The 60,948-nt window shown below is 43.2% G+C and overlaps 2 protein-coding genes across 7 annotated transcripts in view; both read right to left on the reverse strand.

Moving 5' to 3' along the window:
* Positions 1-26,473, reverse strand: part of LOC139559424 (adenylate cyclase type 2-like) — an 88,812-nt gene extending 62,339 nt beyond the window's left edge. Inside the window, exons 1-2 of one of the 5 annotated variants that reach the window (XM_071375444.1) lie at positions 24,803-25,733; positions 4,023-4,220 (exon numbers count right to left, since the gene is read on the reverse strand). In XM_071375444.1, coding sequence (XP_071231545.1) covers positions 4,023-4,220; positions 24,803-25,075 — 471 coding nt within the window. In that variant the 5' untranslated portion in view covers positions 25,076-25,733. Of the gene's footprint in view, positions 1-4,022; positions 4,221-24,802 lie in introns of all 5 variants that reach the window. The other 4 variants (XM_071375443.1, XM_071375446.1, XM_071375448.1 and 1 more) reach the window with 4 other exon arrangements.
* Positions 26,474-40,413: 13,940 nt separating this feature from the next.
* LOC139559426 (terminal nucleotidyltransferase 4A-like) lies at positions 40,414-55,776 on the reverse strand. Of its 2 annotated transcripts, none has more exons than XM_071375451.1 (13): positions 54,719-55,776; positions 53,145-53,268; positions 52,986-53,032; positions 52,753-52,873; positions 52,402-52,509; positions 50,053-50,181; positions 48,599-48,812; positions 48,324-48,450; positions 48,031-48,134; positions 46,638-46,801; positions 46,412-46,543; positions 44,077-44,130; positions 40,414-43,657 (listed from the first exon to the last, which is right to left on the reverse strand). In XM_071375451.1, exons 1-13 carry the CDS (start codon positions 55,522-55,524, stop codon positions 43,478-43,480), a joined length of 2,310 nt encoding a protein of 769 aa, XP_071231552.1. In that variant the 5' UTR covers positions 55,525-55,776; the 3' UTR covers positions 40,414-43,477. The 2 variants fall into 2 exon arrangements, with proteins under 2 accessions (XP_071231552.1, XP_071231551.1); XM_071375450.1 differs by having other exon boundaries at positions 43,951-44,130.
* Between the last annotated feature and the right edge of the window lie 5,172 nt (positions 55,777-60,948).

Genomic DNA, 60,948 nt, shown 5'->3' on the forward strand with positions numbered 1-60,948 from the left:
CACTGCGCCTGGCCCGCCACGGGAGTCGCTAGTGCGCGGTAAGACAAGGATATCCCTGCCGGCCAAACCCTTCCTAACCCGGACGACGCTAATTGTGCGCCGCCCCATGGGCCTCCCGGTCGCGGCCGGCTGCAACAGAGCCTGGATTCAAACCCAGAGTCTCTGAGTTCGAGCCCTGAAACTCACAGCTAGCACTGCGATGCAGTGCCTTAGACCACTGCGCCACCCGGGAGGCCAGGATCAGTTTATTTCTGGCCACCCATTCCAAAACAGACTGCAAATCTTTGTTAAGGGTTTCAGTGACTTCATTAGCTGTGGTTGCTGATGCGTATATGGTTGAATCATCAGCATACATGGACACACATGCTTTGAATAATGCCAGTGGCAGGTCAATGATTAAAAAAAATAGAAAAGAGTAGAGTGCCTAGAGAGCTGCCCTGAGGTACACCACACTTTACATGTTTGAAATTAGAGAAGCTTCCATTAAAGAAGACCCTCTGAGTTATATTAGAAAGATCTCTGAACTCACGATATGGCAGAGGTTGAAAAGTCATAAAACATACGTTTTCTCAACAACAGGTTATGGTCAATAATATCAAAGGCTGTACTGAAATCTAACAATACAGGTCCCACAATCTTCTTATTATCAATTTATTTCAACCAATCATCAGTCATTTGTGTCAGTGCAGTACATGTTGAGTACCTTTTTCTATAAGCATACTAAAAGTCCGTTGTTAATTTGTTTACAGAGAAGTTGCATTGTATTTGGTCAAACACAATTTTTCCCAACGGTTTGCTAAGAGCTGGCAGCAAGCTGATAGGTCTGCTGTTAGAACCAGTAAAGGCCACTTTACCATTCTAGGGTAGCGGAATGACTTTGGCTTCCCTCCAGGCCTGAGGACAAAGACTTTCATCTAGGCTCAGATTAAAGATATGACAGATAGGAGTGACTATAGAGTCAGCCACCATCCTCAGTAGCTTTCCATCTAAGTTGTCAATGCCAGGAAGTTTGTCATTATTGATCGATAACAATATTTTTCCACCTCTCCCACAGAGAGAGAGAGAGAAATGTTGAAAGAGAGGGAATTTGGAGCTTTAAAGTGACAGTGACACTATCCTGTCCAGCCGTTTACCAACAAGAGATGCAATTCTTACCACCAACCCTGACCTTGACTTCAACCCAAACATTAATTAAGAACAAATAGCTTTGGTGCTGCTAGCTCATCATTTCTGCTGATATTGACATTGTTTCTGTTCTTAAATGGCCATTTAGAGACAAACAGCAATGTGAGAAGGGATATGGATGTTTTATTGTTGTTGTTTTACTGTTGACAGTTGGTTTTCTCATCCTTTACAGTCAAACGTTAGATGGTCTACTTTTCTAAGTGTATATATTGTTTTCTCTTCCATCATTCTCTTTCCCTTTCTCCATCTCCTCTCTCCCACCCCTTCTCTCTCCTTCCCGCAAGCCAACCAGCCGGGTCAGAATGAGGGAGGGTTGTATTATTTTGATGGTACCAGGTGTCTGGAGCTCTGGTCCAATCTGGCTTCCACTAATACCTGCTCTCTCCTGGGAGATTCAATCAGGTCCAGACACAACCACCTCCTCAGCTGAAAGGGCTGCTGTGGGTGTGTGTTTATGTTTGTGACAGATTGTGTGTGTGACTGTTACTAAGCAGAACATAACCTGTTCTAAACTTTCAGATTCTCTGTCACACCCCTCTCTTTCCGTCTCTCTCTCTCCACACCCCTCTCTTTCCGTCTCTCTCTCCCTCCCCACACCCCTCTCTTTCCGTCTCTCTCTTCACACACTCTCTCTTTCCGTCTCTCCCTCCCCACACCCCTCTCTTTCCGTCTCTCCCTCCCCACACTCTCTCTCTCTCTCTCTCTGTTTGAGAACAGACTGTAGTCGCAGCAGTAGTTGCAGACAGTGTTATTTAGCTCAGTGTGTTCCATCAGTATGGTTGAGAGCGTACTTCCTCCTGGCTCTAGGCTGATTGGCTCACAGTAAAGAACCATTTTTCTCATTATTCTAGTCTGAGGCATTTACCATCATCCTCACAGGACACCTGGGTGGTATTCTATACCTGAACTACCTGTCATATAAGAACACTCGTTCTCCTTTCAATACGTTTCCTCCTTAAGGTGCCTACTGAGAATGTGGAATTAACCACTAGAGTAATGATATGAGATTAGTGTCTGTGTAAGAAGGAGACAGGAAGAGAGAGAGGTAGAGAGGGGTAGAAAGAGAGAGAGAGAGAGAGAGAGAGAGAGAGAGAGAGAGAGAGAGAGAGAGGGGAGAGGAAAGAGGACAGGAAATAGCTGAAAGACCCTTACAGAAAAAACACATGATTTCATGTGAAAAATCGAATGTAGTAGGAGAGAAAGGGAGAGATAGTCATTGAGCAGAATAGGTTGTTTAATAATGCAGTATGATTATGCTCTCACAGATGGAGAGATGGATAAAAATATCTCACCACGATGATGGAAGAGTGAGGGAGAGAAGCTAGGAGAAGGAGAGGGGTATGCGGGAGGGAGAGAGGCAGTGCCGCCTCTAGCCTTTTGAGGGCCCTAAGCGAGATTTGGTTGGGGGGGGCCCCCCTACGTCGCGGGAAAAACCTTTTAGTGCCCCCACTTTTGTATTTTCTTTGTATTTTAAAGTTAATTTCCTGCAATTCTACACAATTTCCATGGGGTATAGAGAAAGTGTTGCAGTTTTAAAGCACATTTTCTGCTATTTACACATTTTGCTATGATTTATGCCACGTTCATATGATAGATGTGTAAAAGTGACTAACAAAAGGCACCCTGTAGGTCAGGGCCATTGAATGCATGCCCTGCGTGGCCGGTTGGTAATTTGGTGATGATAAGGCCTACTATAAGGTTTATATAGCTGGCTAGAATACCTTGCCTAGCAACCTAAAAATGCTAGCTGAACTCGGCTAATTGAGGGACTGACATAACAAGTGGAAAACTGCTGATGCACTACCCAACTGAGTTGTTTTTTGGTCGGGGGCCCTTAGCAGACGCGGAGCACTACTCTCCATGAGTAGTCTGCTAAAAGGAAGAGGAGGCTCTGGAGAGAAGGATGCAGAGAGGGGGAGGGAAGAAGAGAAACAGAGGGTGAGAGAGGGATGGAGAGAAGTTAGGTAAAGGAAAGGGGGCGCAAGGTTGAGAGAAGGAGGGAGGAGAGGAACAGAAGGGGAAGGAGGGATGGAGAGAAGGTAGGAAAAGGAGAGGGGGCGCAAGGTTGAGAGAAGGAGGGAGGAGAGGAACAGAAGGGGAAGGAGGGATGGAGAGAAGGTAGGAGAAGGAGAGGGGGAGTGACGGTGAGAGAGGGATAAATGGAAGGAGACCAGGGAGGATGAGGTAAAGTGGCAGAGGGATATAAAGTAAATAGAATTTTAGAAATAAGGAGAGACAGAGAGACGCGGGGGGACTGGGAAAAAGATCAAATGAAAAGTAAATTGGAAAAGAGAGAGGGAAGGAAGGAGGGAGATAAGGAGGGGGGAGAGTAAAGTGAATGGGCCTGAAAGGTAATGTATCTGTCTCCTGATCTCTCACCTTCTGTGGCTTAGCCTAACACTTAATCACACATGAGGAACACTCACGGTAAAGGACACACACTCACACACAGACACACAAACACACAAAAGCAGGTAGCCTAGAAGTTAGAGAGGACAATCGCCGGTTTGAATCCCAGTTCTGATGTAGTAAACAGTAATCAAAGATGGAATCTCCAGCTGCTGTGGTTTTGAGCAAGGCACTCAATCCTTTAAAAAAACAGTTCCAGCAGCAATGAACCGTGGCTAACCCTGTGGTCCCAAACTCTTGTATGTGTGTCTCAAGGGATTGGGTTGAAAAGCAAAAAATATACATTTCTCCTTTAAAGACCAATTGACAATAAAGTATTAATGAACAATATTTTTCTTCTTCTACACAAACACACACACAACGCTGCCTAATATGCACGCCCGACATGCTCGCGCACGAGCGCACCCCCCCCCCCCTCCCCACCTCACCTGGTCCCAAGGACAGAGGATCCCCCCGGAGAACATGAAGAGGTAACCCATGGCAACCAGGCAGGCCCATATAAGGAGGGAGAAGAGGCGGAGCATGCGGTTGAAGACGGACTCTATGCAGACCAGGATGAAGATGGAGAGGAAGAGGAAGAGGGTGGTGGGCACGGTGATCAGGAATGCTAGGTGGTCCTCCATGTTCTGGAGAGAGAGAGGGGAAGTGAGGGAGAAAGGGAGGAGGGGAGGTGAGGGAGGGAGGGAGTGTAGAAAAAGGAGAGAAAAACAAGACAGGAGCTTTTTGTCTCCTCAATTTCTGAAGGAGACAACTTCACACCGCCTCTCTTTCTTTCGCTCTCTCTTTTGGGTTAGCCTACTAAAAATGCAGGCACTCTTTGTATTGTAATATTTGGGGATAAAAGCATCTGCTAAGTGGTTTATTGTAGACCAGCAGAATACACATCTCATCACCACACACACACAGAGACAGACAGACAGGCAGTCTGAGCCCAGAGAATGTGCTACTGTGTCACTTCTATCCTCACACTGTCACTGTCAGCATTTAAAACCTGTCAACGCACATGCCAACACATACACACACTCTCTCACTCTCTCTCTCACACACACACACACACACATTTTTACTATCCTTGTGGGGAACAAACAATTGATTCCCATTCAAAATCCTATTTTTTCTAACCCCTAATCCTAAACCTAATCCTAACCCTAAAGCTAACCCCTAAGCCTAAAATAGTAAAAAAGTAAAAACACACACACACACACACACACACACACACACACACACACACACACACACACACACACACACACACACACACACACACACACACACACACACACACACACACACACACACACACACACACACACACACACACACACACACACACACGGTCTCCGTTCATACCATTCATACCCTCCTCCATACTCCGTAATGCATCCATGTCTAATCAAATGTGTACCCAGACTATTTGCATTGCCCTCCCCCCTCTTTTACGCTCCTGCTACTCTTTTTATCTATGCATAAGTCACGTTAATAACTCTACCTACATGTATATATTACCTCAATTACCTCGACTAACCGGTGCCCCCGCACATTGACTCTGTACCAGTACCCCCTGTATAGCCTCGCTATTGTTATTTTACCGCTGCTCTTTAATTAGTTGTTACTTTTATTTCTTTATTTTTTTAGTTATTTTTCTTAAAACTGCAATGTTGGTTAAGGGCTTGTAAGTAAGCGTTTCACTGTAAGGTCTACACCTGTTGTATTTGGCGCATGTGACAAATAACATTTGATTTGATGTCTCATACCCATCACTGCTCTACTCATCATCACTAGCTGTCAGACTCTATTAATGTTCACATGACTCCCTCACCCCTCACCCAGCCATAACCTGTGTGTGTGTGTCAGTGGCGGTTGGTGCCGTTTAAGATTAGGGAGGAGGTTTTTGTTGTTGTTGATGAGCATGGCCTCATTTCTATTACAGCATATTGGATGCCTGTCATTCATAGTCCCTTCACTCAGCTCAATGTAGCATAACATCGATAGGTTTAGGCTACTACATGATACTAACATTTTCCCTATACCCATCATGATGTTGCTACAACCTAGCCTATGAATGAAAGTTTACAACGTAGAGAAAAATTTGATAGAAAAAAGGTGATAGACAGTGACACATCAATACCGCCTTGCACACTCTTACCTGCATCTAGCTGATCTAGGGTGTAATCATTAGTCAAAACAGTTGCAAATGAGAGTTTCTATCAGACAAATGCAGGTATTTTTTATCCCCGTTTCGTTCCGTTAAAGAAATATTTTAACAGAATCGGTGGAATGAACACACCCCTGATCACCCCCAAACACAGTTCACTTCCATTACAGCCACATACAAACAGTATGATCTCGTTGTATAATTCCTTCTCGCATCTACGCGCTATTCTGTGACCAGGTGAAAAAAACCTTCCAATACAAACTTTATATCATAACTGCTAACCACTACACACAGCCTACATTGTTGTCACCATATTAGTTAACACACCATAATAGTTAGCATAGCTACTAGAACTAACGCGTTAATAAACCCGCTACAATTATGCAGCACAGTTTACAGCAAGCAGTTTAGCAGTTACACCTGTGAGCCCAGGTGGCAATAAATTAATAAAACCAAAATCTTACCTTGACTTGGAAGAGTTCAAGTGTTGGATAGCCATAGCCAGTTAGCTAACATAGCATCCCTATCTGTTTGATCCGGGTGTTTGAGTAGGCTAAACTAGCTGGCTGCATTCGCTAGCTAGCCACAAAATGTAACTTTTTGAGCAATCCGACCAAATTCACATAGAAATATGTGTTATGTGTCTAAGAAGCGTTAGATATGTTCGGTTTTGCGTCTTTTACTTTCGGTTTTGCACACCAGCTTCAAACAGCTGAAAACATAATATTTTGGATTGTGGAAAATATATTTCACAGCAGTTTAGGTTGTACAATGACTCTCTACACTTGCTTGTTTTATCACAAACTGAAATTAAGCAAATTATTCAAATTTTAGCAACAAGGAAATGGCAGAGTACTATATAGTGCAAATTAAGTGAAAATGAGAGTGAAAAAAAAGACAATGAAATATAGCTATGTAACGTGTTCGCTGGGAGTCCGGAAACAAGTACAGGGAGAGAATCATTTAATAAATAAACAAACATGGAACAAAACAAGAAACACGACAGCGTACAGACATGAGACACCAAACAGAGTCAATAACGCCAAAGGAAAAAACCAAAGGGAGTGACAGTTATAGGGAAGGTAATCAGGAAGGTGATGGAGTCCAGGTGAGTCTGATTTGGCGCTGGTGCACGTAATAATAAGCAGACTGGCGACCTCGAGTGCCGGAGAGGGAGTATACGTGGCAGTACCCCCTCCCTGACGCGCGGCTCCGGCCGCAGGACCACGACCAGAGGGATGGGAGCCTGACGAACCAGCTGAGGCATGGGAGCCTGACAAGCCGGCTGAGACATGGGAGCTTGCCGGTCCAACCGAGTCTTGTGAACCTGTCAAGGTAGCTGAGGCATGGGAGCCTGAGGAGCTAGCTGAGGCATCTCCGGTAGCGAAACCTGGAGACAACGTCACCTACAAAACAAAAAATAATAACACTCCCTGATGCTCCCCTTTGGGGAGGCGTTATTCTGTAACGTGTACGCTGGGAGTCGGGAAGCAAGTTCAAGGAGTGAATCATTTAATAAATAAACAAACATGGAACAAAACAAGAAACACGAAAAGCGTACAGACATGAAACACCAACAGAGTCAATAACGCCAAAGAAAAAAACTAAATGAGTGACACTTACAGGGAAGGGAATCGGGAAGGTGATGGAGTCCAGTTGAGTCTGATGAGGCGCTGGTGCGCGTAACGATGGTGACAGGTATGCATAATAATAAGCAGACTGGCGACCTCCAGCGCTGGAGAGGGACTATACGTGACAAGCTAGCGCTCTCTCTCCCTCTCTTGCCTCTCCTTCATTTTTGAAGAAATGCATTTGTTGAAAACTGTTCAACTATTGTCTTTCTCTCTCTTTGAGTCAACTACTCACCACATTTTATGCATTGCAGTAGTAGCTAGCTGTAGCTTATGATTTCAGTACTAGATTCATTCTCTGATCCTTTGATCATTCGGTTAACCACATCTCAGTTCATGCTGCAAGAGCTCTGATAGGTTGGAGGACGTCCTCTGGAAGTTGTCATAATTCCTGTGTAAGTCTATGGAAGGGAGTGAGAACCATGAGCCTCCTAGGTTTTGTATTGAAGTCAATGTACCACGAGGAGGACGGAAACTAACTGTCCTCCGGCTACACCATGGTGCTACCCTACTGAGTGCTGTTGAGGCTACTGTAGACCTTCATTGCAAAACAGTGTGTTTTAATCAATTATTTGGTGACATGTGAATATATTTAGTATAGTTGTATCTAAAAAGGATAACTATATAAACATTTTAAAAAATTCACTGAGGAGGATGGTCTTTCCCTTCCTACTCTGAGGAGCCTCCACTGGTGCGTGTGTGTGTGTGCCTGCCTGCGTGGGTGCGTGCCTGTGTGTATGACTGCCTCTCTGTGTACACACGTGAGCAAACATGTACGTGTGTTTGTATGTGTGTCCACTCCCTCTCATCACAAATACCCAGGTAAAAGTGACAGGCATTGGGTAGCCTGATTGTGTGGTAGTCTATTCATTATGCAGAAGTCCATTAGCCTTTTACTGCAATGGGCTAAATCAGGGTCACACAGTCTTTCTTGGTAGTCTTAAACAAATGTACTTTGAAACAAAAGTATACACCTCACACACATGGTTATGGGCTTACAAAACAGAAGTCACCTATACCATGTCAGATATAGAGTTGAAATGTATTACATTTTGAGTTTACATCTCAATATTACACTGTATATACATCACAGAAGACTGAAATATAACAAAACCGTTTCACATAGAAACACCAGATATTTGGCTGTTTATTTTTTAATTTTTTTAACATGAATAACATTCCAACCCATGATGCCACTAGGTCATATCACTGCAGGAAGAGCTACAGCTAGAGGCTGGGTGGAGCTCGAGGCCTACTTCTCTGACATCGAGAGTGCAGGGTCCGGATCAAATATACTTAACAAAAATATAAATGCAACATGAAACAATTTCAACGATATTACTGAGTTACAGTTCATATAAGGATATCAGTCAATTGAAATAAATTCATTAGGCCCTAATCTATGGATTTCACATGACTTGTCAAGGGCTCAGCCATGGGTGGGCCTGGGAGGGCATAGGAATTGAGTTGGACATACTGCCAAATGTTCTAAAACGACGTCGGAGGCGGATTTTAAGGCAGCCCCCCGCACCTCTCTGATTCAGAGGGGTTGGGTTAAATGCGGAAGACACATTTCAGTTGAATGCATTCAGTTGTACAACTGACTAGGTATCCCCCTTTCCCTTATGGTAGAGAATTTAACATTCAAGGTGCACCTGTGTAATAATCATGCTGTTTAATTAATCAGCTTCTTCATATGCCACACCTGTCAGGTGGATGGATTATCTTGGCACAGGAGAAATAACGTTACTCACTAATTGGAATGTAAACAAATTTCTGCACAAAATTTGAGAGAAATAAGCTTTTGGTACATATGCAAAAGTTCTGGGATCTTTTATTTCAGCTCATGAAACATTGGACCAACTCTTTACATGTTGTGTTTATATTTTTGTTCCTTATAATTACCCTGCCTTTCTGACTCTGAGGTTATAAATTGTAGAGATACAGAAATCGGCATAATTTTCTAAATGTAGATTTTGCATAAGAACATTATGAGAGCCTAGAATATCATCAGAAGACCCTCCATATTATGATTATGTGATTAAACACATCAGTAGAATAAATTATATCCTTCTGCAGTTCTATGATTTGTATTTGTATGTTTTGTGGTGTTCTATGATTCTATGGTAGAATACAGTGGTGTTTTATGGTTCTATGGTAGAATACAGTGGTGTTCTATGGTTCTATGGTTGAATACATTGGTGTTCTATGGTTCTATGGTAGAATAGAGAGGTGTTCTATGGTTATTTGCTAGAATACAGTGGTGTTTAAAGATTCTAAGGAGTAGCAGTATAAGTATGAGTCAGGGTGTGTAGAGCCAGGCTGAGGCAAGGGGGACATATTGTTAGGGGGGGTAGAGTAATGCCTCAGCAGCAGTGCTATGATTTAGGGTCTGACTAGGCCAGGCAAAACCCAGGAGACTACTAGCTAGCTACTGACACCCCAAGAAGCACAGAGAGCAAGCACCCAGACAGAATTACAATGAGCTTTATATATATATATATATATATATATATATATATATATATATATATATATATATATATATATATACACTCACAAACGTGTGTGTGCGCATACAGACAAACACAACGCATACACAGAAAGCATACATACACACACACGTGCACATACATACACACACACACAAACACAACAAAACACACCCCTCCGGTCGCAGCCATTATTATCAATCCTTGTTCCCTCACTAAACCACACTCATGAATATTTGATAAAGTGTATAAAATACCAATTATGGCAATGACTCACTAACTGCGTGATTAGCAACATAATGTCATACTTTACCTTTCGTCACACATGCACACACCAGTGGAAAAAGGTAAAACTATACTAAATATATTCACTTCACCAAATAATTGATTAAAACACACTGTTTTGCAATGAAGGTCTAGAATAGCCTCAACAGCACTCTGTAGGGTAGCACCATGGGGTAGCAGGAGGAGAGCTAGCTTTCGTCCTCTTCTTGGTACATTGACTTCAATACAAAACCTAGGAGGCTCTTAGTTCTCACCCCTTTCCATAGACTTACACAGTAATTATGACAACTTCCGGAGGATGTCCTCCAACCTATCAGAGCTCTTGCAGCATGAACTGACATGTTGTCCACCCAATCAAAGGATCAGAGAATGAATCTAGTACTGAAAGCATAAGCTACAGCTAGCTAGTACTGCAGCGCATACAATGTGCTGAGTAGCTGACTCAAAAAGAGAGCGAGACAATAGTTGAACAGTTTTTAACTAATATATTTCTTCAAAAATGAAGGAGAAGCAAGAAAAAGCGAGAGATTTTGTGATTTATTTTCACTTCCAGTTTCACTTACTTAGCTAGCAAATGCAGCTGACTAGTTTAGTTGCTCAAACACCCAGCTCAAACAGAGGGATGCTATGTTAGCTAGCTGGCTATGACTATCCAACACAACACTGGAACTCTTCCAAGTCAAGGTAAGCTTTTGGTTTTATTAAAGTATTACCACCGGGGCCCGCCGGTGTAACTGCTTACTGAATTTACACTGTAACGTTACTGCATGATTGTAGCGGGTTTACTAACGTATTAGTTCTATTAGCCATATTGACTGGAACATTACTTTAGTTAATATGAGGACAACGATGTAGGCTGTGTGTGGTGGTTTGGGTAGGAAAGGTTTTTTCGCTCGGTTACATACAGCTGATGTGTTGTTCATTGAAGTCCACAAACTAAGGGAAAAGGTCAGAGGAGGAGATTGCATAGAGGTGAGAATGAATACAACGTGGCTGCTATGAAAGTGAATTGTGTTTATGCGTGATCAGGGGTCTATTCATTACACCGATTCTGTTGAAAAATGCTTCTTAAACGGAAGCAAACAAAACGGGAATATAAATCTGAATTTGTCCAAAATTAAGTCTCGTTTGCATCTGTTGAACTAATGATTACACCCTAGATAGGCTAGATGCAGGAAAGAGTGTGCAAGGTGGTATTGAATGACAGTCATTGTCTGTCCATGTGTCATTTTTCTCTCGACCTGTGTGCACCTATGTTGTAAACTTTCATTCATAGGCTAGGTTATAGCAACCTCATGGTGGGTTTAGGAAAAATTTGAGTATGATATAGTAGCCTAAACCTATCGATGTTACATTGGAATATGAATGACAGTCATCCAACATGCTGTAATAGAAATAAGGCCATGCTCATGAAAATAAAATTGTCCTCCCTCATCATAAACGGCACTGACCGCCACTGGCACACACACATGCTCGCAGGAACACACATGCACACACAACTCAAACACACACAAACGCACACTCTTCTCATCTCTTCCCGTCTGTAACTGAATAACTGAATAGTCCTGCTCTTTCCCCACTTTAGTGCTCTCCCTTAGCCTATCCGCGGTGAAAACTCCTGCCATTTGCACATTTCAAATTGTTAGCTATTTAAAGCTATTTAATTCCATTTAAACCCATTCAAGCCCATTTCCCAGGCAGGACAAAGGGAGAGGGGGAGGTGACGGGCTGCTGTTCTCTACTGTTTTGTCTACAAGAACAATTACTTCCCTTTTACCTCAGACTGACTGATTCCACCTTTATACAGGGGGAAGAGGGAGGGGACATAACACTGTCAGTCAGTGAGGTGGGAGTGAGTGTGTGTGTGCATGTGTGTGTACAGTGCCTTCGGAAAGTTTTCAGACCCCTTTACTTTTTCCACATTTTGTTACGTTACAGCCTTATTCTAAAATGTATTAAATGTTTTTTTTCCCTCATCAATCTACACACAATACCCCATAATGACAAAGCAAAAACAGTTTTTTGCAACAAAAAATAAATACATTTTAAACTGAAATATCACATTTACATAAGTTACATTGGTTTTTGCTCTGAAATGTATTGTCAACTGTGGGACCTTATACGGAGGTGTGTGCCTTTCCAAATCATGTCCAATCAACTGAATTCACTCCAGGTGGATTCCAATCAAGTTGTAGAAAAATCTCAAGGATAATCAATGGAAACAGGATGCACCTGAGCTCAATTTCAAGTCTCATAGCAAAGGGTCAGAATAGTTAAGTAAATAAGCTAAATCTAAATATTTTAACTCGTTTTCACTTTGACATTATAGGGTATTGTGTGTAGATTGTTGAGGATTTTTTTTATTTAATCCATTTTAGAATAAGGCTGTAACGTAACAAAATGTGGAAAAAGTCAAGGGGTCTAAATACTTTCCGAAGGCATTGTATGTGTGTGTGTGTGTGTGTGTGTGTGTGTGTGTGTGTGTGTGTGTGTGTGTGTGTGTGTGTGTGTGTGTGTGTGTGTGCGTGTGTGTGTGCGTGTGCGTGTGCGTGTGTGTGTGCGTGTGTGTGTGTGTGTGTGTGTGTGTGTGTGTGTGTGTGTGTGTGCCTGTTACTGAAGAGTGGATTCTGGCCACTCTACCGTAAAGGCCTCTACCGTAAGGTTGGCCTTCTGCAAGGTTTTCCCATCTCCACAGAGAAACTCTGGAGCTCTGTCAGAGTGACCATCGGGTTCTTGGTCACCTCCCTGACCAAGGCCCTTCTCCCCCGATTGCTCAGTTTGGCCGGGCAGCCAGCTCTAGGAAGAGTCTTGGTGGTTCGAAACTTCTTCCATTTAAGAATGATGGAGGACTCTGTGTTCTTGGAGACCTTCAATGCTGTAGACAGTTTTTGGTACCCTTCCCCAGATCTGTGCCTCGACGGACATTTCCTTTGACCTCGTGGCTTGGTTTTTGCTCTGACATGCACTGTCAACTGTGGGACCTTATATAGACAGGTCTGTGCCTTTCCAAATCATGTCCAATAAATATAATTTACAGGCGGACTTCAATCAAGTTGTAGAATCATCTCAAGGATGATCAATGGAAACAGGATGCACCTGAGCTCAGTTTCGAGTCTCATGGCAAAGGGTCTGAATACTTATGTAAATAAGGTATTTCTGTTGTTAAATTTTAATACATTTTCAAAAATTCTATTAACCTGTTTTTGCTTTGTCATTATGGGGTATTGTGTGTAGATTGGTGAGTACTTTTCATTTATTTAATCCATTTTAGAATAAGGCTGTAACATAACAAAATGTGGAAAAAGTCAAGGGGTCTGAACACTTTCCGAATGCACTGTATGCACTTTCCATGTTTTCTGGAAGTCTTGAATATTTATCTAACATGGGATGTAGATTATTAGACATTTCTCGCCTCTCTCTCTCTGTCATGTTTAATGAACAGCCACCATTGTCGAGCCTAGAGCTTTCTATTCTAGAAGTGTTACAACATGACAGTGTGAAGTGTGAAGGTGTCAGAGTGTTAAGTATCACAGTCTGTGTGTGTGTGTGTGTGTGTGTGTGTGTGTGTGTGTGTGTGTGTGTGTGTGTGTGTGTGTGTGTGTGTGTGTGTGTGTGTGTGTGTGCGTGCGTGCGTGCGTGCGTGCGTGCGTGCGTGCGTGCGTGTGAAGTGTCAAGACAAGTGTGTGAAGACTATCACAGATCAATGTCTCCTCCAGGGAGCTCTTGAAATAGACAGAGATTGCAACAACATCAACAAGAACAACAATAACAACAACAAATTGTCCAGACAAGGATTTCACAATTACAGTAGGCCGTAGTTCAACATTAATAAGTAGTTCAACAGTCAAATCTGTTCCAATATAAAAGAAGGCATAGTTCAACAATCTAACTATCTGTTCCAAAAACTGGACATTTCACAAGCAAACAGAGACGAATGCCAGGATGTTTTTCTCTCTCTCTCTCTGTTCCTCTCTGTCTCTGTCACATAGCCTACATACTAACACACAAATAACAGAGAGAGAGCACTCCAGTAAGAGTCGTGTTTAAAGCGCTCTTCAAGTGCGCGCGCGCGTGTGTGTGTGTGTGTTTGTGTGTGTGTGTTTTGGAGAGGATTCTGTTGTATGTGTGGTCAGCACAACCACAGAAGCCTAACCAAAACACCATTAGTACTGCTGAAATGTCAGGCACAAAAACATGCTCTTTTATCTTATTCAAGTGATCTGGGATTTTTCTATAACCAGACCCTCCCTCCCTGTGTGTGTGTGCGTGTGTGTCTGCATGCTCACATGTTCACATGTGTGTGTGTACGTTTGTGCGTGCCTATGTGTGTGTGTTGTGAAGTTTTTACCCTGAAACCCGGCCTCTGCTGTATCTCAGGAAGTCTCTAATTTCCTACCGAAGCTTATCTTGTATTTTCAGAGCAAATATCCCTGAGGATTGTTCTTTCATGTAGTCCTGAGATTGCATTGATTTAAAACGGTGTGCGGGTGTGTGTGTGTGTGTGTGTGTGCATGTGTGAGTTGAGATACATTTTTTAAAATCACAATTAATAACATGACATACTGGAAATAAATAACCAAGTTCTGGGAAAATATATTATATATACAAAAGTATGTGGACACCCCTTCAAATTAGTGGATTCGGCTATTTCAGCCACACCCGTTGCTGATAGGTGTATAAAATCGAGCACACAGCCATGCAATCTCCATAGACAAACATTGACTGTAGAATGGCCTTACTGAAGAGCTCAGTGACTTTCAAAGTGGCACCGTCATAGGATGCCACCTTTACGACAAGTTAGTTTGTCATATTTCTGCCCAGTCAACTGTAGGTGCTGTTATTTTGTAGTGGAAATGTCTAGGAGCAACAACAGTTCAGCTGCAAAGTGGTAGGCCACACAAGCTCACAGAACGGGGCCGTCGAGTGTTGAAGTGCGTAGAGCATAAACATCTTCTGTCCTCGCTTCCAAACTGCCTCTGGAAGCGATATCAGCACAAGAACTGTTCGTCAGGAGCTTGATGAAATGGGTTTGCATGGCCAAGCAGCCGCACACAACCATAAGATCATTATGCGCAATGCCAAGGTTCGGTTGGAGTCGTGTAAAGCTTGCTGCCATTGGACTCCGGAGAGGTGGAAACGGGTTCTCTGGAGTGATGAATCACGCTTCACCGTCTAGCAGTCCGACTGATGAATCTGGGTTCGGCGGATGCCAGGAAAATGATACCTGCCCCAATGCATAGTGCCAACTGTAAAGTTTGGTGGAGGAGGAATAATAGTCTGGGGCTGTTTTTCATGGTTCGTGCTAGGTCCCTTAGTTCCAGTGAAGGGAAATCTTAACGCTACAGCATACAATGACATTCTGGACGATTCTGTTCTTCCAACTTTGTGGCAACAGTTTGGGGAAGGCCCTTTCCTGTTTCAGAATGACAATGCCCCCGTGCACAAAGCGAGGTCTACACAGAAATGGTTTGTCGAGACCAGTGTGAAAGAACTTGACTGGCCTTCACAAAGCCCTGACCTCAACGCCATCGAACAGCTTTGGGATGAATTGGAATGCCGACTGCGAGCCAGGTCTAATCGCCCAACATCAGTGCTCAACCTCACTAATGCTCTTGTGACAGAATGGAAGTCCCCGCAGCAATGTTCCAACATTTAGTGGAAAGCCTTCCCAGAAGAGTGGAGGTTATAGCAGAAAAGGGGGGACCAACCCATTATTTTGGAATGAGATGTTCGACGAGCAGGTGTCCACATACTTTTGGTCATGTGGTGTATGACATCATATGACAAAATATGACATCACCAGACTGTGGGTGTACAGTATGCAGTTCAGGGGGTAATGCATTGTGACAGAATTCCAGCCACCCAATGTAGGTAACTATTATTATTTAAATCAAATCAAATCAAATCAAATTTTATTAGTCACATACACATGGTTAGCAGATGTTAATGCGAGTGTAGCGAAATGCTTGTGCTTCTAGTTCCGACAATGCAGTAATAACCAACAAGTAATCTAACCTAACAATTCCACAACTACTACCTTATACACACACAAGTGTAAAGGGATAAAGAATATGTACATAAAGATATATGAATGAGTGGTGGTACAGAACGGCATAGGCAAGATGCAGTAGATGGTATAGAGTACGGTATATACATATGAGATGAGTACTGTAGGGTATGTAAACATAAAGTGGCATAGTTTAAAGTGGCTAGTGGTACATGTATTACATAAAGATGGCAAGATGCAGTAGATGATATAGAGTACAGTATATACATATGAGATGGGTAATGTAGGGTATGTAAACATTATATTAAGTGGCATTGTTTAAAGTGGCTAGTGGTACATTTTTACATAATTTCCATCAATTCCCATTTTTAAAGTGGCTGGAGTTGAGTCAGTATGTTGGCAGCGGCCGCTAAATGTTAGTGGTGGCTGTTTAACAGTCTGATGGCCTTGAGATAGAAGCTGTTTTTCAGTCTCTCGGTCCCTGCTTTGATGCACCTGTACTGACCTCGCCTTCTGGATGATAGCGGGGTGAACAGGCAGTGGCTTGGGTGGTTGTTGTCCTTGATGATCTTTATGGCCTTCCTGTGACATCGGGTGGTGTAGGTGTCCTGGAGGGCAGGTAGTTTGCCCCCGGTGATGCGTTCTGCAGACCTCACTACCCTCTGGAGAGCCTTACGGTTGTGGGCGGAGCAGTTGCCGTACCAGGCGGTGATACAGCCCGACAGGATGCTCTCGATTGTGCATCTGTAGAAGTTTGTGAGTGCTTTTGGTGACAAGCCGAATTTCTTCAGCCTCCTGAGGTTGAAGAGGCGCTGCTGCGCCTTCTTCACGACGCTGTCTGTGTGGGTGGACCAATTCAGTTTGTCCGTGATGTGTACACCGAGGAACTTAAAACTTTCCACCTTCTCCACTACTGACCCGTCGATGTGGATAGGGAGGTGCTCCCTCTGCTGTTTCCTGAAGTCCACAATCATCTCCTTTGTTTTGTTGACGTTGAGTGTGAGGTTATTTTCCTGACACCACACTCCGAGGGCCCTCACCTCCTCCCTGTAGGCCGTCTCGTCGTTGTTGGTAATCAAGCCTACCACTGTAGTGTCATCCGCAAACTTGATGATTGAGTTGGAGGCGTGCATGGCCACGCAGTCGTGGGTGAACAGGGAGTACAGGAGAGGGCTCAGAACGCACCCTTGTGGGGCCCCAGTGTTGAGGATCAGCGGGGTGGAGATGTTGTTACCTACCCTCACCACCTGGGGGCGGCCCGTCAGGAAGTCCAGGACCCAGTTGCACAGGGCGGGGTCGAGACCCAGGGTCTCGAGCTTGATGACGAGTTTGGAGGGTACTATGGTGTTAAATGCTGAGCTGTAATCGATGAACAGCATTCTCACATGGGTATTCCTCTTGTCCAGATGGGTTAGGGCAGTGTGCAGTGTGGTTGCGATTGCGTCGTCTGTGGACCTATTGGGTCGGTAAGCAAATTGGAGTGGGTCTAGGGTGTCCGGTAGGGTGGAGGTGATATGGTCCTTGACTAGTCTCTCAAAGCACTTCATGATGACGGAAGTGAGTGCTACGGGGCGGTAGTCGTTTAGCTCAGTTACCTTAGCTTTCTTGGGAACAGGAACAATGGTGGCCCTCTTGAAGCATGTGGGAACAGCAGACTGGGATAAGGATTGATTGAATATGTCCGTAAACACACCAGCCAGCTGGTCTGCGCATGCTCTGAGGACGCGGCTGGGAATGCCGTCTGGGCCTGCAGCCTTGCGAGGGTTAACACGTTTAAATGTTTTACTCACCTCGGCTGCAGTGAAGGAGAGCCCGCAGGTTTTGGTAGGGGGCCGTGTCAGTGGCACTGTATTGTCCTCAAAGCGGGCAAAAAAGTTGTTTAGCCTGTCTGGGAGCAAGACATCCTGGTCCGCGACGGGGCTGGTTTTCTTTTTGTAATCCGTGATTGACTGTAGACCCTGCCACATACCTCTTGTGTCTGAGCTGTTGAATTGCGACTCGATTTTGTCTCTGTACTGGGACTTAGCCTGTTTGATTGCCTTGCGGAGAGAATAGCTACACTGTTTGTATTCGGTCATGCTTCCGGTCACCTTGCCCTGGTTAAAAGCAGTGGTTCGCGCTTTCAGTTTCACGCGAATGCTGCCGTCAATCCACGGTTTCTGGTTTGGGAATGTTTTAATCGTTGCTGTGGGTACGACATCGTCAATGCACTTCCTAATGAACTCGCTCACCGAATCAGCATATTCGTCAATATTGTTGTTGGACGCAATGCGGAACATATTCCAATCCGCGTGATCGAAGCGTGATTTAATCCATTTGGCTCTGTTTAAACATCAAGAAGAGAGAAGCAGAGAGAGATTAAAAGAGAGAGGCGAGGGAGAGCGAGAGCAGAGGGAGGGACTCAGGGACGGTTCCAGAATAAGCAACATAAGCGGTCCCTTAGGGGCCGTGCACCCCCCCCCAAAAACGGATTCAGTCAGGGTCTCAACTTACTATATAGAGTAAGAATATTAGAATAGACCAGGTGCAATTTTGGAATTTGGTTGTGCTTCAGCAGTTTTTTTCTTGTTATGTCAGTCACTGAGCGTCACGCAATTAGCAATGTCAGCTAACAATTGTTTTATTGGTATTTAGTCTAGCCAGCTATCTAAACTTGCAGTAATCATGGCCGAATACTGACCGAGGAAAAAAAGGCATGTGCCCAGGGTCTCTGACCTCCAGGGGGTCATTACAAAATGTGTAGAATTGCTGGAAATTAGCTTTAAAATTGTAAAAATGTATCTACATCTAATGGAGAAAAAAATTATAATTGCAGGAAATTAGCTTTAAAACGGCAAAAATGTCTCTCCACCCGTGGCAAAATGGTTTTGTTATAAGATGATAACATTTTCTCTCCACCACATGGCAAAATGTGTGGAATGGCAGGAAATGAACTTGAAAACGTACATTTTTCCCTCCACTGTCAAGAGGGTGGCCACTAAAATGTTTTTCCTCAAGGTGGGGGGCCCCCAAATCTTGCTTAGGGCCCCCAAAAGGCTAGGACTGATTCTTCTTAGCTGATGGGTGATGTGCCTAGAACATTCATACTAGAACAATATTTGAACCATAGAAATATTCAATTTCTATGACAGGAACATTATACAGTAATGACAACAATACAAAGGTTGTTATCAATAAATGACACAATAAGGTGCAGAATGTTTGACTTGCCTGCTGGGCGAAGGGAGACCCCCAGCTCCACTAAAACCATTGACAACTGATTGTGGTTTTCAAGGGATTGCTTAAGAACTGCTACAATTATTTCGTTGTAATATGATCACCTCTTGAAAAGCACAGCCAGAACTACAAATTTCTGAATATTCCATGCAAAGCAATTGAGCACATTTAGCTATATAATCTGAGTTACAGCATGTAACTGTATGCTTTTCATGATCACTATTCATGTAATTTCAGAGGGTTGCAGCCTATCTTTTTGATATGTAGGCCTAGCTAGCTAGCTAAGCAAACAACTTGTGTCATTTAGCTTGCTTCATCAGAGATAGTTACTTGAGATGGATATCGACAAGTAGGATATATTTTGAGTCTAAGCCTGCCCTGGTAACATTGTCTGTCTGACTACTGTCAGTTGGCAAGCAAATCAAACAATATTTAGAGATAACTAGCTAGCTAGTTTTATCCACTGAAGGTTAGCTTATTAGCTAGCTGGCCAAATTTGCATGATTTGTCATTAGCTAGCTAGCCAATTTGACATGATCCATCAATCAATGTCATGTCTGTCGCATTTCGCAGCCAGCAGCAATGGTGATTAAACGGTTTTAAAACAACATTAATAAGGGGATAAATATGCTAGCTAGCTTAGGTATGTTGGTTGGAGAAGAAAGTACATAGCTAACTTACCACAATGTTTAGGCAACTTTACAAAGTTTCTAGCTAGCTTGTAAACAATACATGGGCAAATGAGCCCTTCTGCTGCATGACAGGCAGAGCCCACAATGGATGAAAAATGTACATAAACCACACATACTTGTCAGGTACACTTTTACTTTATATAAAATATTTTAGATATAATAAAATGGTGGCTTATATTGAGAGATAGAGGTGTACTCCAGCATTGTTTTGTGCTGTAATGCACTTTTGCCCCCCCAGTTTGAATTGGAACGAAATATGACGTAATTGATAAAGTGACATCATAATCAATCATTCAGGATCTAGTTAAGAATATTATTCCAGGAATGTTTTTGACAAGGTGAAAGGAAAATCTTCAAAGAACAACCCACTGTGATTCATACGTTCTAACAACCCACTGGGGATCTGTCAATGTGTCACGACTTCCGCCGAAGTCGGCTCCTCTCCTTGTTCGGGCGGCGTTCGGCGATCGACGTCACCGGCTTTCTAGCCATCGCCGCTCCATTTTTCATATGTCCATTGGTCTTGTCTTGTTTCATACACACCTGGTTTTCATTTCCCCAATCAATCTACTTTTATTTAACCCTCTGTTTCCCATCATGTATTTGTGTGTAATTGTTTCATGTTATTGTGGTGTTTTGTTACGCGCCTTACTTTTGTTATGTTCCGTGTTTGATTTATGTAGTGCTCTCGTTTTGGAACGAAAATAAAAGTGCGCCTGTTATCATTACTCTGCTCTCCTGTACCTGACTTCGCCTCTAGTACACCCCTTGACACAATGTTGCTGGAGCGTTCCTGAAATGGATCAGGGAGAGAGAGAAGACAGAAGAAATGGCATAAAGATACACCTAGAAACTAGCAGCTAGCTTTGATGATATAATAGCATTCCGGCAGCCTGATAATATGAGTTTGGCTGGAGTTCTTCTTTTAGAGAGTGTAGAGCAGAGTTCAATTCAGTAGAATATATTCCGTTCTGTGTTTCTCATTTAGTAAGCGCAATGGCGCAAGCAATGCCAAGGTTTTGGGTTTCAGTTCCACTGGAATCATACACAAAGATGTATGAATTCATTATACTGTAAGCCACTTTAGATACAATCCTCTGCTAGGTTTATATGATTATTAGGCCTATATTACAACTTTATTCCCAGTGGAGTGTTCGAGACCACCTAAAGCGAGACCGATTCAAGTAGCAAATCGAGTCCAAGTCAAACCCAAGACGGGGGATGACCGAGACCGGAAGGGGACAAGAGGTCCAAGACCAAGTCAAGACTGAGACCAGGAAATGTGAGTCCAATTCAAGACAATGATTGTAATTTTGTCAAATCGCCACCATAATAAGAGATCAAAATGTCCAGTACTTCTGTGTTCATATTTCAGAAGAACCAATGACATTCAGAATGGTGAACAAAATGCATGCTGAGGGCAAATAGAGGCACTCTACAAATTTTTACTAACCCAAACACAGTGGGGAACAATGAGGGACTTCTATGCCTTCAGATTATTATTATAGATAATAATAATAACAATGGCCTCCCGGGTGGCGCAGTGGTCTAGAGCACTGCATCGCAGTGCTATGCTGCGCCACCAGAGTCTGGGTTCGCGCCCAGGCTCTGTCGCAGCCGGCCGCGACCGGGAGGTCCGTGGGGCGACGCACAATTGGCTTAGCGTCGTCCGGGTTAGGGAGGGTTTGGCCGGTAGGGATATCCTTGTCTCATCGCGCTCCAGCGACTCCTGTGGCGGGCCGGGCGCAGTGCGCGCTAACTGAGGGGGGCGGGTGCACGGTGTTTCCTCCGACACATTGGTGCGGCTGGCTTCCGGGTTGGAGGCGCGCTGTGTTAAGAAGCAGTGCGGCTTGGTTGGGTTGTGCTTCGGAGGACGCATGACTTTCGACCTTTGTCTCTCCCGAGCCCGTACGGGAGTTGTAGCGATGAGACAAGATAGTAATTACTAGCGATTGGATACCACGAAAATTGGGGAGAAAAGGGGATAAAATTTTTAAAAAAATAAATAAATAAATAAATAAATAATAATAATAACAATAATAATGATATTATTAATTTGTAATAATGTACAAAATACTGAAGATAAAAAAATATCCAATCAGGATTTTTCTTTGGTCGTCTCTGGGGATATAAATCTAGCTACTCTAGCTAAATCAGCCATTGGCTAGGCCATCAGAAGCTAGATCCAAGGCATCTGCCATTCAACCATAATTCATCTGAATTAGGACAAAACTTCGGCCTTCTCAAAGGCCAACAGGACACTGCACAATAGCGGGCAGTAGTTTTCCCAAGGTCTAACTAGCTATCTATTGTTGTAGGCTAGTTTGCAGTGGCTGCAGCAGGTGCTATTGAAAAGGATGTTGCTGCTAATTTTTTTGCTTCTGCCCTTTCAAGAATAACTTTCAACAACAAGTTAAAACCTTTTACTGCAGTGGGCTAAATCAGGGTCACACAGAGTGATTCTTGGTAGTCTTAAATAAATCTACTTTGAAACAAAAGTATACATTGAAACAAAAGTATACACCTCACACACATGGTTACGAGCTTAAAAAAATAAGACATCTGTACCATGTCAGATATAGAGTTGAAATGTATTCCATCTTTTTTTTGCATCACAATATTACACTTTATATATATCACAGAAGACAAATAAAATAAAACTGTTTGACATTTTTGTCATTTTTGTCATCGTTATTAATGATGAAATTATGAAAGATATGAATAACATTCCCCCCATGAGGCCAAAGAGCTTTTGTTCATTGACCGCAGGAAAGGGTTGTTTCATTATTATCATCTGGTGATTGTAACTGTGGTTTTTTGTAATAATAATGTATACTTTTTGGGGTTTTGCCGCCCCGGTGGGTGTATCCACCCAGGCCCTCTCATGCCTATGCCCCTGATGCAAGCAGCACAAATATAGCCTACTAACCAAGACTTTGGACCAAACTTTTTCAATAACTGGTTTGCATACCCATTGTTGCCTCGGTTAGTATTTACTGGTAGGTATCATAAATTGAAGCGTCTTTCCTACCTACCGGCTACAGATTATTTTGTGAGCTGCTCCATCAAAAAACGAGTTGAGAGCTGCATGCTCTTGATGCCTGCAGATGGTATTCAGGTTCGACTAGGCTATGTATGTGGCCCGCAATATTTTTCACGAGCTTTGTGATTGTGTAGGCTACTTTGTGCATGATTTCACTAGTGTACTACACTACTTTGATACGCATCAGTGGAGATTAAGAAGTGAGTATATGTAATGCCCACTGAAAACAAAGTGGGTATATGGCGTATACCTGCATATAGCCTCCACTACACCACTACACCACTGGCCCTTTGTGTTGTACAAAAAGTGCACTTTCCTAGTGCGCTGGTATTACCGTTGCTGTCCTTTCACGAACCTGTCACACCCTAAAGGCCTAGGTCCAATAGGTTGGTCACTGCGCAAACATGTCTATAATATATATAATGACTGTTCAGGTAATAATGTTTCAAGAAAATAGTGTATATATTTGGCCTGGCGATGCGATTTTATGCGCTTATTTAATGGAAGCTGATAATTATGTTTTTTTTCTTCCCCTGGTCTTGGGCTGGTCCCACTACTTGTCCTTACTGTCCGAAGACCGTACAAATGTATCCAACACGGAGACAAGACCAAGACACTCAAAAAGTGGTCTCTTGGCTGTTTATTCTCCTCAGGGGCAGTAAAGAAGAATTGTTGGAGTACAGAACATACATGCTCCACACATACTGTATCGGTCCTTGATGAATCTCCCATGGGAGTCAACCATGTTGACAACCCTCTAGTACCAGAGAGACCTAGGGTTGAATCCCGCATTGAATCCCACTATATGTTATTGCTCACATCCATCCAGGGATATCATGAGTTATACATTGGTATTCTGTTATTACACTGGAAACAGCTTTGGGCTGGTCGGGCTTGGTTGCTGATGCTGCAATACTGTAACTTTTCTGCTGCGGAGGCGAGGTGTGTGTGTGTTTACACTGTGGGAGGCGAGAGGTGTTATAATATTCTGCGGAGGAAAAACACATCAATGGACTGAACGAAAATCACAGTCTGACCAGGTCTCTATCTCTCCGCTCTCTCTTTTCAACACTCTCTTTATTTATCTACACTCGCTCTCCCTTTTCATCTATCTCTGTCATACATTTATTTAACTAGGCAAGTCAGTTAAGAACAAATTCTTATTTACAACGACGGCCTACTGGGGAACAGAACGACAAAGTTTTACCTTGTCAGCTCTGGGATTCAATCCAGCAACCTTTCGGCTACTGGCCCAACACTCTAACCACTAGGCTACCTGCCGCCCCAAACAATAGTGAAAAAACACTTCAGTTATAGGCAGCGCTTTTCAAGTGTGTGTGTGTGTGCGTGCGTGCGTGCGTGCGTGCGTGCGTGCGTGCGTGTGTGTGTGTGTGTCATCAAATCAACAACACTCACACAGCAGAAACAGCATTTGAAAGAAGCCCTCTTGTCACATTCTGCACCACTCCAATCAGTCAATAGAGCTCTGTATTGTATAACACCACACACACACACACACACACACACACACACACACACACACACACACACACACACACACACACACACACACACACACACACACACACACACACACACACACACACACACACACACACACACACACACACACACACACACACACACACACACACACACACACTGCCCTCCACACACACATACTCACCAGTCCGGAGGCAAAGAACACGGCCAGTAGAGCGAGGCATGCTCCCATCACTATGAGCAGTAGGAACACAATGAGAGGGTGTTGTTGGCTCATACGGTAGTAGGACTCATACAGCCAGTCCTGGGTCTTCTGTCCCCCCACACACACCTGTCCCTGTGTTGGGGTCTCCCCAAAACCTACAAACACATCCCCCAGGGCATCTCCCCCGTCTCCCCCCTCTCCCCCACGTTCCAGAAGGTAGCGCCCCCGAGTCCGTAAGGCCTCCTGCCACATGGTAGCGACTTTGGGGGGTGTGCCAAGTCCCGGTCCAAACCCACTACCCCACTTGTCCCAAATGGACAACAAACAGTAGTCTCTCCTCTTCCTCCTCTTCTTCCTCTTTGGGGAGTTTTGTCAGATAAACAAACAAATCCTGGCTCTTCTCCTCCTCCTCTTCCTCCTCCTCTTCTTCCTCTTGCTAGTCCACCTCTGTGAGTTTGGTCAGACTCACAGTCACAATCAAATCCTGAATCCCTCTGCGTACTGATCCTTTTCCTATCTTTCTTCTCCTCCTCCTCTTCCTCAATGAGTCTGGCCAGACAGAAAAAAAGAAACAGGTCCTTCTTTCTTCCTCCTGTCCCTGGTTTATTATAGTCAGACACAGAGAGAGGAGGTTGTCTCCACGTGTAGCACACTGCTGCTGCTGCTGCTGCTGCTCCTAGGCAACATGTTCCCTCGTCAGAAAGGAGAGAGAGACAGATCGAGTGGGTGTTAGTGTGAGGCAGAAAAACTGTGTGTGTGTGTGTCTGTCTCTGTGTGTGAGAGAGAGAGCGAGAGAGAGAGTGTGTGTGTGTGAGAGAGAGTGAGAGTGAGAGAGTGAGAGAGAGAGAGAGAGTGAGAGAGAGAGAGAGAGAGAGAGAGAGAGAGAGAGAGAGAGAGAGAGAGAGAGAGAGAGAGAGAGAGAGAGAGAGAGAGAGAGAGAGAGAGAGAGAGAGAGAGAGAGAGAGAGAGAGAGAGAGAGAGAGAGTGTGTGCCAGTGTGTGACGGCAGAAGAGTGTAAGGGAGAGGAAGAGAGGGAAGGAAAGTGTCAAAGTGGCTCGAGGCGAGAGAGCGAGAGAGGGAGCGAATGGAGAGAGAGGGATACAGAAAAAGGGAGGCAAGAGAGAACAAGGGGTGAAAGAGACAGAGTGAGACTGACAGGGGAGAACGTATCACCAGAGAGTCAAACAGGGAGGCAGAGAGAGAGAAAGATATAGGGGAGGTATAGAGAGGGGGAGACAAAAGAAAGAGAAAAGGGAAGGGAGGGGGTAACAGCTGCGCTAATGTGAGAGGAGTGAGGGAGCGAAAGAGTGAGTGAGATTGGAAAAAGAAGACTGAACAGAGAGGATGAGACGCTGTATAACAGCTGGAGAATGGATTGAAGAGAGCGAGACACAGAGAGATGTAGAGGAAGGAAAAGGAGGAGAAAGGGAGAGATGTGCAGGATCAGGGAGAGAAAGTTGAGAGAGAGGATGAGGGATGAGAAAAAGAGCGAGATTTAAACATAAGAACATGTAAATTGATAAAGAGAGAGAGAGAGTAAAGAATAAGAGAATGAGTGTAGAATGAAAGAGAGAGGGATCCCCAGGATGTCGTGACTCATCTAACACAATGTCCCGTGCCACACTCTCTCTCTCTGTCTGGATCTTTCTCCCTCCCTCCCTCTCTCCTTCCCAGTCTGCATCTTTCTCTCTCTCTCCCTCCCTCCGTCCTTCCCTCACTCTCTCTCCCCCGGTCTGCAGCTTTCACTCTCTGTCTCTCAACCTCCCTACCTCCATCCCTCTCTCCCGGTTTGTATCTTTCTCTTTCCCGCCCTCTCTCCGTATCTATCTCCCTCTCCGCTTCTTTTACGCTCTCTCCATTTTTCTGTTTCTCTTTCTCATTTCCTCTTTCCTTTTCCTCTCTCCTTTTCCTCGCGTTTCTCCACTACATGTCAGTATCTGAGGTGTGAAAGCTGTCACACCAATTGATCCCTAGAACTGCTTATTATTTTTCTCAAGCAAGACTAGTCATTCATTTTTTATGACATAATCTGTATGATTTCATTTCATAGCTCCGTCAATTAAATACCATTGGTTATTATTGTCCCACTTTATATCAAAGCCACACTGCAACGTGCTTATTACCACCAACAAAATGTGAACTAACTGAATTATGCATTTCATGACATTTTCAAAGATACACTTGATTTTTTAAATGTTGTGCAGTGTGCTCTATGAATGACATTCCAATTGAGCAAAATTCCTTTATTAACCATGATTTGAAGCTAGATTTAATAAGTACGATTCTTCTAAATCAATGGCTATATGAGTTGAGTTTACTGGGAGATTTACTGTGACTCTAAATGTGTTTGAAATGTATTCTAATGTATTCTAAGAACATTCCAATACACTGTTGTACACATTGTGACTAGGATCTAAAATGAAGGCTATTTTCGTGAAATTGGCAATGTTTTAAAGCAGTGAACTCAGTGACCCTGGTAAATGTGTGAAAGTTCTTTTTTTCTGTTCTCTCCTGTTGACTCATACACTTCTGTACTTAGTTTCTTCAATGTGTTCACTATCTGATAGGTACAGTGTGTGTGTGTGTGTGTGTGTGTGTGTGTGTGTGTGTGTGTGTGTGTGTGTGTGTGTGTGTGTGTGTGTGTGTGTGTGTGTGTGTGTGTGTGTGTGTGTGTGTGTGTGTGTGTGTGTGTGTGTGTGTGTGTGTGTGTGTGTGTGTGTCTAATTGGCAACACTTTATTTGTCAGCTCAGGAACATAGGAAACTGCTGTAACTGTAGGTTATGTGTGTTGCATCCATTAAATTTAATTGGTGTAAATCCATTGGTTTAATCCATAATCCTTTACATTATATGAGAAGTTCCACCTCCAAGCTTATCCATTGATTTGAACTGGAGACAATTTTTAACTGACACGCTTGTAGGGAATAGAATACCATTATGTACGCACACTAGATGTTAGAGACTGTATCACATGAATAATATATTCCTATAAATAATCATCATCATGTAATGTAGTATCCAACCCAGGCTGCATGTATCCCCATCGGTTATAAATATTATATATCATGGTGTGAAGAGTGAGACTATCAGTTATAAATATTATATATCATGGTGTGAAGAGTGAAACCATCAGTTAAAAATATTATATATCATGGTGTGAAGAGTGAAACCATCAGTTAAAAATATTATATATCATGGTGTGAAGAGTGAGACTATCACTTATAAATATTATATATCATGGTGTGAAGAGTGAGACTATCAGTTATAAATAGTATATATCATGGTGTGAAGAGTGAGACTATCAGTTATAAATATTATATATCATGGTGTGAAGCGTGAGACTATCAGTTATAAATATTATATATCATGGTGTGAAGAGTGAAACTATCAGTTATAAATATTATATATCATGGTGTGAAGAGTGAGACTATCAGTTATAAATATTATATAGAGTGTGAAGAGTGAAACCATCAGTAAAAATATTATATATCATGGTGTGAAGGGTGAGACTATCACTTATAAATATTATATATCATGGTGTGAAGAGTGAGACTATCAGTTATAAATATTATATATCATGGTGTGAAGAGTGAAACCATCAGTTAAAAATATTATATATCATGGTGTGAAGAGTGAGACTATCACTTATAAATATTATATATCATGGTGTGAAGAGTGAGACTATCAGTTATAAATAGTATATATCATGGTGTGAAGAGTGAGACTATCAGTTATAAATATTATATATCATGGTGTGAAGCGTGAGACTATCAGTTATAAATATTATATATCATGGTGTGAAGAGTGAGACTATCAGTTATAAATATTATATATCATGGTGTGAAGAGTGAGACTATCAGTTATAAATATTATATAGAGTGTGAAGAGTGAAACCATCAGTAAAAATATTATATATCATGGTGTGAAGGGTGAGACTATCACTTATAAATATTATATATCATGGTGTGAAGCGTGAAACTATCAGTTATAAATATTATATATCATGGTGTGAAGAGTGAGACTATCAGTTATAAATATTATATATCATGGTGTGAAGAGTGAGACTATCAGTTATAAATATTATATATCATGGTGTGAAGAGTGAGACTATCAGTTATAAATATTATATATCATGGTGTGAAGCGTGAGACTATCAGTTATAAATATTATATATCATGGTGTGAAGAGTGAGACTATCAGTTATAAATATTATATATCATGGTGTGAAGCGTGAGACTATCAGTTATAAATATTATATATCATGGTGTGAAGAGTGAGACTATCAGTTATAAATATTATATATCATGGTGTGAAGAGTGAGACTATCAGTTATAAATATTATATATCATGGTGTGAAGAGTGAGACTATCAGTTATAAATATTATATAGAGTGTGAAGAGTGAAACCATCAGTAAAAATATTATATATCATGGTGTGAAGGGTGAGACTATCACTTATAAATATTATATATCATGGTGTGAAGCGTGAGACTATCAGTTATAAATATTATATATCATGGTGTGAAGAGTGAGACTATCAGTTATAAATATTATATATCATGGTGTGAAGAGTGAGACTATCAGTTATAAATATTATATATCATGGTGTGAAGAGTGAGACTATCAGTTATAAATATTATATATCATGGTGTGAAGCGTGAGACTATCAGTTATAAATATTATATATCATGGTGTGAAGAGTGAGACTATCAGTTATAAATATTATATATCATGGTGTGAAGCGTGAGACTATCAGTTATAAATATTATATATCATGGTGTGAAGAGTGAGACTATCAGTTATAAATATTATATATAATGGTGTGAAGAGTGAGACTATCAGTTATACATTTTATATATCATGGTGTGAAGAGTGAGACTATCAGTTATAAATATTATATATCATGGTGTGAAGAGTGAGACTATCAGTTATACATTTTATATATGGGGTGGAGTATGAGAGTGGATATAAGACGTTCCGGAGGGTCCCTCCTCCATTAACAGTTTTCATTTAAAGAAAATCACTTTAATAGCAGGATCAAATAAAATAAAATCACATATTAAAATAAGTAAGTATATAAATGTACACTAAACATGATGACAGGCTAACCATGGAGAACACTAAACATGATGACAGACTAACCATGGAGAACACTAAACATGAGGACAGAATAACCATGGAGAACACTAAACATGAGGACAAATTAACCATGGAGAACACTAAACATGAGGACAAATTAACCATGGAGAACACTAAACATGAGGACAAATTAACCATGGAGAACACTAAACATGAGGACAAATTAACCATGGAGAACACTAAACATGATGACAGACTAACCATGGAGAACACTAAACATGATGACAGATTAACCATGGAGAACACTAAACATGATGACAGACTAACCATGGAGAACACTAAACATGATGACAGACTAACCATGGAGAACACTAAATATGAGTACAGACTAGCCAGGGAGAACACTAAACATGATGACAGACTAGCCAGGGAGAACACTAAACATGAGGACAGATTAACCATGGAGAACACTAAACATGATGACAGACTAACCATGGAGAACACTAAACATGATGACAGACTAGCCATGGAGAACACTAAACATAATGACAGATTAACCATGGAGAACACTAAACATGATGACAGACTAGCCATGGAGAACACTAAACATGATGACAGACTAACCATGGAGAACACTAAACATGATGACAGACTAGCCAGGGAGAACACTAAACATGATGACAGATTAACCATGGAAAACACTAAACATGAGGACAGAATAACCATGGAGAACACTAAACATGATGACAGACTAACCATGGAGAACACTAAACATGAGGGCAGACTAACCAGGGAGAACACTAAACATGATGACAGACTAACCATGGAGAACACTAAACATGATAACATACTAACCATGGAGAACACTAAACATGATGACAGACTAGCCAGGGAGAACACTAAACATGATGACAGACTAACCAGGGAGAACACTAAACATGAGGACAGACTAGCCAGGGAGAACACTAAACATGATGACAGACTAACCAGGGAGAACACTAAACATGAGGGCAGACTAACCAGGGAGAACACTAAACATGATGACAGACTAACCATGGAGAACACTAAACATGAGGACAAATTAACCATGGAGAACACTAAACATGATGACAGACTAGCCAGGGAGAACACTAAACATGAGGACAAATTAACCATGGAGAACACTAAACATGATGACAGACTAGCCAGGGAGAACACTAAACATGAGGACAGACTAACCATGGAGAACACTAAACATGAGGACAGACTAGCCAGGGAAAACACTAAACATGATGACAGACCAACTAGGGAAGTGAACTAGACTAGAGAATCCGGGTAAGCCTGTGTGAAGAGGTGTATCTTTAGAGGGGATTTGAATATGTGAATGGATTGTGAAGTTCTGACATGGAGAGGGAGGGAGTCCAGAGTTGGGGAACTGCATTGATAAAAGCCAGTCTCCCATGGGAGTTTAGCCTGGTGTGAGGGATTTTGAGGAGGCCAGTGACAGGAGTGCAGTGAACAGGTGGGAGTGTAGGGGTGCAGGAGGTCAGTAAGGAATGTGGGTGCCAGTCCATTGAGTGGTTTGTAGGTGAGCTTGAGCAATTTGAAGATGATCCTGTATTGAACTGGGAGCCAGTGGAGTTTGATGAAGGTGGGAGTAATGTAGTCCCAAGGTCTGGTGTGTGTGAGGAGTTGTGGAACTGAATTTTGAATATGTTGAAGTCTGTCCAATGTTTTGGCGGGGAGCCCGTAGAGAATGGCGTTGTAAAACAAAGGTGTAAATAAGGGTTTTCAGCAATGGGGTCAGTGAGAGATGGTCTGAGTCGTCAGATATTTTGGAGGTGGAAGAAGGCTGACTTGCTGATGTTTCAGTGAATTCTCATGTTTCAGATATGGGGTTCAAATGACTGAGTGGGGTCAAATGTAAGGTTCCTGACTGTGGATTTGGAGTGGATGGCGCAGCCGTCGATTGACATGTTGAGTTGTCCCAATTTCTTGATTAGGGAGTTGGGGCCAATGAGCATGATCTCTGTTTTTTGGGGTCGTTTAGTTTTAAAAAGTAATTGTTCATCCAAGTTTTCACTTCGCAGAGACAGTCAACAACCGAGAGGGGTAGCCGAGTGGAGTTAGGTTTTGTGTGGATGTAGATTTGTGTGTCATCTGCACAACAGTGAAATCTGAGTACAAGTTGACAGAGGATCTGATCAAGGGGCAGAATGTAAATACAAAACAATAATGGACCTAACACTGAGCCTTGTGGGACACCTTGTGATACAGGGGCTGGGGCAGGCCTGCAATTGTCAAGGGAGACAAACTGTTGTCTATCAGATAGATAGGAGTGCAACCAGGCAAGGGGTGTTCCAGATGAAGGGTGAGAATGATGCAGCTGTTGGTAGATAGCCTCCATTTTGTTTTGAAAGGAGGCCAGAAAAACTGTCACAGAGGTCAGTGGTGATTGTGAAAGAGGGGTTGTCCAATGAAGGGAGATATGTGTTAATGGTTGAGAAGAGCACTCTTGGGTTTCCTTGTTCATTCCTTATGATGTTGGAGAAAAAGGCAGATTTGGTTGTGGCAAGTGAGTCCTTGTAGTTGGGAATGTGGTCTTGGTAGGCCTCCTTATGGATAATGAGCCCTGTCACTCTAGTTGTCGTCCTGTGGCTTTCATGGCACTCAGCTCAGGAGTGTATCGTGGCGTTGGGATGTTGAAGGAGACCACCCTTGTTTTAAGGTGGGCCAGAACATCCAGGTGGGAGGAGAGCGCACTGTTGTAATGGGCAACCAGGTCAGTCACTGAGGAATCATGAGGGCCAGGGGTGTCATGTGACTGCAGAATATCCATTAAGTCAACAGGGTTATTCCTTTTGATATTTATGTAGGTTATGGTGTGCTTGTTGGTGTGCTTGGGCATGGGGTCGGGCACACTGAACAGCATGGCCTTGTGGTAAGAGATGGGAATGTCCAGACCCTAGAGGTTGGAGGGAGCCGTGCCAGGTCAAGTACATGGCCTCTGTCATGGATGGGGATATTGCCATGCTGTGTGCAGTTGAAGCAATCCAACAGGGCCATAAAGTCTCTGGCAAAAGCACATCCATCAGAGTCCACATGAATGTTAAAGTCCCTGAGCAAAAGTGTGGCAGGACACAATGAACAGACAGATGTTAGGAGCTAACTCAGAGTTAATGGTGTGAAGAGTGAGACTATAAACTATCAAAATAAAGAGAGTCGCACACTCCATGTATAAACTCCCAGCAATTAAATGGCTATTTACCAACGTTTCGGCATCACTGTGCCTTCCTCGGGGTGAGTGAAGAGTGAGACGATCAGCTAACTCTGAGAGGAAGACTAGAGGTTTTAGGTGGCCGGTAGACTATAAGCAGTGGTTGAGGGACAGATATTGTACAGGCTATGCCTTCGAAGAAGGTTACCTGCAGTACAAGTGTGTCAGACCGATGAAGGACAGCAAGTCAACCTCCACGACCCACAGAACGAGATTTGTCAAGATTAACATAGCCAGATGGTGTTGCTTGGTTAAGCAGGTAATAGTCATTAGGTTGTTGCCATGTCTCTGTTAGGCACAGAACACTATTACATTTGTCCACAATAATGTCACTGATGAGTAGGGCTTTGTTGTTCAGAGAAAGACTATTCAAAATATCAAATTGCTGCAGTCAACACCACGACATTCAGCCATGAGACTGGAAGAGAGGGAGGCATACAGTTCTGTGTGGACTCTTTTGTTTTTTTGGGGTTATGAGTGGATTTCCTACCCCCTCGCCGTCCTCGATGTCTGAGTTATAAATATTATATATCATGGTGTGAAGAGTGAGACTATCAGTTATAAATATTATATATCATGGTGTGAAGAGTGAGACTATCAGTTATAAATATTATATATCATGGTGTGAAGAGTGAGACTATCAGTTATAAATATTCTATATCATGGTGTGAACAGTGAGACTATCAGTTATAAATATTATATATGGGGTGGAGTATGAGAGTGGATATAAGACGTTCCGGAGGGTCCTTCCTCCATTAACAGGTGGGTAAACACACTCCACTGACCTAGAATACCACTGGTAGGTATGCGTGTGTGTGCATGTGCGATTCTGAATTTGGTTTCTTCTGTGTGTCTTCCCATTGGTGTACACTCACCTGGAATCAAACCATCCAGTGGACAGTGTGGTAAATTGGTGGGTTGGGAATAAATTATAGTGTGGTGGGCTGACAGGCAGAGATACCAAGAGAGAGAGATAGATTTCATACATCCCCCCACATGTGTATGGTGACATTATGCTGGAGGAGGTATTTAAACCTTAGGTGTTAATCTATCCTCATCTCCTCTGTGTCGCCTCAGGCTCTGACACACAGACACATCGTCTGAGTGTGTGTGTGTTGTACAAACATCCCTTTCTGTCCAAGTGTGCTAGTTAAATTAGTTACACACACTCCAACCATCATGCAACAGCATGTCCATGCTGGAGGGTGCTGTGACAAAATTAGCAAAAAAAAGTGTTCTGTTCAGGAAGTAAGGCCAGTGTTTTTCACAGCGCTCTCATTCTGTCACTACAGCAGCAGCGGGTACAAGAGTGGAGCAGGTGTTTTTCATACAGAGTGATACAAGTAAAGAGAATAGATTAGAGTTAAGCTTCACATGCCGTTTCTGTCCTCTAAAACAGTAAAATATTAATGTGCTTACCAACTGTCACATAGCTGCTCCCAAAGTAGGTGGCATACTTAATAATGTTGATTTCATTTCTACTGAACATATTTAATTTCAGCATGAGGCCTTATTTTTAATATCTCTCTTTCTTCTTTCCTCTCTCTCTCCCCCAAACTCTCTCTTCCAAAAGAAGCAATTAAGTAATGAACTTCTATTACATTGCAAATATAAACACCCCTCTCTCTCGCCCCTTCTCCGCTTCTCCCTCTCTCTCTCACCCCATCCCTCTCTCTGTCTCTCTCGCCCCATTGCTCTCTCTCACCCCCTTCTCTCTCTCTCTCTCACCCCCCTTCTCTCTCTCACCCCCCTTCTTCCCCTCTCTCTCTCGCCCCTTCTCCCCCTCTCTCTCGACCCTTCTCCCCATCTCTCTCTCGCCCCTTCTCCCCCTCTCTCTCTCTCTCGCCTTCTCTCGCTCTTTCTCTCACCCCTTCTCCCTCTCTCTTTCTCTCGCCCCTTCTCCCTCTCTCTTTCTCTCGCCCCTTCTCCCCCCCTCCCTCTCGCCTCTTCTCCCCCTCCCCCTCTCGCCTCTTCTCCCCCTCTCTCTCTCGGCCCTTCTCTCCCTCTCTCTCTCCCCCTCTCTCTCTCTCTCTCCCCTTCTCTCTTTCTCTACTACCCTTCTCCCCCTCTCTCCCCTTCTCCCCCTCTCTCTCCCCTTCTCCCTCTGGCCCCTTCTCCCTCTCTCCCTCGCCCCTTCTCCCTCTCCTGTCCCTTGTCCATCTCTCGCCCCTTCTCCATCTCTCGCCCCTAATCCCTCTCTTGCCCCTTCTCCATCTCTCGCCCCTTCTCTCCCCTTTACTCCCCCAACCTGTCACACACACAGAGAGAGTGAGAGACAAAGAGAGAGAGATGCATCTGTGTATGTGAGAGAGCGGTGCAGAGTGAAAATCCACCCACTCTGAATTTTTATCCAACTCATATTGGAGTTTTAATTACAGAGTAGTGAGGGGGTTCCCATCTATGAATCTATGAATCCGGAAAAGGATCCTATCTTGCCTAAAACACTGTCACAGCCTGCATCCCAAACGGCAAAAACACTACTGGTCAAAAGTAGTGCACTTTGTAGGGAATATGGTGCCTTTTGGAATGGAGCCACGGTCTACAGGGGAGACCCTCTGCACCAAACCCAATACATCAAATGTGTGTGTGTGTGCGCGCGTCTGTGTGTGTGTGTCTAACGGTAGGTTATAGATGAATGTTGCAGTGGTAATCAGGGATCGTTAAGACAGTCGACTAATCCGTTTTTTTTTAAATCCTTCAGAGTCTTTTGACGCACATGCTAAAGCAGTGTTTGTCAGACCATGAGACATACCGAAAATCGGTCTTCTCACAAAAATATCTGTAATGTTTATGACCAGCCAATGGAAAGGGGAGACACTCACCAACACGATGGTGTTCTCCGTTTTGCTCTACGACCCCAAAAAACGTCACGTGACTCGTCTGAAGGTAACTCATACAGTGCCTTGCAAAAGTATTCATCTCCCTTGGTATTTTTCCAATTTTGTTGCATTACAACCTAGAATTTAATTAGATTTTTATTTGGATTTCATGGAATGGACATACACAAAATAGTCCAAATTGGTGAAGTGAAATGAAAAAAATTACTTGTTTAAAAAAATTCAAAATGGAAAACTGGTGCGTGCATATGTATTCAGCCCCTTTGCTATGAAGCCCCTAAATAAGATATGGTGCAAGCAATTACCTTCAGAAGTCACATAATTAGTTAAATAAAGTCCACCTGTGTGCAATCTAAGTGTGACATGATCTCAGTATTTTTACACCTGTTCTGAAAGGCCCTAGAGTCTGCAACACCACTAAGCAAGAGGCAACACCAAGCAAGCTTGAAAGGGACACTACCACCAAGCAAACAGATCAGGGTTGGGTTATAAAAAAATATCCGAAACTTTGAACATCCCACGGAGCACCATTAAATCCATTATTAAAATATTGAAAGAATATGACACCGCAAAAAACCTGCCAAGAGGGCCGCCCACCAAAACTGACAGACCAGGCAAGGAGGGCATTGATCAGAGAGGCTACAAAGAGACCAAAGATAACCCTGAAGGAGCTGCAAAGCTCCATAGTGGAGATTGGAGTATCTGTCCATAGGACCATTTTAAGCCGTACACTCCATAGAGCTGGGCTTTACGGAAAAGTGGCCAGAAAAAAGCCATTGCTTAAGAATAAAATAAGCAAACATGTTTGGTGTTTGCCAAAAGGCATGTGGGAGACTCACCAAACATATGGAAGAAGATACTCTGGTCACATGACACTGAAATTTTGCTTTTTGGCCATCAAGGAAAACGCTACCTCTCATCACCACGAGAACACCATCCCCACAGTGAAGCATGGTGGTGGCAGCATCATGCTGTGGGAATGTTTTTCATCAGCAGGGACTGGGAAACTGGTCAGAATTTAAGGAATGATGGATGGCGCTAAATACAGTAAAATTCTTGAGGGAAACCTGTTTCAGTCTTCCAGAGATTTGAGACTGGGACAGAGGTTCACCTTCTAGCAGGACAATGACCCTAAGCATACTGCTAAAGCAACACTTGAGGGATTTAAGGGGAACATTTAAATGTCTTGGAATGGCCTAGTCAAAGCCCAGACCGCAATCCAGTTGAGAATTTGTGTTATGACTTAAAGATTGTTGTACACCAGCGTAACCCATCCAACTTGAAGGAGCTGGAGCAGTTTTACCTTGAAGAATGGGCAAAAATCCCAGTGGCTAGATGTGCCAAGCTTGTAGAGATATACTCCAAGGGACTTGCAGCTGTAATTGCTGCAAAGGTGGCTCTACAAAGTATTGACTTTGGGGGGGGTGAATAGTTATGCACGCTCAAGTTCTGTTTTTCTTATTTGTTTCACAATAAAACATATCTTCAAAGTGGTCAGCGTGTTGCGAAAATCAAATGATACAAACTCCCCAAAAATCTATTTTAATTCCAAGTTGTAAGGCAACAAAACAGGAAAAATGCCAAAGGGGGTGAATACTTTCACAAACTACTGTACAAGCAAATAGAAGTATGGAGGTAGTTTTGTGCCGACAAAAATAAAGCGTTAAACGTGTCCAAAAAAACAAAAATATTTCCTGAGCTTTCTTACATCTCTTTGACATAGGACAGACACTTCAAAGCCTTATTCCTTATGATTCTTCTTTGACTGTCTTTGCTATTTATGTCATGTTTTAAATATATTTTGGGGGATACCTAAAGGTGTCCTAAAATACAGGACTATTAAAGGCCCAGTTCACTACTATATACAGTCTGATTATTCAGTGTTTGCTGCAGCACACTCAGCACCCTACTTCCTGCAGCTATGGCTACCAGGCTCCCAGCTATAGGACTTCATTCGTTCGTTGTTAATTCACTCTTACTTACTGAACCTGTGAAACATAAGGTTTTCACAAGTGAGCGTCACTGCTGCCGATCTTCTGGGATGGTTTTCCATGACAGGCCACAGTCTATCTCCTACTCAAAAGTTCTTCGCCAGGTTTCTTTGGGCAGCTGGCCACGCATCCTTATCCCATCTGCTGTCAAGGCTGTCTTTGGGAGTGCAGAAGTAGAAGATCAACTTTACTGTCTTGGACACAGTGCTGCTTAGGTTTGCACATTCCTGGTAACTTTCTCAAAATTCCCACTATTTCCAGAAATCCTGGTTAGAAGATTCCTCGAATAAATAGGGAATAAGCAGGAAACCTGGAATCCTCCAACCAGGATTTCTGGTAAACCTAGGAATTTGGGGAAAAGAACTAGAATTTTGCAACCCTTGTGGTGTTGTTTAGAAATAGCAACAACATCTGACACACTATTGACTTGGAACCAACCCTTTATCCGACAGCGGGGCACACAGACAGATATGGAAACAGCAGGCAGGCTGGCAATATTTATCCCTGTCTTGGATGGGTGACAAAATGTAGCTTTCCCTATTCACTATGGGTATTTGGCATGGATAGTTGACAGATACTGTGTTTGTATTTGTGATGGAAAAATGACAACCCTTGTTTGTTGGGGAGAGGAGAAACATGACAAATTGTGTCAACGTCCCTATTATTATTCTGTCTCTCAGCTTTTCTCTCTCCATCCCCCTCTGAAGTTATTACCTAGAGAGGTGAAGTTTAATCTGAGAGCCTTTGATTCTCTTCTCCCTTCTTTCATCCCTCACTCTGAACACTAATCCAGATGAAAAACCCTTCTAGGCCATCTACTTTACCCAGAGGCATCTCATTCTCCATTTCTCTCGCTCCCTCTCAGCCTCTACTTCCTTTAGTCTCTCGCTCTCCCTCTGGAAAAATTATTAAACTCAGAAAAGTAATAAGAGAACACATTTATATTCAGTTAATAACCTTTAGCCCATTACAAAGAGAGCATTGGAGAGAGCGAAAGAGGGAAAATGAGAGACTAAAACAAACACAGACCAACACAAATATGGACACGTATCTAATGTCAGGCTGGTATGAATATTGCTGTCCATCAATGTTTCTCAATTAAATTTACTGCACTTGAGCAATTCTTACAAAAAAAATTAACAAATGTTGCCCTAAGAGTTGGTAGAATATTATTTAAAATGATTCACAGCTGTAATGGCTGCCAAAGGTGCCTCCACCAAATATTAACAAGTGTGAAAACATATGAAATCAAGACATCAGTTTAATTTATTTGGAACATTTTGATAATTTTTATTCGTCTTTGAAAATGTGGAGTAGGTTGTGTAGATTGGTAGGAAGAAAAACTGATGTATTCCCTTTTGAGATTTAATTTGAACTAAAGGCAGCAAAATGTGAAGACTGTGCAAGGGGTGTGTAGACGTTCACTAGCGACTATGTTCTTGGGCTGTTGGGGAGTGTTGTCTTCCAGTTTGCGGTATGGGTTCTCCTGAGTCAGAATAACCGTCAAACGCAACACTGGATCTCGAAGCCAGTTCCACTGCATTTTTTATAGAAATTAAAATAATCCCCCCATTGTGCCGCTCTAATCAGGGACTGATTTAGACCTGGGAAACCAGGTGCTTGCAATTCATTATCAGGTGGAAAAGAAATGCAGCAGGCTCCGGCCCTCGTAGGGTAAGAGTTGAACACCCCTGCAGTAGAACCTTGATGTCCTCAACATTCACCCTGATCAGCCTGGAGCAGATGTAGGGGAACAGAGTATAGACTGGAGGAAAGAATAGATAGTACAGGAGGGGGGAGACCGAGTGGAGGAGATGGGGATAAGGAGAGGGATGGGGAGCAGGATCTCATCCCTCTACTCACATTTCTGGCTTTGGTCTAGGAAGCAACCAGACTGAGCTGAAATCTGCCACAGATAGAGACTAGTAGGACAGTACACAATCCTAACACATCAGATATTCAAAATCCAAGAGTTTAGGGAGAGCTATGTGGAATGAGAATTCGCTGTACTCAATGATCCTGGCTCAATACTCTTGAGGAATAGTTTGGCAGAACATCTACAGTACATCAGACATGTTGCTGACTCGATCCAAGGCTATGGGTGAGAAGCTACTGTGCCACCTAGTGTAGATAAGCAGAAGTGCTTATTTGAACTAAATTAATAATCACATTTTCCTTTGTCTTGTAAAGGGACTCCTGACAAAACAGCTCAAATAAAGCAATAAACCTAAAGCATGTTTCCCACCTGAACTCAATCAAATTGGACTCTTTACATTGAGTTGTACATACAGATTCAGCATTAATCCATCTTGAAATTTCCAACCACTACGTGTTTAGTTTGTGGGCATGTGTTCTGTATGCGTTGTATCCACTGATTAACCAAAGATGTAACCAAATTATGCACATACAAAAACAAGATCACTATAACTGCCCATTTTAAGAAGTTTATTAAAAAATAAAATAGAAAAAAATACCAGTACATAAAATGTTTCAAAACAAAAGCCAGGCTGTCACTCCGTGACCACTGCTAGTTTGGCAGCCATTTTAGGAGTTCCTGCTCAGATTAGTTGGCCAGGACAGAGGAGCCGCCACCTTTCACAAAATGGCGTCCGTTAAGTTTAAAATCACTCATTGTGATGCAAGTGTTTCGTGTTCTCAATTGTCTAAAGAGGCTTTCTCTCCGATCTGCACTGATCTAAATAGATGAAAACAAAATGGTGGATCTACCAAGGGATTGGCTTTCACCTGCTCCAGTTTCTTTCACATCAAATAAAGGAAAGTAGATGCGGAGAGGAAGCTTGTGTAGACCATAGGGATTCGAGTTAAATCCATAGACGTCACACTGCATTTCAGTCTTAATAGAATCTGTAAAAATTGTGGACATCTTTGACAGCATTGACAAATCTCCAACCAGAGATAGTGTTTTAGAGCTCTTCTGACAGACGCTGGTTCTATTCACTAAAAGCAGACAAGTCCCAAATGGCACCCTATTTCCTATATAGCACCACTACCCTCCACAAGAAACCAAAGATCTAATCAAAAGTGGTGCACTATATTCTGAATAGGGTGCCATTGGAGACCGACACCTTGTAAAAAAGGCGATGTATATTAGCCAGGTCGATTGGTGGGTAAAAGTTGCTATACTAACAGACTGACATTGGCTCCTAACACAATCTCAGTGTAGAGGACTGTAGTGCACTAGGGAGGGTATGAAGTCATCCACTACAGAGTGCAAGTCGCTCCCCATGTGCATTTTCATACTAGCCGTAGGTGTTAGGTTAAAACAGTGGCGGAACATCAAGTGGTCGTCTACAATGACACCCTAACCCCTATATAGGGCACTACTTTAGACCAGTACTAAGGTTAAATAGCATGCACTGTATGAGAGAGAATAGGGTGTCATTTGAAACCAGTCTTGCTATTCCCTCGCTCCCATCGCTCAGACGAGAGACAGATACCCGACCACTGGCGCACACACACAGACCCTTCCATAGACTAACAGATAGGAATACAACACATCAAGGCTTGCATACAAATGCAAGAGTTGTGGTTCACTTGTAACTGGGCTGAGGCTGACTAGCAACCATCTAGCCTAGCCCACCGATCACACAGGCCTAGTCATTCCAACTCGAGTTTACAATAACATCACTTCAATATAACAAGCAGTGGTTGTCATTGGAAACAGAAATAATGGGGCACACAAAAATAACCCACTTGCATAGTAATAACGCTGTCTGTGTAGCTACCGCTCTGCTCCTCAGTCACACACAGGCGTGTGTGTGTGTGTATATATATATATATCTATATATATATATGCGGCTGTATGTCTGTGGAGACGACACACACATACGCACTGAAGTAAACAGAAAGAAAAGGCATTGCAAACTTGCGGAAGTACCTACACAAGATTCCAGAATGGAATCAAAATTATTCCCTTTCCACAGTTCTGGAAGGACCCAGAACTTTCTCCCTCTCTCTCCCCCCGCTACGAGGAAAGACCCTTTAGAGCACCTAGTCTTTTAGTGTGCATCTGAAATGGTACCCTATCCCCTATGTAGTGCACTATTTTAGACCAGAGCACACTTGCCCAATCAAAAGTAGAGCCCAATGTCGGCGGAAGGGTTCCGTTTGGCACCGCTCTGATCTTCAAGTTCAGGTCAGTTTGTCTGTCCCTTTAACGCCACCTCCCATACGCACTAGACCAAGCATATCTTTAAAACAACGGCAAAGACATACATCCAACTGAAACACACTTGGGGCATACAATATGTACTTGGGCCAGTGCCAAACTCCTGCGATAGAAGTTCAGCCCTAGTCTAAGTGAGGACTGAGTAGCGAAAATGGCACAAACTTTGGGTGAACGCAAGTCATCCTATGACTGATACAAGCACACACCAAATAGAGAGAACGTTTTGTTTTTAAAAACAACAGCTAGGGTATTGGGCGTGAGAGCTCAGTCTGCTGCGTCTGCTATAGCAAGAGATCCAATTAGTGAGACTGTAGACTTTTTAACCTGTATAACAATAAGATGCATCTCAATAGTCTGGTGTGACTTAAGATACTTCTAATAAACCCCTTTGACTCACATTATAAAACAACCAATGGGGGGAGTCGATTATACCTCGACACTCCAACAAGACACGCACGCTCTCGTCACACACTCTCGGAGGCCACCTGGGCAAAGGTTCTGTAAACTCTGCCATAAAAAATAAAAATACAAAAATAAAACAATCTTAAAAAAACATCAAATTCCTTTACATACATAATAAAAATTAAATAAACATTTACTTAAAAATTAGAACATGTTATTGCACAAATGAGAAACCGTTGTTCCTTGTGTGAACACTGAAAAAGACGCAGTTTGGCTGCAGGGTTCAAGGACAAAGGTTGTCGCCTTGACAACGTAACCCAGTCAGACCAAACAAAAATAAACACTTTCCCATAAGACACTGGGCTTTCGCAACTCCCACCTGGCAAAGATGTCACTATTCTCAGTCTCACCAAACGTAAGTGAAAAACTGCAAAGCGCTAAAAAAATATTCAAATTGAACAATAAGACACATTAACGGAACAAAATAAAACAAACAAATGTGAATCCCAAACAGAAAGTGAAGGACTGGAGAGCTAGCTGAAAAGTTCTGGGGTCAGAGTGCACGTTGGGCGGGGTTGCGTTTTGTTCGCTAGCCGCACCGCTCATTCCTGTATCGTTGGCCGTTGGTTCGTTGCGCAGTGAAAAACATGCAGAAATTAAGAGCAATGGAGGGAGGGAGAGAAACGGAGAGTTTTCCCAGAGCTACACTTTTTTCCCTATCCGCAGCCCGAGTTCAGCAGCCCAAAGTGTTGAATGAATCCCAATGCTGGTCTGGTCTCTGCCTGCCTGTCTTTCTTTAAGTTGAACAGCAGGGGGCATTGTCCCATCAAGTTGTCCTCCCAATCAGTCAGAATGGAGGAGTGGAAAGAGGGATGAAGGGAGGAGAAGATGTTTTGTCTTTTTATCTGCTCAGGCTGACTGGTAAGCTGTCCCTCTTCCGACGCCGCCAGGTGTTGCGGTACTGCGTGTGAGAGTGTGTGTGGGCGTGTGTGAGAGGGTGGGTGTGTACACGGTTGGCCAGGGCAGGACTGTGGACCACAGCTGGATTGTGGAAGCCTTTCATCTGACACTTGGGACCGTTCTGAGAGAGAGAATGAAGGGATGAAGTGTTAGAATTCAAAGCATTTTGAGTGTTTAAACCTAGTCTACAAAAGGAATGCTATATTCAGATCAATCTGGCAGATATACAATAAAACAATGAAATCAAGAGGGACAGATTGAGAGAACAGAGGAAGTGAAGGGGAGGAGAGAAACAGTGAAAGCAAGAGGAGTTGGAAAGCAGAAAGTGAGAGGTGAGGAGAGTATTAGAGGAAAGAAAGGAGAAAGAGGTTCTCCATGTATAGTGTGTATGCCGTGATTGCGGACAGCGCCTACCTGGTGTGTGTGGCTGGCAGGGTGGGGGCTGGACAGAGTCTGGGGGTTGGAGGGGGCATGGGGGTTATGGTGGGTAGGGGGGGGCATGTGGAAAAAGGGGGGGAGGTGGTGCCCGTCTATACCCACCTGTCTGCCAGGTAAAGAGTGCATCGTCAGGGCACCGGGCAAAGACATACACGCCTGGAGAGGGGGGCGAGGGAAGGGAGATTGGATTTGTGATAACTGAAAATGTCTATCACAAACAGCATTAGATCACCATTTCACAATCCCTGTTAGTGGGAAATGAGTACTAAAACAGAGGGCCTGGATAGACTATTCTATAGAAAATATATACTTTCTCTCTGGTGACAAATCTTAAGATAAAGCGCATTTCAGGATTTTTTACAATACATTTAAACGGTAGACTTGGAGTTATGACATTGGCACGAGCAGCACCACAGATCAGATGAGCACGATGAAACACTTCGCTCTCACTTAGACAGTGCTTACACATGCAGCCCAATTCTGATATTTTTTCACTAATTGGTCTTTTTGACAAATCCGAACCAGCTCTGAAAAAGACGGGATGTGATTGGTCTAAAGACCAATTAGTGAGGAAAAATATCAGAATTGGGCTGCTTGTGTAAACGGTCATGGTACAGTTGAATTCGGAAGTTCATACACCTTAGCCAAATACATTTAAACTCAGGTTTCACAATCTCTGACATTTAATCATAGGATCACCACATTATTTTAAAAACGTGAAATGTCAGAATAATAGAGAGGAGGATTTATATCAGCTTTTATTTTTCATCACATTCCCAGTGGGTCAGAAGTTTACATACGGTCAATTAGTATTTGGTAGCATTGCCTTTAAATTGTTTAACTTCGGTCAAACGTTTCGGGTAGCCTTCCACAATAAGTTAAGTGAATTTTGGCCCAATCCTCCTGACAGATCTGGTGTAACTGAGTCAGGTTTGTAGGCCTCCTTGCTTGCACACACTTTTTCCAGTTCTGCCCACATTTTCTATAGGATTGAGGTCAGGGCTTTGTGATGGCCACTAATACCTTGACTTTGTTGTCCTTAAGCCATTTTGCCACAAATTTGGAAGTATGCTTGGGATCATTGTCCATTTGGAAGACCCATTTGCGACCAAGCTTGAACTTCCTGACTAATGTCTTGAGATGTTGCGCCAATATATCCACAATTTTCCTGCCTCATGATGCCATCTATTTTGTGAAGTGCACCAGTCCCTCCTGCAGCAAAGCACCCCCACAACATGATGCTGCCACCCCCGTGCTTCACGGTTGGGACGGTGATCTTCGGCTTGCAAGCCTCCCCCTTTTTCCTCCAAACATAACGATGGTCATTATGGCCAAAAATATATATTTTTGTTTAATCAGACCAGATGACATTTCTCCAAAAAGTACAATCTTTGTCCCCATGTGCAGTTGCAAACCGTAGTCTGGCATTTTTATGGCGGTTTTGGAGCAGTGGCATCTTCCTTGCCAAGCGGCCTTTCAGGTTATGTCAATATAGGACTCGTTTTACCGTGGATATAGATACTTTTGTACCCGTTTCCTCCAGCATCTTCACAAGTTCCATTGCTGTTGTTTTGGGATTGATTTGCACTTTTCGCACCAAAGTACGTTCATCTCTAGGAGACAGAACGCGTCTTCTTCCTGAGAGGTATGATGGCTGCGTGGTCCCATGGTGTTTATACTTGCGTACTATTGTTTGTACAGATGAACGTGGTACCTTCAGGCATTTGGAAATTGCTTCCAAGGATGAACCAGTCTTGTGGAGGTCTACAATTTTTTTCCTGAGGTCTTGGCTGATTTCTTTTGATTTTCCCATGATGTCAAGCAAAGAGGCACTTAGTTTGAAGGTAGGCCTTGAAATACATCAACAGGTACACCTCCAATTGATTAAAGTGATGTCAATTAGGCTATCAGAAGCTTCTAAAGCCATGACATCATTTTCTGGAATTTTCCAAGCTGTTTAAAGGCACAGTCAACTTAGTGTATGTAAACTTCTGACCCACTGGAATTGTGATAGTGAATTATAATAAAAATAATCTGTCTGTAAACAATTGTTGGAAAAATTACTTGTGTCATGCACAAAGTAGATGTCCTAACCGACTTGCCAAAACTATAGTTTGTTAACAAGAAATGTATGGAGTCGTTGAAAAACGAGTTTTAATGACTCCAACCTAAGTGTATGTAAACTTCTGACTTCAACTGTATCTGTGGATATGCACGGATGCGCTTCACCCTGGTACGTGGCAACTACGGGACCAAAACAGCAGAGACGTTTTGCCTTGCACTTCAACGCTCTTAGTTGTGGAAATGGGCCCGATATTGTGTTGACTTTGTGCATTGCGGAGTCTTCCTTTAAACTTCCACTCCCAGAAAATCTTGACAGGTTAAACTCTCCCATCTCTGAAAACACATAAAGGTCAGTAGATGCTAGGTTCTGTACCTGTGAGCCAGGGGACATGATGAGGTGGTGCTGGTTGATGCCAGCCTTGCCCAGTGCCAGGCCCAGGGGTAGAGTCATACCCAAAGCCTGAAAGGGGTAGACGGGCAGCGCCGGGGGTGTCGAATCAGAGTCCTAGGACAAACAGCAGAGTGGAGGGGTTAAAACATGTCCAGCTGTCAATCAATACCATCATAAAGACTGCAGTGTGTATGTGTTCTGTCCTTACGTTGTCTGACCCAGACAGTGAGGAGACAGAGGAGGCTGAGGAGTGTTGGTGAGGACTGGACAGGGACATGGGAGAGTCTGCACTGTGAGGGGACACAGAATCCCTTTGCTCCTCCACACCTACACCCAACACACACCCTGCTGGGTCCTGATCCAGGAGGGAACCTACAGAAAAACACAGGTTATTATAAACAGCAACACACACCGTACTGGCTCCTGATCCAGGAGGGAACCTACAGAGAAACACAGGTTATTATAAACAGCAACACACACCGTACTGGCTCCTGATCCAGGAGGGAACCTACAGAGAAACACAGGTTATTATAAACAGCAACACACACCGTACTGGGTCCTGATCCAGGAGGGAACCTACAGAGAAACACAGGTTATTATAAACAGCAACACACACCGTACTGGGTCCTGATCCAGGAGGGAACCTACAGAGAAACACAGGTTATTATAAACAGCAACACACACCGTACTGGGTCCTGATCCAGGAGGAAACCTACAGAGAATCACAGGTTATTATAAACAGCAACACACACCCTGCTGGGTCCTGATCCAGGAGGAAACCTACAGAGAAACACAGGTTATTATAAACAGCAACACACACCGTACTGGGTCCTGATCCAGGAGGAAACCTACAGAGAAACACAGGTTATTATAAACAGCAACACACACCGTACTGGGTCCTGATCCAGGAGGAAACCTACAGAGAAACACAGGTTATTATAAACAGCAACACACACCGTACTGGGTCCTGATCCAGGAGGAAACCTACAGAGAATCACAGGTTATTATAAACAGCAACACACACCGTACTGGGTCCTGATCCAGGAGGAAACCTACAGAGAAACACAGGTTATTATAAACAGCAACACACACCGTACTGGGTCCTGATCCAGGAGGAAACCTACAGAGAAACAGGTTATTATAAACAGCAACACACACCCTGCTGGGTCCTGATCCAGGAGGAAACCTACAGAGAAACAGGTTATTATAAACAGTAACACACACCCTGCTGGGTCCTGATCCAGGAGGAAACCTACAGAGAAACACAGGTTATTATAAACAGCAACACACACCCTGCTGGGTCCTGATCCAGGAGGAAACCTACAGAGAAACACAGGTTATTATAAACAGCAACACACACCGTACTGGGTCCTGATCCAGGAGGAAACCTACAGAGAAACACAGGTTATTATAAACAGCAACACACACCGTACTGGGTCCTGATCCAGGAGGGAACCTACAGAGAAACAGGTTATTATACACACTTCCCAAACTGCCATGTAAGACAAAGACTACCCTTCACACACAGGCCAATATACATACAGAACCTGCCATACAAGACTGTCAACATGGTACGCAGATGTTACACACACTGCTCTTACCCTGGCTCTCCATGCGGGCGAGGTGCCTGCCCCCCCACTTCGTCATGATCCACTCCCTGTAGTCAATCACTTCCTGTGTCACCTTGATTATCCTACCCAAAGCGCTGCAGGGATAGTGAGAAACATGAGGGGAACAGTTTAAACGTTGCACAGCAGTGGATCAGTTACACTTCCCAACACAACCACCGTATTAATTTGACAATCTTTACTTTGATAACAGTTGTACCTATTAATTTACAAATATTTCTAGGCCGGATGGATCCAGAAGACATTCTGAAAGAGGAGGAACGAACCTGTCAATGTCCTTGTTTGGGTAGGAGCGTGCTAGCGGTGACATGGCGTGACAGAGGACGATGTAAGCGTAGTCAAAAACCTGCTGGACTTGCATGGCTCCGTACGAACTCCTGCCAACGTCGTTACCTGGAACACACACACGGCAAAAAAAAAACTGAATCGGCCCATACAAACTACAGCCAACTAATGGAAAACTACAGCCAACTACTAATGGAAAACCACAAAACACTCAGTCCAGGGCACACACACACACACACACACACACACCCCCCACCTGGCATCAGTGGGTCCTCTATACAGAGCATGGAGGGCCTGTAGCCATTGTTCATAACCTTCATCATATCCTCCTTGGCCATGTAGGCCCCTCCGTTCTTGACGCGGATGCCTGTCTTCAGGTAGTTAAAATGGCGCCCATAAAGCTCAAAGAACTCAATCAGCAGAATGCCAAGGTTGATGTTGGGGTTGCTGGCATCAATCCTTGGGTGGAGCTGGATGGAGAGAGACAGAGGGAGGGTGAATCGGCATAGGTGTTAGAACACTAAGCGCTGTAATTGTACACTGTCATACTTGTTTAGGCGATGTATTTTGTCTATCACGGTATATCAATAAAAAAATTACAGTATGGTGATATTTTATGTTTTTGAATAATAAAAGTTCTAAATTTGCTTTACGAGTAGTGCGTGACCCTAGGGTGGCAACACACAAAAGTGATTTCAAATTATTCTTTCTCCATTCTGATTGCTTTACACTGTTCAATTCAACTTCAACCCCCCCAAAAAATACTGCATTTTCATCCATTTCTGCATTCATTTTTGAATTTCCACACTGCCACGTAGGGCTGCACGATATGGGCAAACAATTAGGCCTTATTTTAAACCAAATATCACAATTGCGATTTGACTTGCGATAGAGCAAAACACTTGGGTGAACTGTTGTAATTATCGAAATAGAATGATTATTCTAATTCTATAGTTCGAATATAATAGTGGGCACTTTAGATATGTGTTTTTTGACATGACAACAAATGAAAATGCCAGGGAGGAGTTATTGTGACAGGATAGGAGCCAAAGTGTTGATAACCATTTCCTAGGGCACCCTATAATCTTTGGCTACATTGAATGTTTCCTCTTAACTACTTCATATAGCCAACCTATTCATGCTTTGCGTATTCCTCTTTTGATTTAGAAGATACTGTTGCACAAACAGGCTGATTTAGGTCTACACCATCACTGGTATTATCAGGCTGTATAGCTAATTATGTTTACTCTGACCTAGAACATTTATTAGCTAGCTAGCGATTAGTATCTAACAAGATTTAGGGATAACTTGCTAAGAAACGACTAACTGTTCGCATACGTAAGAAACAAACTACTAGTGCAATTATAGAATGCCAGTGGAATTATATTAAGAAAAGTGAAAATAGCATCATTGTCATCAACATTTTTGCATGTGCTGCATTGACCATGCAGACTGAACGCAAGTGTCTCGTGGTTGAGGAACAACAAACGCGCTCCTTGATTGGCGGGGGCAGGTCTAGGACTATATTGAAAGCGTCATGAGAGAGTGAGCGGTGAGTTAAGTAGCGAAGTATCACATAAAAAAAAAAAACATTAAAAAACTGTTATAGAAAGTAAAGTAAAAACCCAAACTGGTCCGAGCAGCAATACCAGTATATAGTAAAATACGGTATACCGCCCAGCCCTATGTCATACTAGTGTTTGTGTGTACCTGGAGGAAGCTGATGACCATCAGGATGAGGCTGTAAGAGCTGATTCCTCCGGTGAACACCTCATTGAGATCTCTCTGGAGCAGAAACTGCTTCAGCACAAAGATCATGTAAGGCAGCACGGGATACCTCTGCAGGGGGAGGGAACGAGGAAGATATCAAATCCCTGCTTAATTTACAGTCATTGAAGAACAGAGCACAGATTAAAAATGAGGAGAATTTTCAATTAGATGAGGGAAAAGTCTCCATTTAATTAAAATATGTAACTTAGTATGGGGATCACAACTTAAATAAAATGAGTCTCTTCTCATTTTCACAGGTTGTCATGTTATATCATATGCTGATTTTGGGGCTACAGTTGTAAAAGGTCAGAGGGACAATAACTCATTCCAAAGTTATGCTTCTGGTGCCAGAAGCATGTTCGGCTATGTAATTGAATACAGAACATGTCAGAGAGACATTCCTTTACTGACTGTATATTATACGCCCATCACCAGATCTCCCCCTAACCCTTACTGTGCATATAGGCTGTGACTTAGAATTACATTTAAATTAAACAAAAAATGCCTTATTAGGCTCACTGCCGTGAACGTTTTTTCTCCTTCTATAGGTAGGCCTTAACCTCAACAAGACGAAGCTGCTCTTCCTCCCGGGGAAGGCCTGCTGGCTCAGACTCCATTATCACCCTCTCAGAGTGCAAATAACCTTGGCGTTACCCTGGACAACACCCTGTCCTACTCTGCAAAAATCAAAGCAGTGACTCGCTTATGCAGGTTCATGCTCTACAACATCACACAGGAAGAGGTGCAGGTCCTAATCGAGGTCCACTCCTGTCTGGACTACTGCAACTCACTGTTGCCTGGGGTCCCCGCTTCTGCCATCAAACCCCTGCAACTTATCCAGAATGCTGCAGCCTGCCTGCTTTTCAACCTGCCTAAATTCTCTCATGTCACCCTGCTCCTCCACACACTCTGGCTTATAGTCGAAGCTCGCATCCACTACAAGACCATGGTGCTTACCTACGGAACAGCAAGAGGAGAGCTGCCCATCCATACCTTCAGGATATGCTCAAACCCTACATCCCAACCCCTCTGTTCTGCCATCTCAGGTCTCTTGTGGAAAAATGTACTTTCTATGACTGATGTGGTTTTCCCACCTAGCTACAGTAACCTAAGATAAACGCACTAACTAAGTCCATCTGCTAAAATGACTAAAATGTAAATGTTTAGGCAAAGTAACCCTATCAAAATGGAAAGCTCCTTGAGAGGTAATATGCCAGGGCTATTGGCCCAAATTCAATTATGACCTATTGTGTAGATAATAGAACGAAAATTAACACACTTAAGAGATCCGATTTTTTTGTTCATAAATACTTTGCTACAATGATACACCTCATTCCTTTCTGTTAGCACGTGCACATAGTAAGTACACCATCATGCTTTCGGGATGAGTCTTTTAAGATTCACCAATTATTCTTTAGTTGTGGATAGTACATCAAAATCACTCTTGCTCTTCTTTGTAAGTTACTGTGATTTTGCACCTGTGTATTTTATTAGTTTATTTATGAAAATATGTAGTAAACTCCATGACAGTAGCTAGGGGCTATAGCAGCACACAAGTAGACTACAATTGTATGCTGGGCCAGGCATGCCCTGACCTCGTGAAGTGAGCACTACTGGTGTGAAATTGGAGCGGGCAAGAAGGCTGACGCTCCAGCCTTTGGGAAACTCGCTCCGTGCTCCAATCAAATTGGGCACGCTCCGTTCCTCACTCCGCTCACATACTCTGCACCACTCTGACCCACTGTGCAATACTCATTAGTATTATGGAAAGTAGTGCTGAGCGATGAACCGCCATGTCGTTTTTTAAACGGTTATTAAACTAGTTTAACCTGAAGGGAGTTGTAGTTTTCATAAAGCAAATATTCAGCACAGAAACGTGATAACTAACTACAATGACCATATCGTCACAGTCCCACTGTGCAGGTGCACATTCTGTACTTGCCTGATATGAAACATCTGAAATCCAAAATGCTGGAGTATAGAGCAAAATGTTAAACAAATATGTTGTGGACTGTAGTTGTGAAGTGTTTAAGTAGTGCTTCTGTTGCTACAGTGATAGAAAATGCATTTCACAGGGACAGTAGTTCAGTAAGTATTTATTAGCCTCAAATTTAACCAAAACAATTACAATATGGGAGCGTCAGTAGGCAGGAAGTCCATTTATTTTCCTTTCATAGGCCAGTTTTTATACCCTGCAACTGGGAACATGTTTTAAATTGTTGCTCTGATCATTATAGCCATTCAGGTCTCCCATAAAAATAAAGGAACTATAAATGCTAGTGTCCTCACCCGAGTGTAGTCCTTGATAAAGAAAGCAGCTTTGACTCCAGTCTCCACATTGAAGCTGATGTCCACTTTGACTTCAGTCTCCTGGTCAGTCAGCTTGATGATTGGCACCTGGGAGAGAGAATAGAGAAACATTGTGACTTAATTTCTGAAAAATAAAGTTTATTTAACGTCCATTTCGCTTTCGTTCGCTATCTCAATTCTAAAGCAGTCACTAATTAGGTCCAATCATTAGCTAGTGCAGACTTGTCCTACATTATTAAAGCAAACCATCTGCTTGTTTATCAGTTCGGACAACATTGGAGTTACTCCAACAGATTGTATGTATGTATTTTATTAAGAGCACCAACTCACTGTAGCTTTGTCCAGCACTTTGATGGAGAAAGGTTCCGCCACGTTGTGTTTCCGGAGGGCCTGTTCCAACTGCTGCAACGGTGGGCATTCCCACTTCCCAAACACCACCAGGTCTATGTCACTATGGCAACAGAGAGAGAGAGATGGTATTAAGTAAACTGGTGGCCAAGCACTTGTGGCAAATTCTGAGAGCAAGACTGAGCCAAAACGTCACAACAAAACTGCCCTCTCACCTTGTAGGTAGGTAGAGTCCAGTGCTGAAGCTGCCAAATATCTGCACCTGAGAGAGCAGGGGAATGAAAGAGTTCAGAAAAAACCCTATACTGTACAAATATTTTTTAGGAAAAAAAAGTCTGATGTGCCAGTTCAACGCCCAGCTCTGGTGTGCTCACGTCAGCAGTAGGCCACAGCTCCTTGATGACAGTCTCGATCCTGTCGACCACCTCCTTCCTCATAGCAGCCTCCTCCGGTCGGGGAGACATGAAGTTGTAGAAGTCCACCACCTCCTCATGGAGACTGGGGGGGGGGGGGGGGGGGGGAACACACACACAGTTGCTCACCCAAAACTAAATCAGTCAAATAATTGGACGATTTACATTTTCTGTTTCATGATTTCATTCATTTAAATGGCATCAGTTCACCATGTTAGGTCTTTTCAAAGAAAGCAAGACCAGCATGGAAGCTGAGAGAGATATGACCTACATTGATACAGGCTTTCAAGTAAGCTCAGCATCCCTCATAACATTCAACATCATTACATGGTCCTGTAAGAGCATGGGATTAGCAACTCCAAGGTTGAGGTTTCAATTCCCATACTGATCACAGACCTATACAAAAATTGTATGCACTGATGTTAACATTTTTCACACCAAAATGATTGAGTGCAGCCATACACTGAAATTTAGCACAATCAGATATTGCAATATGTACATTAGCCTACATTTTCATCCACGACACAATGATGGCCCATTGAAATTGGGAAATGTTCTACTTAAACACGAAAGCCTTCAGGTCTGGGCACTGCATGCTCTTCCAATGCCACAAGGGTGCAACTAGAGGCCAATCATTGTATTACACAGTTAAATTCAAACGAAACCTATGGATCTTACAACTGTCCATGGAGACCAGAGAGAATCTTAAACAAAGTCACCTGGCAGTTTTTTTATGCTGACAATGTTTACATGTATAACGTAAGTCTAATCAACAATATTAGGTTATGTAATAAACTAGCAAGTTCAGCTATAGTTTATTAATAACTGAATAATGAGTCAGACGTTAATAATCCCTTGAGTGACTGTATAAAGAAGAGCAACGTTAGCTAACCATGACCGCTTTCATAATTTTGCGTTACATGCCGCGTTCACGGCATGTCAAAAACTCGGGACCTCAGAGTTAAAATTAACTTAAATTATTTGCGTATAGCTTCCTATTGCTTGATTCTGATACTACCCAAGTAGGAAACTCGGGTATCATCTTTCTACTGAGTAAACATGCCGGAAAATGTCCGATTTCCGACATGACATGAATGCGGCATTAACCCTACATTCCAGAAGTTACCCAACCCTTTAGATCTGTCAAATAGCTTGCTAGCTGTTAGCTAACCTTACCAAACCGTTATCTAGTTAGCTAGTTATAGCTGCTTAACAAGTAAAATGTGGCTAGTCAGTGCAGAGCGCAGTCAAATTAGCGATCTAGTTAGCTAAGTGGCTAGCTATTTAAGCTAACATTAACATTCCCATTACTAATCACCCGTGAAGCAAATCAATTTGAAAAAGATAAACGTCAACATGCAAACACCAAAACGACACGGATTGACTTTAGGCATGACATTTTTTATAATAATAAATACGTGTCTCGCTAGTAGGAAACCATGATAGGTACCGGTATCGCGGTTAGCGTTAGCAAGCTACCGTTAGCGTCAAACAATTCCAGAGGGGCAATGGCCCTATCAAAAATAACATCTCACCCATCAACACCGGGGCTGTATTTCCTCGTCTTCCAAGGCGTCCCAGTCCCCGAACTAACATAGTTTCCATAGTTAGAAAGAAGGTAATTCATCCCATAGGTGCTCGCCTTGTTGTCACTTTTCCTTCGGCCTGGATGGTGAGTGTGGTTATTTAGGGGTGCAGGCGGGTGAGTCGGGTGACGCTTCACACAATTCTGTTGGAAATTGTACTGAGGTTGATGCTGATGGTGCCTTTGATGGTGGTATTGGTTGACATTATTATGCATGCTTTCACTGAAGTTAAATAACAGATTGACACTGCCAGCGTTTTTATTCATATTTCCAGTTACATTGCCACCACTAATCCTTCCCAAAGAGCGGTTTGAAGATGTACTGTCCGTTATAGATTCCACCGAAGACAAGGACGAGATAGATCCCGTCTTTTGGGGCATTTTACTGTCTCCCAAATCTGTCGTTACCCCGTAAGCGTTGGACGGGGTCAATGAGTTCTGTACGGTGCCGTTCGGTAACGTTACCCCGAAGGAGGAGAACGCAGTGCCGTGGTTAGAAGTAGTGCCTTTTGAAATACCGTGATGGCTGCTGCTGCTCAGACCAGCGGTGGTGTTGGTGCACATGCTATTGCCCTTTGCCGCAACATGTTTATAAACGTCCAATGCTGGAGAATTCAAATGCAGGTTGTGGTTCTGATTATTATGAAGATGCTGACCGGAGTTTGCTCGTATCTGAGATGTCTCCCAGACTTGCATCCACAATGCGTTTGCAGGTCCTTTCTGCTCGGGCTGAATCCAAGCCACCCTCGGATCCATTCAACTTATTTTTTCTGAACCCACTTCAAGCAAGTCAATGAGACCGTTAAAATGTACGACTGTTCCGACAAAATAAATGAGCTAGTAAACCGGGTTACAAAGACATAGAGAAGTGCTAACGCCAAACCGAACGAGGACCATTGAGAAGAGTAGTCCAGGTTCTTTTCAAACCGCTAACTGAAAACGGTTAGCAGAAGTCTACTGTGAATCAATATGGCGTATTCTCTTCAAACCAAAGCGCCGTGCGCATTTCTGTAGGATTTTAAACTATCGCTTGAACACACCCCCATTCACCGCCCATTCCTCCCTCGCTCTCAGCTGCCACAATATTTAACTAATTACAAACCAACCAATGCTGTTCAAAGTAAATATTTGAATAATATTTTATCATGTTTATATAGCAACATATGTATTATGAATAAAACAATAACATAATATATTATCATAACAGGAGACAGATAAGCTAAAGTTAATTTGAAGAAAATAATCAGAAATAGTAATCAACATGATATTATAAATATTTTAATAGCCCTGGCAATGTGTTGGAGATCGAGAATTGAACCCACAATCCTGGCGTTACAAGCGCCATACCTTACCAACTGAGCTACACGGGACCAGCACACAGACTTGGTACTGGTACCCCAGTTATATAGCGAAGTTGTCGTAACTCGTTGTGTATTTATTATTACTTTTATTTTTATGTGGCATTACTTTTCTAATATTTCTGTTTTCTTTCTCTTTGAATTGTTGTGAAGAGAAATAAAAGTACGTTTTTAAAAGTAAGTAAGTATTTCACTGTTTGTCTACACCTGTTGTTTACGAAGCATTTGACAAATAAAACGTGATTTGATTTAAATAAGTGATTTTGACATAAAGAATATCATCGGCTGGTCAAGGGGATGTTCCAAATTAGACATGTTTCTTATTGTAATCACTATGTCTTTCTTTTTATAATTTGTCATTATCTATCATGAAAAATCTTGCATTTCCCTGCCCCCAAAAAACGAAAAAGCTTGGCTCACAAATAATGCTCTTTCCTCAATACATAAACCGTTTTATCAGTTGCAATTAAAAATCAGTGCTGCACCACTCACTTGTAGCCATCAAGCAAGGCATCAGCACGAATTCCACCTCAAATTAATAAAAGCCTTGGCTCCCGCAAAGTATGCACTTTTTCCCCTCCTTCCTTGCTCTCGCAATCGTTGGCCACAGACGATTCCGAGCTTCTTTATGATCACTGGTCGCGGTGGCTGGCTGTTCTCCCCATCTCTCAGCCTACCCAGGCGGTGCACTACATCCAGAGAACCTGCAACAACATTTCGCTCGTCCTCCGGGACTATTGCCCTCACAACTGTAAATCGTTCTGGATAAGAGTGTCTGCTTAATGTAATTGAGGTAAATATGTACAGGGCCTTCAGAGAGTAATCACACCCCTTTGGATGGTGTGTCACTCCAAAGATACAGGAAGGAAACCACTAAAGTGTATTTCACCATGAAGCCATGTGTGACTTTAGGCCTTCATTGTAAATAAGAATTTGTTCTTAATTTACTTGCCTAGCTAAATAAAGGTTAAAAAAAACCTTGTTTAATGGCTGTGATAGGAGAAAACTGAGAGAAAAACATTGTAGTTACTCCACAATACTAACCTAAGTGACAGAGTGAAAAGAAGGAAGCCTCTACAGAACAAAAATATTCCAAAACATGTGTCCTGTTTGCAATAAGGCACAAAAGTAAAACTGCAATGAAATTAACTTTATGTACTGAATACAAAGTGTTATGTTTGGGGCAAATCCAACACGTCACTGAGTACCACTCCTCATATTTTCAAGCATGGTGGTGGCTGCATCATGTTATGGGTATGCTTGCATTGGCAATAGAGCTAAGCACAGGCAAAATCTTAGAGGAAAACCTGGTTCAATCTACTTTCCAACAGGTACTGGGAGACAAATTCACCTTATTGATGTGTGTGGGCCATGATAGGTCCTTAATGATGTGGACAACAAGGAACTTGAAGCTCTCGATCCTCTCCACTACAGCCCTGTTGATGTGAATCGGGGCGTGCTCGGCCCTCCGTTTCCTATAGTCCATGATCAGCTCCTTTGTCTTGTTGAGGTAAAGGTTGTTGTTTTGACACCGTACTGCCAGGTCTCTGACCTCCTCCCTATAGACTGTCTCATAGCCATCGGTGATCAGGCCTACCACCATCGTGTCGTCAGCAAACTTAATGATGGTCTTGGAGTCGTGTGCAGCCAGGCAGTCTTGGGTGAACAGGGAGTACAAGGAGAGTACTGAGCATGCACCCCTGAGGGGCCCCCGTGTTAAGAGTCATAGTGGCAGATGTGTTGTTGCCTCCCCTCATCACCTGGGGGTGGCCCGTCAGGAAGTCCAGGATCCAGTTGCAGAGGGAGGTGTTCAGTCTTAAGGTCCTTAGCTTCGTGATGAGCTTGGAGGGCACTATGGTGTTGAATGCTGAGTTGTAGTCAATGAACAGCGTTCTCACATATACTACATGGGCAAAAGCATGTGGACACCCATTCCAATTAGTGGATTCCTCTATTTCAGCCACACTCATTGCTGACAGGTATATAAAATCAAGCACACAGCCATGCAATCTCCATAGACAAACATTGGCAGTAGAATGGCCTTACTGAAGAGCTCAGTAACTTTCAACGTGGCACTGTCATAGGATGCCACCTTTCCAACAAGTCAGTTCGTCAAATTTCTGCCCTACTAGAGTTGCCCCAGTCAACTGTAAGTGTGTTATTGTGAAGTGCAAACGTCTAGGAGCAACAACGGCTCAGCCGCAAAGTGATAGGTCACACAATCTCACAGAACGGGACCGCAGAGTGCTGAAGCACGTAGCGAGTAACAATCATCAGTCCTCAGTTGCAACACTCACTACCGAGTTCCAAACTGCCTCTGGAAGCAACGTCAGCACAATAACTGTTCATCGGGAGCTTCATAAAATGGGTTTCCATGGCCGAGCAGTCGCACACAGGCCTAAGATCACGATGCGCAATACCAAGCGTCGGCTGGAGTGGTGTAAAACTAGCCACCATTGGACTCTAGCAGTGGAAACGCGTTCTCTGGAGTGATGAATCACGCTTCACCATTTGGCAGTCCGACAGACGAATCTGGTTTTGGCGGATGTCAGGATGCTACCTGCCCGAATGCATAGTACCAACTGTAAAGTTTGGTGGAGGAGGAATAATGGTCTGGGGCTGTTGTTCATGGTTCGGGCTAGGCCCCTTAGTTCCAGTGAAGGGAAATCTTAACGTTACAGCATACAATGACATTCTGGACGATTCTGTGCTTCCAACTTTGTGGCAACAGTTTGGGGAAGGCCCTTTCCTGTTTCAGCATGACAATATCCCCGTGCACAAAGTAAGGTCCATACAGAAATGGTTTGTCGAGATCGCTGTGGAAGACTGACCTGCACAAAGCCCTGACCTCAACCCCATCGAACACCTTTGGGATGAATTGGAACGCTGACTGTGAGCCAGGCCTAATTGACCAACATCAGTGCCCGACCTCACTAATGCAATTGTGGCTGAATGGAAGTAAGTCCCTGCAGCAGTGTTCCAACATCTAGTGGAAAGCCTTCCCAAAAGAGTTGAGGCTTTTATAGCCGCAAAGGTGGGACCAACTCCATATTAAATGCCCATGATTTTGGAATGAGATGTTCGACAAGCAGGTATACACATACTTTTGGTCATGTAGTGTATGTAGGTGGGAGAGGGCAGTGTGGAGTGCAATAGAGATTGTGTCATCTGTGGATCTGTTAGGGTGGAATGCGAATTGGAGTAGGTCCAGGATGTCTGGGACGAAGGCGTTGATGTGAGCCATGACCAGCCTATCAAATCAAGTCAAATTGTATTGGTCACATACACATATATTTACACATACATACATATTTTATTGCTCACATCCACCGATAAATCCACAAAATTGAGAATTTCAATAAGCATTTTCTCTACGGCTGGGCATGCTTTCCACCTGGCTACCCCTACCCCGGTCAACAGCCCTGCACCCCCCACAGCAACTTGTCCAAGCCTCCCCATTTCTCCTTCACCCAAATCCAGATAGCTGATGTTATGAAAGAGCTGCAAAATCTGGACCCCTGCAAATCAGCCGGGCTAGACAATCTGGACCCTCTCTTTCTAAAATTATCACCCGAAATTGTTGCAACCCCTATTACTAGCCTGTTCAACCTCTCTTTCGTATCGTCTGAGATCCACAAGGATTGGAAAGCTGCCGCGGTCATCCCCCTCTTCAAAGGGGGAGACACCCTGGACCCAAACTGTTACAGACCTATATCCATCCTGCCCTGCCTATCTAAGGTCTTCGAAAGCCAAGTTAATAAACAGATCACTGACCATCTCGAATCCCACCGTACCTTCTCCGCTGTGCAATCCGGTTTCCGAGCCGGTCACAGGTGCACCTCAGCCACGATCAAGGTCCTAAACGATATCATAACCGCCATCGATAAGAGGCAATACTGTGCAGCTGTATTCATCGACCTGGCCAAGGCTTTCGACTCTGTCAATCACCACATTCTTATCGGCAGACTCAACATCCTTGGTTTCTCAAATGACTGCCTCGCCTGGTTCACCAACAAAACTAAATGCATGCTCTTCAACCGATCGCTGGCCACACCTGCCCGCCCGTCCAGCATCACTACTCTGAACGGTTCTGACTTAGAATATGTGGACAACTACAAATACCTAGGTGTCTGGTTAGACTGTAAACTCTCATTCCAGACTCACATTAAGCATCTCCAATCCAAAATTAAATCTAGAATCGGCTTCCTATTTCGCAGCAAAGCATCCTTCACTCATGCTGCCAAACATACCCTCGTAAAACTGACTATCCTACCGATCCTTGACTTCGGCGATGTCATTTACAAAATAGCCTCCAACACTCTACTCAGCAAATTGGATGCAGTCTATCACAGTACCATCCATTTTGTCACCAAAGCCCCATATACTACGCACCACTGCGACCTGTATGCTCTCGTTGGCTGGCCCTCGCTTCATATTCATCGCCAAACCCACTGGCTCCAGGTCATCTATAAGTCCTTGCTAGGTAAAGCCCCGCTTATCTCAGCTCACTGGTCACCATAGCAGCACCCACCTGTAGCACGCACTCCAGCAGGTATAGTTCACTGGTCACCCCCAAAACCAATTCCTGCTTTGGCCGCCTTTCCTTCCAGTTCTCTGCTGCCAATGACTGGAACGAAATGCAAAATTCACTGAAGCTGGAGACTCATATCTCCCTCACTAACTTTAAGCACCAGCTGTCAGAGCAGCTCACAGATCACTGCACCTGTACATAGCCCATCTGTAAATAGCCCATCCAACTACCTCATCCCCATACTGTTATTTATTTATTTTTCTCCTTTGCACCCCAGTATCTCTACTTGCA

The sequence above is a fragment of the Salvelinus alpinus genome, chromosome 29 (assembly GCF_045679555.1).
Source record: "Salvelinus alpinus chromosome 29, SLU_Salpinus.1, whole genome shotgun sequence".
Classification (NCBI taxonomy): Eukaryota; Metazoa; Chordata; class Actinopteri; order Salmoniformes; family Salmonidae; genus Salvelinus; species Salvelinus alpinus.

What these genes read in the sequence shown, in the direction of transcription:
- LOC139559426 (XM_071375450.1), bottom strand. Translation starts at nt 55,524, where the DNA reads ATGGATCCGAGGGTGGCTTGGATTCAGCCCGAGCAGAAAGGACCTGCA. An exon ending in AGCTGTGGCCTACTGCTGAC is followed by an intron (nt 53,033 to 53,144) that starts GTGAGCACACCA and finishes CTGCTCTCTCAG; the next exon opens with GTGCAGATATTTGGCAGCTT. An exon ending in CGCCCGCATGGAGAGCCAGG is followed by an intron (nt 46,802 to 48,030) that starts GTAAGAGCAGTG and finishes GTTTTTCTGTAG; the next exon opens with GTTCCCTCCTGGATCAGGAC.